This window comes from Salvelinus namaycush, chromosome 1 (assembly GCF_016432855.1).
Source record: "Salvelinus namaycush isolate Seneca chromosome 1, SaNama_1.0, whole genome shotgun sequence".
In the NCBI taxonomy this organism is placed as follows: domain Eukaryota; kingdom Metazoa; phylum Chordata; class Actinopteri; order Salmoniformes; family Salmonidae; genus Salvelinus; species Salvelinus namaycush.
This window is the reverse complement of record NC_052307.1, coordinates 23,060,955-23,113,037: the sequence shown is the minus strand read 5'-3', so window position 1 is coordinate 23,113,037 and position 52,083 is coordinate 23,060,955. Positions and strand designations below refer to the sequence as shown.

The 52,083-nt window shown below is 41.5% G+C and overlaps 1 protein-coding gene across 1 annotated transcript; it reads left to right on the top strand.

Annotated features, from left to right (window-relative positions):
• The first annotated feature begins 23,958 nt into the window (after nt 1-23,958).
• On the top strand, nt 23,959-46,128 carry LOC120065510 (zinc finger and BTB domain-containing protein 34-like). The gene is made up of 4 exons (XM_039016604.1): nt 23,959-24,150; nt 37,281-38,815; nt 41,398-41,403; nt 42,547-46,128. Exons 2-4 carry the CDS (start codon nt 37,314-37,316, stop codon nt 42,668-42,670), a joined length of 1,632 nt encoding a protein of 543 aa, XP_038872532.1. The 5' UTR covers nt 23,959-24,150; nt 37,281-37,313; the 3' UTR covers nt 42,671-46,128.
• Nucleotides 46,129-52,083: the final 5,955 nt, after the last annotated feature.

Genomic DNA, 52,083 nt, shown 5'->3' with positions numbered 1-52,083 from the left:
CTCCTACTCTAATATCTTCTCAGTCCATCTCATCTGTCCATCTCGTCGGCTGAGTTTGTATGTGACGAGTGTCATAGCCTCAGCTGTGATCTGGCTTCTTTTCAGCTGCTTTTCAGCTTTCACAATATGGTAGCCAGGACAAGGATTAGCTGGGCATTTTGTTGTTTGTTTGACTGTGCAACTTGTTTGTTGTCTCATGGCCTTTTGATCTTTTTCACTTTAGGCTTATCTAATATCCATACAATTTAATTTCATAGGACACAAAATGATTGCTTGTTTTTGTTAATGCATTAATGCAGTGGTGTGAATTGTGTTGATTGCCATTGTGTTCAATGAAATGATATAAGGTTTGCTACAAAACAAGAGAAAGTTACTGAATCTGTCATAAAACGATCTTGTACATTTTACTTTTCCTCCGACAATCATTATGTTCCCTCCTGTACTCCCTGTTCACCCATGCCTGCGTGGCGATGCATGACTCCAACACCATCACTAAGTTTGCTGACGACACGACACTGGTAGGCCTGATCACCGGTGAGGATGAGACAGCCTACAGGGAGGTGGTGCCGGAAGAACAACCCCTCCCTCAATGTCAGTAAGACCAAGGAGCTGATTGTGGACTACAGGAAAAGAGCGGGGGGGGGGTTATGACAACAGACTGACCCTGTATACAGTGTGTTACTTTCTTGTGAGTTTTTATTTCTCATGTGTTTTTGTTCTACCTTGTTGTTTTTAGTATTACATTGTTATTGACAACTGCATTGTTGGGTTTAGAACTTGCAAGAAGGGCATTTCACTGTACTTGTGCATGTGACATTAAAACTTGAAACATGATGTGAATGTTTTATTAAAATCTTAGAAATGCAAAATCATATTTTGATAATATAATGAGCAGCGGGTGGGGTGGAACAGAGGAACGTTCTTAGCTGTGCCAAGGCAGTAAAAAATAAGGGTTGCTTTTATATTTGATTGTATAAGCTGTGCGATGTATTTCATAAACAATGTGTTGAAATCATATGATCAAACTACACTGCTGCTCTCCCTCTCCAGTTAATTGAGAGAAAAGCAATTGAAATATATTTTAAAATATGCTATGCTCAACATTGTGACACACACCCCTCATTCTTTCTTAAATCCAACTGTGTCTATCTTCTTAAAAGTAAAATAGCTTCACCTGAAATGAGAAATACCAAAGAAAATATTTATTAGAACTACTTTCATGATACTTCTTTGAGATCTAGTCTTAATTAAAGATGAAAGTGAAGAATATAAAAAAATAAAATTAAAATACATTATTGGCACTGTGACACATTCTTGTCACATTGTATCTTCCAAGATTAGTTGACTTAATTTACCTGCCACTGGGAAGGTGAAAATAATGACCAATCAAATGTCAATGCTACACTCCAAAGCTGGTAATATAGTAAGGCCTGAGAACATAATTCTCTAGTAGGATTCTGTATGGGTGTTACTTTTACAGTTTTCATGAAACAGTCAATTTGTGGGGAAATATTTGTGGTGATATTGTCTAAGCTGTAGATAAGAGTTCGATTTTTTACTGTCTTGTCTGCATTTTGCTACACCCGTGATAACATCTGCAAAATATGTGTAAGTGACCAATACAATTTGATTTGATTTGTTCTGTGGTCAACCTGCGGTGGGGCCAAACTTATCTCTGCCAGGTTAATACTGCCCCCTGGAACCCATTCACTGTATTGCAATCATGTTCAAAATGGAATTGTGAATTAATTCGAAGCAGTTAGATAATAAAATGTAAGTGTCAATATTTTGTAATCCTTTTGTACTTAATCAATATCAAGTTAAAACCATATCTCTGAAATCATTCTAGAAGTAAGCGCACATGTTAAAATGAAGTGTGGTAACTTCTTACTGTCATAATTAACGCTAAGCATCAGACTCATAACTTTGTCTATGTGTTGGTGATGGTTTTCATGTGTTGATAACTTCATTATCCAAAATGATTACTGCAGTTTTTAATAAGCCTATGTTTCATCACCATAACATACCATACCAACCTGCATGGTTCAGTATGATGATGGATTGCCTATAATGATTTTAAACTGAGAATGGTGATAAAACACTGAATGCTAAAAAATCCCTTCGCCTATTGAGGGTATTTATTCCAAGTAATATTTTCAAAATGTAATTATGTAAATAATTACTATTTTAGATATTGTTGTTGTTGGTAATTTCCAGACCATAAATAGAAAGTTGCAACATGTGTTTATGTAATAAATAAATAATTAGCATACCTATATTTACCTTCACATTGCAAGAGGCATTTGTCCAATTTTTATTTCATACAAATTTAAACTACTGTCTCTTATGGAACTTAATCAGTACAGACCCATCCTTGGCTGCTTCAACTTTACAAACTGGTGTAACATTTACAATTGTTTTTAACATCAATAGATTTTAATTCCATCAAGGGTCACCCTGAGAGGTGAAATATTAGTTCTGTTTTGTGCCCCTCCATTTTCCTGTAATGTTTCAGTTTGGTGCACCTTTGTTGTGGTGACATTCTAGTTTTCCTCTGAAAGACAGACAGTGATGTTTTAGGATTATGACCCCAGAACCCCAACAAACAGGTCATCCAAACATGTGATTCAGAGGAAGATAAAGGCAGACGGAGCACACCAGGATCCCTGTCCCAGACAATAAGAAGCTGAAACAGAGGAGGAGAGAAATTCCCATCCCAGCTGTAGGCCTTGTCGGATCCCCATCCTAAATTCCTGAGCTGTCTGGAGGAGCCCTCAGGACTGGCAGGCTGGCAGGGTGCGTTGTGGGAGTCTGGCCTGCTTCTGTAAGCCCAGGCGGGGGGTATGGAGGAGCTTTTGGGGATAATTTGATAACTTGTGCATTTTTGACCCCCTCATGGTCCCACTGTCTCTGCTACAGGGGAGTCAGTCTGGGTTAGATGGAGCCACCAGCAGCCCTTCAGTATATCTTACACATTCATGCCAGTGATAATTCACAAACCTGTCATGGATTGGTCTCTAATATACACAGAACCAATAATGTGTGTCAACCTCCAAGGTACAGTGAAGACGGAGTTCATGAGAAGGTCAAAGTTGGTGTACTTTACTACTGCTCTGGCCTTGATCATCCAAACTTGTTTTGTGAGGGGCATGATGTAGAGATCATCAGCCTAGGGCAAAGACAAGGCTGGTAGGGAGACTTTCTGAGACTGTCTGAATGCTGAAAGCACTTTCAGGGATACAACCTTTCTGAACAGATTTGCAGATCCATGCAAGTACCAAAACAAAGTAATTATCACCAGCCTGAAGGAGAGAGTGTCTGTTTTAGACTTATCTAAAGTTCCATCAAGATACTAAAACGTAGTAGAATTGAAAACACAGACTAGAGTCAGATGTGGGGGGAGAATTCTGTTCTGACCTGATGGAAACCAAATCCTGTGCATTGCTGTTTAAGCAGAAATATCAAACAACTGCAGATAATATTTCTATGTGCGGAACTCACACTCAGATGTTCCCTTTCTTTGATGCTCCAAGAGTTTCTGCACTACGATAAATAAACAGTAATGCGGGGGAGAGATTACAGACCAAAATGGCTGCAACAGGGAGGAAGCTATGAATCTAGTGAATGGTAATGAATCACATTCACTTGCATGAAGATACAAGGACTCAGCACTGTGTGTATTGTCCATAGTCCTGTCTGTCATACTACATGAGAGTTGACCTGTTGTCATATGTGATGATTCAGGGGGATAGCTACTGCAGCCATAGCTCTACATGGCTCTCTGTGTGTGACCGGTTCTCAAAGGGGGCGGCTGTGGCGGCTATCCATTATCAGTAACAGGTCAGGGTTGCACAATGGGGGCACTGTCAGATCTGTCGGGGATGCACTGTGGTAGGTACAGGGGTCACTTTGATCTCCATGCATATGTTCACTGGAGTGTGCCATGTCAGAAAACTGATCCACTCTGGACATTTCCCTCCAGTAACCATCTCAGAATCCATCTCCTGCAGACGAAAAAACAACAACAAGAAATACAAAAATGTGTGTCTTAATTAAATCAAAGGAAAGTGAGTTAGATAAAAGGATGCCTGTCTGGGGGTGTGTGTGTGTGTGTGTGTGTGTGTGTGTGTGTGTGTGTGTGTGTGTGTGTGTGTGTGTGTGTGTGTGTGTGTGTGTGTGTGTGTGTGTGTGTGTGTGTGTGTGTGTGTGTGTGTGTGTGTGTGTATGTGTGTGTGTGTGTGTGCGTGTGTGTCTCACATGGGAGCCAAGACTGCCCTGTCTGTGTTTGTGGGCCTGAGTGCCCCTGGTGGGTGTGTTCACTTTAAAGGGCTCAGTGAACTGTGAGGACATGAGACAGAGCCGCCCAGCTGGCCCAGGGCACCGGGACACGGGTTCACCCAGAGAACGTGAGCTGTGCCGGGGAACAGGGCTGAGACTGGCTCCCACAACCCTCCACTCCACAAGTCAACAGGCCCGTTTGAACCTCCCTATGTTTTTACTTGCTTGTCGCTGGAAAACTGGGTTCTGGTATGGCTACTATAAGTATACATTACACTCAAAGATCTTTCCTGAAATTGTCAGTTTTTGTGTTATTTACAAAAAGTATTTTAGAGAAGATATTAGAAACAGCCAGACTCAGTAATGATCAATGATTATATTGACTGATTGATTGGTTGGTTATAGTCCAGCCCATTCATATTGCATTTACAGTACATAATAATTGAATGGCGAAGTAAGACAAACATTTCACTAACCATTTCTCAAGAGTAAATGTTATCATGATAAGCTTTGAAAGTTTAACATATATTTTCAGCCAAGATGTCTAAAGTTTGAAGAAACACTCTTCCTGCTGGATCATGTAATTCCGAAGAGAAGCACTGTACAGACAGTGTTATGTCCCAGTCACTGTCTGACTCAAGCTGAGTATCTGTATTAGGTTATAATGTTTGCTGTTTTAAAGTGAGGATCTGTCTTCTTTTCTTTCTTTTCTTTTTTGAGGACATTGAGGTAGACAGAGCCCGAGGGCCATCATCCGGCTGGGATCTTAGGAAGTTTCCAGACAACCATCCACCCTGTGGACCCTGCCGTTACTCTGGGTGAGGTCTGACGGATGTCAATTGAACCGGTATTTAAATATTTAAGCAACAAACATTACAAGTTCCCCCTTGGGTGCAGTTATCAGGTAATGCTGCCGCAGTGCTCCCCAGAGCATCATGGTTAGGATTACAGTGTAAATTAAAGCTGACACTAAGAAGTGCTCCTCACAGTGACCTGCAGAAACCAGCAGACAAAAGGCTCTATTATAGCGGAGGACAAAAGGGAGGTTACTGGAGATGCATGAGCCCACTCTCACCTAGTCAGTGTGTCTGCTGGAGGAGGAATGCCTGGTGTTGCTGTACCACAACACGCGCACACACACACACAGCCGCAGGATACACAAACACATCATCCACTTTTCCAGAAAGCTTTCATTATTGTATATCATAAGATGTGATTTCTCAGGTTATCACACAGAAAGGTCAACAGTGATTTGTACCAGGTATATAGTATGTACTGGTGTCATACTGAACTGACCTGGCCAGAGTCCTGTGTTTTTTTTGTGTGAAGAAAGTAATATCTGCCTATTCTGGTGTCAAGAGGTTAGAACAACACAAAATCTCTCTCTATCTTCTCTCTCTCTCTCTCTCTCTCTCTCTGTCTCTTTCTCTGTCTCCTCATGCCGACACCATTTGTGAATTCCAGGAGATTTTATCCTATCTCTCTCCATCTGCTGTCTCCATGGTCCTCAGCAGGCTTTCACCTCCACACTAATTCCCCACTTCATCTCAGAGTCAGGATGACAGGCCTGCATGGTCATTCTCCTCCCCATCTATCTGTCCACCCTGCTGTCCCCACCCTCTCTCTCCCCTGCACCCAGGCACTTTCAGTCCACGGACAAATTGGTCACCTGAGTTGCCCACATGACATGAAATGACTGACAGAAAATATTGTATAATTTGTTTGAATCAGAGATATCCAACTGTCTTTTTTGAGTTCTTGAAATAAAATTAAATAAGACTTAAAGGATTTCAAAAAATGTGATAGGCTGTCACGAGGCTGTCACAAACACAGAGATCCTACACATCACAGAGTTCTACAGTTTGTGGAATTATATGGTCACAAATACACCATCATTTCAACATTCCACTGCTTGTACTTGATGCTGGCTGTGTCATCATACCGAAACCACATTATGAGGACAGCTTGGTGATTTTCAATAGAGCCCTATGGAGGGAGAGGACTACAGGGTTGTAGAGGTCACTGGAGAGATCAACACACACAATGTTTAATAATGCATAGGGCCTTGCAGTGTTCACAAAGTGTCAGCTGCCAATACCAATCTTGTCACTTCACCACCTTAGATTAGAGCTACATACAGCCATTACTGATAGATATCCCTTTTGATTTTGGAATATTGTTCCCATTGATTTTTCCCCTTTGTCCCAGGTTGAATTGCTTTTAATAAATTATATGGTAGTACTATTGGCATCCATGTTCACACATTTTTTTATTGTTGTTATTGTCACATGACCTGCATATGTATTGCCATACTAGAATATATATATAGGTCTATATAAGCTGGTAATAAAGTCCAACAAGTCCAAGTCAAATTGTATACGCTTGGTATATACATTCTTGTGTCATTGTCTGTAATGTAGCTCAGAGATATTTTATTGCAAAGTACTGCAGATGCCCCCAGCATAGGTTCAATCTGATGGCAATGGTTCAGACTGAAAGGAAGGGGCTGTTTGCACTTAGTTATTGAAAAGATAAGGCGGTATGAAATCACATACAGGAAGATGCATGGTGCAGAGACAGGTCTCAGACAGGTCTCAGACGGTAAAGGAAGGTACGGAAATCCAGTTTAAGATATACTTGTGCATCCAATGAAGACCCAGCTCTTATTAAAGTTGCCTTTGGAATGTTTCAAAGGCTTCAATGGGAAGTTGTTAAGTTGGGAATAGAAATAACAAGCCAGGGGAGAGGGCAGACTGCCATCTGTCAAAACAGAAAGGGTTTAGTGTGAGGATGGCTTGGGGCAAAGTGCTAACTAACTTGTGATTTTTTTTGTTTCGCTAAAGATGCATTTTATATGGTAGCCTTGAAATAAATACAACAGGCCCAAGAAGTTGTTCATTAATTTTATATCAATTAACACCACACTGTAAAAAAAATGGCATCCAGTTACTTGTATGTTATTATAAAGAAAGGCACAGTATGTTACCGTAAATACAAAACTTTACAGTAATGTACTGTTTAAACAAAGTTTCTTTATGGAATTTACGGTAACATATTGTATCTTATTTTACTGGTTTCCAGTAAGTTACAGTGCAGGTGCATCAAGTCTCATAAGCCCACAAAACAAACAGTTTAGAGAACAAGGTGCAGTGCATTCAAAAAGTATTCAGACCCCTTCAATTTTCCATAATTTGTTAAGTTACAGCCTTATTCTAAATGCATTAAATTGCTTCCCCCCTCCTCATTAATCTACACACAATATCCCATAATGACAAAGCCAAAACAGGTCTTTAGAAATTGTTGCAAACATATATTTTAAAAACTCTAATATTACATTTACATAAGTATTCAGACCCTTTACTCAGTACCTTGTTGAAGCACCTTTGGCAGCAATTACAGCCTCGAGTCTTCTTGGATATGACGCTACAAGCTTGGCAAACTTGTATTTGGGGAGTTTCTCCCATTCTTCTCTGCAGATCCTCTCAATGTCAGGTTGGATGGGGAGCGTCGCTGCACAGCTATTTTCAGGTCTCTCCAGAGATGTTCGATCGGGTTCAGGTCTGGGCTCTAGTTGGCCACTCAAGGACATTCAGAGACTTGTCCTGAAGCCACTTCTGCATTGTCTTGGCTGTGTGCTTAGGGTTGTTGTCCTGTTGGAATGTGAACCTTCGCCCCAGGTCTAAGGTCCTGAGCACGCTGGAGCAGGTTTTCATCAAAGGTCTCTCTGTACTTTGCTCCGTTCATCTTTCCCTCGATCCTGACTAGTCTCCCAGTCCCTGCCACTGAAAATCATCCCCACAGCATGATGCTGCCACCACCATGGTTCACTGTATTGTAGGGATGGTGCCAGGTTTCCTCTAGACGTGACGCTTGGCATTCAGGTCAAATAATTCAATCTTGGTATCATCAGACCAGAGAATCTTGTTTCTCATGCTCTGAGAGTCCTTTAGGTGCCTTTTGGCAAACTCCTAGTAGGCTGTCATGTGCCTTTTACTGAGGAGGGGCTTCCGTCTAGTCACTCTACCATAAAGGCCTGATTGGTGGAGTGCTGCAGAGAAGGTTGTCCTTCTGGAAGTTTCTCCCATCTCCACAGAGGAACTCTGGAGCTCTGTTAGAGTGACCATTGGCTTCTTGGTCACCTCCCTGACCAAGGCCCTTCTCCCCAAATTGCTCAGTTTGCCCAGGCGGCCAGCTCTAGGAAGAGTCTTGGGGTTCCAAACTTCTTCCATTTAAGAATGATGGAGGCCACTGTGTTCTTGGGGACCTTCAATGCTGCAGAATTCTTTGGTACCCTTCCCCAGATCTGTGCCTCGACACAATATTGTTTAGGATCTCTACGGACAATTCTTCGACCTCGTGGCTTTTGCTCTGACATGCACTGTAAACTGTGGGACCTTATATAGAGAGATGTGTGCCTTTCCAAATCATGTCCAATCAATTGAATTTACCACAGGTGGACTCCAATCAAGTTGTAGAAATATCTCAAGGATGATCAATTGAAACAGGATGCACCTGAGCCCAGTTTCGAGTTTCATAGCAAAGGGTCTGAATACCGTTTTTTATTTGTAATACATTTCCAAAACAAATTCTAACCTGTTTTCGCTTTGTCATTATGGGTTATTGTGTTTAGATTGATGAGGAAAATAATTAACTTTATCAATTTTAGAATAAGGCTGTAATGTAACAAAATGTGGGAAAAGTGAAGGGGTTTGAATACTTTCCGACTGCACTGTATGCACAGTATATTCAGTCCTGTAGATTGTATTGCTTTGTTATGTTTTTTTTTACAGTCTCAAGGTATGACGCAGTGTCTCTCTCTGGGTTGGATTAATAGCAGATGAACATGGTGTACATGTGCTTTCCAACAAGGGAAGAGCTACACTGAACAGTTGTGGTTACAATCTATTGATTTATGCATGTCCCTCGGTGCACTGTCATGCCTCTTTACCCTATGCAATGAATTATATTTTGCATATAACTTGTTTTCATGTTCTCCTGCAGGGCAAAGCAGCTGTGGTTTGTTTCAGGTGAAACTGCTCTGCTTGAAAATGTTTGCAAAAACTGAACTCAATATTTTGTTCCCTCCTCCTGTAGCCTATAATCCTCATTGGGGTTTGTATGTGTACATCGGTAGCATATTTTCTTGATATTTCTAGCAGTGATAGTCAATGTATGTAATTGACATTGTTTGTCCAATCTGACTAACCCAAAAAGGAAACCAGTGGAGCTCAGGCATCTCCGGTCTCCCATGATGAAGATGGAGGTTAACTTTGACCCACAGACAGAGTGGGCGGGGATACTTGTCTAATTGAATTACTGTCTTAATCACACTCCCAGCTTGTAAATATTTTTCTGAACTTCTCCCCCTCAGTGTCTTCAGTTCAGAGACTATTACACACAGTACACATGATTTTACCTCAACTTTGAATTAGCAAAATAAGAACAGTAAATGGTAAAATAGTTTTTATTTAATGATATAAGCCCTATAATGGAATTTCAGCTGATTAAGTTTAAAACAATCTTAGCTAACCCAGAACTAAAGTCTTGCGTAATTGGTCAGCTGCTCAATTAAGTTCTGGGACCATACATGTTAAGAGAAGGGATTAAGAGATGCTAGAGTGAGGAACAGAACCGGAACTAGGAGCTCCACCCTCTTTCTTCGCAAGTTACCGGCAAGTCTATGGGCCCAATGTCCACTCCCCTTCAGAAATTTGAAAGATGCTAACCCCTGCGAAATACAAATAACCAGTGACGAGAAACCCAAACAGACAGATTTTTCTGTTAACACGCAAAATCTGTCCAAGAGAGATTAGGTTTAAATAACTTCTTAGTTTACTATAATTAACGATTGCATTGGTTGCTTGTTTATTGGACTAATGGACGAATGATTAGATATTTTGTTTCAGCTTTCTCACATCACCCCCTGATGGTATATAAAAATATAACACAGACTGGACTGTGTTATACTGTACAGTACTGTGACTGTAAGTCACAGTACTGTACGTCTGAACATGTGGCACAGCACAGGCTTGCCCGGGTCTACAGTACAAAACAGTTGCTATGTTTGGGCCCCTGATATATTCTATGTTGGAAGGCCTAAGAATATGTATCCAATTATGATGACCACATGAGGTCATACAGTACATTTTACAGTGTAATCTAGAGGCATGATTTAGGTGAGGAAGGACAGAGGCTTGGTGGAAAAAACACTTGTCTGTGAGTGTTAGTTAAGGCCACAGTCATGTCACTTATTACATCGTTCTGGAATGAGCTGCGAAAAAAATTCTGCCAACCCCACTCCCTCTCCAGCCCTTCCACCGAGGGTGAGAGTTATGTGGAGTTTGAGCATGTTACACATTGTACTCTGCAGGTCAAAAGCAGTTTATGGCTATTCAAGATTGGTATTTTTTCAAAATCTGTTTTGTAGTCACACTGGCTTTACATTTCTGGTCCCCAAATCTCTTGACAAGATTATTTAATTTCACTTATTTTTGATTTAAAACACTATTCCAAATGAATTTCCATGAAAGACCCATTTCTCCAAAATGGATATATCAAATTATTTATTTTTCCTTGATTAGCCTTTGCCAAGTAATTTGAGCACTTAAATTACGTTTCCAGTCTTTCAGGTTCATTCACAAGACATCTTTGGGGAACGAATTAAAAGTAACTGTTGGTTTCGCACTTACTGCACAGAGCCACCTATATTAAAACTGACACTTCAAAATGTCCTGGACAGACATTCGGATACTTGGATTATTACATTCAAAATATCTCAATCACCTTTCATGGTTGACGTTATCCTTGTAGAGGGTAGTATGACAATAATATGATCAAGCTAATTGTGTTAGTATTCCTGCAGTGCGTCCATGGCTGATTCCAATCTGCAGAGTTTAAAATGTATGGCCACCATTGACCCTCATTGCTTTGCTGGCTTCCACAAGAGAACCTGCTGTGGGCTGTGTGCCAATCGCTTTCAAATTTAAAGAGGTGATGAGGAAACTACCCAGAGGAGACAAGAAACACATCAGTTCTAGCACAATAAGACTTCTCTCTTTCTTCCATCCAACCTCTACATTTTAGCAAACCTCCTGAGCACTCATTTCCAGCCACTTTAACCTGTTCTTGTGTTGGGGGACTTATGTAGTCATGAGTCAGTGGACACTTAACTAACAGTGGGGATTATCTTTAAGGAAAGCCTGGGTAAATTGATTGCACTGAGAACTGGGCATTCTGACTTAAATTTCACCAAAGCCTCCACTTACGAACGGAAATCAAGAATTTGTCAAAGCAAGCTGCGTATAATGAGGTGAAACAGAACAAATCCTTAGAGGTGGCAGTCCACGGATAGTCCTGTGCTTCTATGAGGTGTGAACGACCAGCGGCCTGTTCTTGGCTGAAGATTTCAACCACAGTATATAAGAATGACACCTTGTTGGAAACTGTATCATGGACTAGGGGGCCCCCGACCAAAAACTAAAACAAGTCAGTCGTGGTTTCAACTTACTGTTTAGGTTTAGAATAATAGAATACACAATTTTGCAATTTCAAAATTTGGTAGAGCATCAGCGGTTTTCCTCTTGTTATGTCAGTCACTGAAAGTCACTTAATTAACCCATGTCAGCTAACATTTTATAGATTGCTAGGTAAGTTAGTCAAGACAGCTATCTCAACCTTATAGTAATCATGGCGTAATTACTGACAGGGCACGCAAGGCATGTGCCCAGGGTCCCTGATTATGTTAGTCACTTTACACTCAGATGGCAAAATGTGTAGAATTTCAGTAAATTTGATATAAAACTGCAACGTTTTCTCTCCACCCCATAAAATAGTTTTTTTAATTGCAGAAAATTCACAAAGAAGGGAGCCACAAAAATGTTTTGCCGCGAGGTAGGGACAGCCCCCAACCAAACTTTGGGACCCAAAAACGCTACAGCCAGCCCTGATCATGGATATCAGTATGTTCAGAAGGTTTGCTGTGTGAGCATTAAGCATAGCTCTGCTAGTGGCTGCTCAGAGAGAGAAAGGGGTGGGGGAGGGTAGCATAATTTTCTTGCAGGACACCTGCATGCTTGGTGGGCTCTTTTGATGGTTCTGAACTTGGGGTGAGTGTAAGTACAACACTGTATTTCCTTCGTCAAATCTGTCAGAATGTCACATAACTCTATCGCACCTGACATGCACTTTCAGGGATGGAGGGGAGGGAGAACAGACATGCCTCTGTGGGATCAATCACTAGATCATTACAACCCATTACAAGCCTTTAAAAAGAACTGACAAGTGACAGAGGAAACAAAACAATGGACAGCATTATAGTGTTGGGTAGCCTATATTCTTTATTTCTTTATTTTACCCCCTTTTCAATCTTGTCTCATCATTGCAACTCCCCAACGGGCTCGGGAGAGTCGAAGGTCGAGTCATGCGTCCTCCGAAACATGACCCGCCAAACCACTCTTCTTAACACCCGCCCGCTTAACCCGGAAGCCAGCTGCACCAATGTGTCAGAGGAAACACCGCTCAACTGACAACTGAAGTCAGCCTGCAGGTGCCCGGCCCGCCACAAGGAGTCGCTAGAGAGCGATGAGTCATGTAAAGCCCCAACGGCCAAACCCTCCCTTAACCCGGACTATGCTGGGCCAATTGTGCGCCGCCCTATGGGACTCCCGGTCATGGCTGGTTGTGACACAGCCTGGGATCAAACCCGGGTCTGTAGTGACTCCTCAAGCACTGTGATGCAGTGCCTTAGACCGCTGTGCCACTCGGGAGGCTATATTCTAAAAGCTCCACAAGTGCTGTGTATGTGGATAATCAATGAGGATAAGAGAATAGCGGCAATGTTATAGCTGCTTCATGGCCCGGGCCTCTAGGTATGATATCAAAAAAATAACTGTAAAAAAATGTGCTGATAAACATTAGGCCTTTTTCTGCCATTCTGTTGGAACTGTCCCTTTCATTTTCTGTCTGACATTGTTAAGCTGTTCGCTGTCTCAGAACCTGTTAAGCTGGCGAGTGAGAGATCACCCTCCCGCAAAAACAGCTGGGTCTGATCTACTTAGTTAATTGACTTTCATTGAACAACAAAGAAAAAACAGGAAAACAAACTTTGAGTGGGGTGTCTCGCTTCCTCTTCCGTCTATGATAACATGACAACACCTCCACACTGAAGTCAGGGATCAATGCAATAAAGTGATGTGGTCAGCCTGGTTCACACACTACAGACAGTGGATGGAATGCTGCCCTGTAGAGCCTCCCTCCCTGTTAGCATTGACCACCACAACACGACTCTCAACATGACTTTAACACGGGCCACTGACTGGTGGTTATGAAAGGGACCATCTACAGGAGGCCATTCTCCCCTGTAAGGGGGAGCACTGTCTAGTCCTCCCTGGGCTGACCTTCCACAGCTCCAATATTACTGCCCCCGTGCCACTGCATGGCCCCTGGTCTGTAAATCCCCCCTCTGAGTCTGCACACGGGGGCGGATTGGGTTCCAGGGCCACCTCTCTCCCTGTACTGACCCGGCCCATAAACAGGGGGCTTTCATAAGAGATCACAGGTGCTTATTTACAAAATGGCAATTTTCTTCATAATTCCATGTTACTGCATTACCAGATCTTATCACAGGGCCAGTATCATATTCCTGAAGTTTTAGACTTTAATGAAAGATGCTTTGCATCTGGCTGCAGGTGGCTAAACCAACTAGACCAGGACTCCTGCTGGTCTTTGTCAGGGAATACCAGAGAAAGACATAAGACAGGTATGTGGTCAGGGACAAGGATAGGGATTTGAGATGGAAATGCTGTGTTGCAAAATTTGTAAAGTGATGTGTTCATAGGCAACCAATCCAGTAGCTATATTTTCATTTCAGCTCTGTAATATTTCATTTCCAGGTTGGTTCACTTGTAAGATTGACAACATTGTTTGCCGGTTTCACTATAATATCTAATGTCTATATTTGTAGGCAAAATATTACTTTGTATTACTGTTTAGTTTTAATTGTAATCAAACTAGGTTATATGTTGTAAACATTTTTAAGAGGCACATTTCCTTAAGATTTTGGTAAATAAAGCTAAAGCCTGTCTTTTTACATGTTTTGGAGAAGATGTAATTTCAGCCAGCTAAGGATCATTAAAAAGAGATCACATTAAATATCACTTCTTGAGAGGGAGAGGGAAAGCGAGAGAGAAATAAAGAGGAGATTTGTCAGTCAATTCTGAGTGACCCAATCCCCTTAGCCCAACGAAAAAGAGGAGAGAGAGGTTTGAGGTCAGCTTTCTGTAAATCTGCCGATGAAATGTTGACAAAACAGCCAATTTTCTCTAATTTCATCGCAGCCTTCTTTCAACAGCCCAGTCACTCAGAACCCCTTCATTTAAAATAGCAACCTTTGACACGTACCTCATCCCTGACTTCTTTGGCCTGGCAGAAAGACGTTACAGTTGTGTCTTTCAGGTCAGGTGGATGCCGTTTAAGTCCTTGGCTTCATAAAGGCGGCCTTTGTCTCTTTAGCCTGCTCTCCTGGGCTTGAGTAAAGGGATAAGAAATGTAGTTAATAGCTCAGGATTGGCCTAATCATCAGCTGCCATTACTGCTCCAATATCAGCAGGGATGACAGACTTATCAATAACAAAGGCCCAGCTGAACCCTCCACCAGTCCGTCATCTTGATCTCTGCTCCACTAAGCAGGGCTTTCATTTGGGCTAAGCACCGGACAGCACACCTCTCCTTCTCTTCATGGTGTGCCAGATATCACTCATCCCCACAGGCCTCTCTGTGTTCGCTGAAATCCCAGGCCATAATTTCCACAATTTGCCTTAATTTCTTAGGCAAATGCAATATGATACATTTGAAGACGAAGCATTTAGAGCTTCATTATCATTTTTATCCATGCACCTCTAATTATGATTTTCTGAGACTAGTGTGCCGTACCTTTGTTCATCTTTGGTAGTTCAGATTTTCAGATCAAATTAAGATATCTAAGCTATTCATTTTCATCGAGGCGCCTAAATATTTAAAGGGACAGATAAAGCGCTAAACAAAAGATGCAAATGCATGATTTTTGGTTTTAGAATCATTAGAATAAGTTGCTCTAGTCTTGCACAATGACAGGGGAAATATGCGGTGTGCTTTCTCTCTCTTTATAAACAATGGCAACATTTTCCTTGCTGATATCAGCTACATCCTCCCCCAAACCCTCAACGTCTTCAAGGAGTAACCTGAGAGGGCCGAGAGGTGCTCCCACACCTGGTCGAGCTGGCCCTTTCATTGACAGTCATGGTGAGGACCAGGCACTGACAGACTCAAACACCTGCTATTGGGAAATATGTTCTCCATCAGTGAACTATAGCTTCTCTCTGGACTAGAAGACTGGGAGGCCATTGTTCCTCCTGAGTACTGACAGCCAAGTTATTTCTGGACTCTTGCTGCACATGGAGAACAATGTGTTATTCATGTTATATTTACAAGGAGACAAATGGAATGTCCTCCATTGCTATTAAATGTTATTAAAGTGAAAACCATTTTCTTGCATGTCAAGATGTTGTAGTTCAATTATGTTTGATATTGAAAATTAAAGTGACAGTTGTATGACAATGATAGGATTTCATTGTTCAGGTTATTCTGTTTTTATCCTGAAACAAAGAACTTTGGCATATGTTCATTTTTTGGGGGAGAGAATGTTCTATAGTCAAAACAAAACAGTAGAGCTCCCTATTCCTTCACACTGATACCTGAGATCATGACTTTGAACAGCTCCTAGCAGCCTTTGCTCCCCAAAGATTTAAGGAGGGGGGTCATTGCAGAATTTGCAAAGTCATCTGGAATAATAAAAAAAGAAGTGAGGCATCTCAGAGCCTCAAGCCACCCCACCTGGAGCCCCTTCCTGATCCTTGCCACAACACCACTCAAACCCAGTCCCATTAGTTTACCGCCAAAAAGTTATTGGTCAAGTAGCCTTAATGGCACTGAAACAAACAAAGCCCCTTTTCAAGAAAGATTACAACTTCAACAGGAAACCCTTTGATTAGGAGGCTGCTTGAAATGTTATCAATACCATGATCACCCCTGCAGGTCAGCAAAACAATTTCTAATCACCATACCTTGGCTGCACCTTCAGTTCTGTGTCGATCTCTTGAAAAAAGCAAATTACTGTTGAGAATAGAGGAGCAACTTGTTTAACAAGGAGCATGTGCAATGACAAAGCGATTCTGTTCCTTATGTCGATCATCCACCTGCACCCAGATTAGGTAAGATATTCACTAGAGCTGCCAAGCTGTCACTCACACAGAATGAGAAAAAATACACACAGGATCACATTCAGCCCTCTCGTCCATAAATACTGTAGGCTAGGAAGGACAGAGACTACCATAGTCTAAAAGAGTCAAAAAGAAAAGAGCTTTTCCATTCTTGCTTTATAGGAAGGATATAAAGCTGTTTTGTTTTTTTATTTTTATTTTTTACAATCATTACAAATTCAGGTTTGTGAGCTTTAGTTTGTTCATCATCAAAAAGAAAAAGTTGCAGCCGAGGAACTTACTTGCCAATGACAACAAGGTTGTCCATTTGATACACTCCAAAGTCCACTGTGTAGTGTATAGCACACAAAGAGTATTTCTGTTTTGATAGATGTTCATTATGTTGTGTTATCACATTTCCAAATTGACTCCAAATTGATGTATTGATGTCTGTCTTTTACAGAAATATTTACTTTTGACAAACATGTTATATACAGTACATAGCTCCATACATATGCAAGATTTCAAACTCGCCTCTTTGCATATATTGGTCAATATCCAAGTAGAGAGAAACTAAATGTAGCTTCTGTTTTTTGGATGAATGTTTATTTTGTATTATGGTTAATATGTAAAAATAGATTTGGTTAAGGTGATACAGTTAATTTGACACAACTCTGTTATCTGCAATTGCTACATTAGATCATATGTACAACACTATGTACTGCATTAACTGTAATTATAATTGTAATTATAAAAGTGGCTCCCGAGTGGCGCAGCGGTCTAAGACACTGCATCTCAGTGCTAGAGGCGTCACTACAGACCCTGGTTTGATTCCAGGCTATATCACAACCGGCCATGATTGGGAGTTCATAGGGCGGCGCACAATTGGCCCAGCATCGTTAGGGTTTGGCCGGTGTAGGCCGTCATTGTAAATAAAAATTTGTTCTTAAATGACTTGCCTAGTTAAATAAAGATGAAGTAAAAAATTATTGAGAAGCTAGACTGATTTATTGGAAATTAAAACTGCAAATCACTTTTGCATTTCAACCCTCTAAATCAGGAGGGAGGGACTCCTTATCAGTAATGTTTCATACTATTGCATAGCTCTGAGATGCAGTGTCCTACTGTAAATCAGATTGTGGTGAAGTTACAGTATCGCAGACATACTGTAGCATTAGGCTACACATAAAATATCAATGACTGCAATTCCATCGAATTTCAGATAAGCATGTATTTTTAAAGAGAAACATATCAAAGTAATGCCACAATATAATTATTGTGACCTTTCCTTTCTTCTGTTTTGCTTTCAAATAACTATATCTCTATTTATCCTTACTATTTTCTTTGCTCCCTATTGCTCCATATAGATGATGTTATTTCACAGCCCTCTCTTTAGTCAGTGGCACCCCATGCTGGAGAGACTACAAAACTACATGCAGTACCTTTATGACTGGTTCATAAAGGGTGGATCATTGACTTATTTATTTAACCTTTATTTAACTAGGCAAGTCAGTAAAGAACAAATTCTTATTCACAATGACGGCCTACCAAAAGGCAAGAGATACAGCACAATACTACATAGAGACCTAAGACAACAATATAGCAAGAAAGCAACACATGACAACACAGCATGAAAGCAACACAACATAACAACAACATGGTAGCAACACAACATGGTAGCAGCACAAAACATGGTACAAACATTATTGGGCACAGACAACAGCACAAAGGGCAAGAAGGTAGAGACAACAATACATCACACAAAGCAGCCACAACTGTCAATAAGAGTGTCCATGATTGAGTCTTTGAATGAAGAGATTGAGATAAAACTGTCCAGGCTGAGTGTTTGTTGCAGCTCGTTCCAGTTGCTAGCTGCAGCGAATTGAAAAGAGGAGCGACCCAGGGATGTGTGTGCTTTGGGGACCTTTAACAGAATGTGACTGGCAGAAGGGGTGTTGTATGTGGAGGATGAGGGCTGCAGTAGATATCTCAGATAAGGGGGAGTGAGGCCTAAGAGGGTTTTATAAATAAGCATCAACCAGTGGGTCTTGCGATGGGTATACATAGATGACCAGTTTACAGAGGAGTATAGAGTGGAGTGATGTGTCCTGTAAAGAGCAATGGTGGCAAATCTGATGGCTGAATAGTAAAGAACATCTAGCCGCTCGAGAGCACTCTTACCTGCCAATCTATAAATTATGTCTCCGTAATCTAGCATGAGTAGAATGGTCATCTGAATCAGGGTTAGTTTGGCAGCTGGGGTGAAAGAGGAGCAATTACGATAGAGGAAACCAAGTCTAGATTTAACTTTAGCCTGGAGCTTTGATATGTGCTGAGAGAAGGGCAGTGTACTGTCTAGCCACACTCCCCATGTACTTGTATGAGGTGACTACCTCAAGCTCTAAACCCTCAGAGGTAGTTATTACACCTGTGGGAAAAGGGACATTCTTCTTACCAAACCACATGACCTTTGTTTTGGAGGTGTTCAGAACAAGGTTAAAGGTAGAGAAAACTTGTTGAACACTAAGAAAGCTTTGTTGTAGCGCATTTAACACAAAATCCGGGAAGGGGCCAGCTGAGTATAAGACTGTATCATCTGCATATAAATGAGTGAGAGAGCTTCCTACTGCCTGAGCTATGTTGTTGATGTAAATCGAGAAGAGCGTGGGGCCTAGGATTGAGCCTTGGGGTACTCCATTGGTGACAGGCAGTGGCTGAGACAGCAGATTTTCTGACTTTATACACTGCACTCTTTGAGAGAGGTAGTTAGCAAACCAGGCCAAAGACTCCTCAGAGACACCAATACTCCTTAGCCGGCCCACAAGAATGGAGTGGTCTACCGTATCAAAAGTTTTGGCCAAGTCAATAAAAATAGCAGCACAATATGACAAGTCAATAAAGACAATGGCACAATGGTGACATCATTGAGGACATTTAAGGTTGCAGTGACAGATCCATAACCTGAGCAGAAACCAGATTGCATACACGAGAGAATACTATAGACATCAAGAAAGCCAGTCAGTTGATTATTGACAAGTTTTTCCAATAATTTTGATAAACAGGGCAAAATAGAAATAGGCCTAGAACAGTTAGGATCAGCTTGATCTCCCCCTTTAAATAAAGGATGAGCCGTGGCTGCCTTCCAAGCAATGGGAACTTCCCCAGAAAGGAGAGACAGGATAAAAAGGTTGGAGATATGCTTGGCGATGATAGGGTAAGCACCCTTAAAGAAGAAAGGGTCTAAACCATCTGACCCAGATGTTTTTTTGGGGTCAAGTTAGCACCTCGGACTCAGTGACTGCCTGCAGGGAGAAACTTTGTAGCTGGGCAGGGAAAAAAGAGGGAGAAGCATCTGGGATAGTCGCATTAGAAGGAGTGGGAGATGAGGGAATGTTGGATGGGCAAGGAGGCATGGCTGAGTCAAATTGGAATCCTAACTTAAAGAAGAGGTGAGTAAAGAGCTCAGCCATGTGCTTCTTGTCAGTAACAACCACATCATCAACATTAAGGGACATGGGCAGCTGTGAGGAGGAGGGTTTATTCTCCAGGTCTTTAACCGTTTTCCAGAACTTCTTGGGGTTAGACCCACAGAGAGATAACTGCTCCTTAAAGTAACTAACTTTGGCCTTCCGGACAGCCTGAGTGCACTCATTTCTCATTTGCCTGAACGATAGCCAGTCAGCCTGAGTACGCGTGTGCCGAGCCTTTCGCCAAATGCAATTCTTGAGGTGGAGTAACTCTGAAAGATCACGGTCGAACCTGTGGCTGAACCTGTTTTAAATTTTCCATTACGTAAAAAAAATCTCCAGACAGTAGAATATAGCCTATCACATATCATTGCAGTTAGGACATATGAGAGACATTGTGTTTTGAAATTAGGGTTAACTCTTCTGGGCAGAAATAGATCACCACATATGTGGTATGATAAAGGAGAGCTGAATTTAGAAAGGCAGCCCAATTCTGATAACTTTTTTCCAGTAATTGGTATTTTGACCAATCACATCAGATCTTTTCAGAGCTGATATGACTGGTCAAAAGACCAATTAGTGAAAAAATATCAGAATTGGGCTGCTTGTCTAAACGCAACCCATGTGTCCCCAATATAGGGGCATTGGCCTTGACCTCTTGTCCAAATGCAGCCTCTGACCCCTACTTTCAAACAGTTTGGCACCCCTGGCCCAATGTGCATTTCTCTGAAAATATTCAACTGTGAGAGGATTCTCTTTACAAAACCCAAATGTTATTTTTCTCTGAGTTTTATGCTGTGATATGCTGTAGGCAAGCCTTATTAATATAATTTAAAGAGTGTATTATTCATAAATTTTGTAGGGCAGGCCCCATAGGCCATGTGCTTGTGCATAGAGAGGGAATCTAAACAGCAGTATAGAAATGCATTTTGTGATCCCACAACACACACATGTACTTCTTAATTACTGTGATTAACAACTTTGAACCTAACTCAAACAGATAATTATTTGTTGTACCTTAATGTGATCGGGGCGGCAGGTAGCCTAGTGGTTAGAGCGTTGGGCCAGTGACTGAAAGGTTGCTATATCGAATCCCCGAGCTGACAAAGTTAGTTACTTTAAGGAGCAGTTATCTCTCTGTGGGTCTAACCCCAAGAAGTTCTGGAAAACCGTTGAACAAAACCCTGAACAAGGCAGTTAACACACTGTTCCTAGGCCGTCATTGTAAATAAGAACTTGTTCTTACTGACTTGACAGGTTAAATAAAGGTAACATAAAAAAGTATCGCTTGTTAAAAAATGGTATAGATATAAGAATAGGATATGCTACAAATTTGTCACCATAAAAAAAACGTACCTAGCGGGTATTTGATGCAGTAGGCTGTGTAGGTACGGGATAATAATAATGACGACAGAACCCCGTGAGTTTTATAGGCATCTTTGTTTTATTTTGGTTATTAATCTAGCTATCGATACTAGCAGATTCAGACCAGAGGAAAAGGCGAAGCAACAGGGACAACTGGGCCAGCAGATGGCGGTGTTTTGTTTCTTTCGCTCACCAAGCGATGATTTTTTTGTATGGAGGTCAATAGCTAGGTTTCCATCCAATTGGCGAAAGATTTTCATGCGAATGTTTTAAAATCTGCATAAAACAATATGCGCATTTTTCCACCAGAGATGTGTTTCCATCAAACTGACTTATTGTGGACACAAGTATGTGCATGATGACGTAGTGCACATAAAAATAACATTTGCTGTTAAATTCCAATGTACAAATGAAACATGCAAGTTAAATGGGTTTGCATTGCATTTTCAACGCTACTGGTGGTCTCACAAAAACTTTTGCGTTATATAGCCAACGTGCGCTCTAGCTAAATGGTCGCTGATACAGTACGGGTAGGCTACCTACACTATGAGATTATGGATAAGAGCGAGCGATATTATTTTATTTGTCTAACGGCAGCCAAGCATCAATCATCATGTCACCAGAATATGACCCTCTATATTTAACGGAGCATCATGCTCATCAACTGCAATTTCAACACCCTGTGAAGGTCGTCAGAATTTATTTCAACTGTAAACTAGTGTAATAAACTGCATGGTTTTCCGAGTCGTAGTGGAAGGACCACACAACATATCATCGTTGACTCCAAGTTTTCTTCAATATGATGGTTATTATGTCAACATTTGCACATAAAACCGTTTCCACCGACATTTATCGCATAATTTCTTGAACAGACACAAAAATATCCCACCTTGTCTAGTGTACGTTGTTTTGTCGACATTTGGAAAGTTTACCGAAAAATGTAATTATATTTTTTATCTGACATGTACTTTACTCGCATAAAAAGTTTCAACGTAAACCTGGTTAATGAGTGTTTAATTTGGTCAACATAAAAATGAATGGCTCATTTGCTACGTGAGGTCTTTTTGATCGAATAGAAGTGTTACGAATGTACTGATCTAAGTAGGACACGTGACATCCCGGCAATGTTGAGGAAAAAAACACTATACCGGAGTTGTCTCGCGATGGCTATGCATATTCATGGTATGAGGCTAGCGTAATGAAGAGTGTAGTCATATATATATATTTTTTTACCTTTATTTAACTAGGCAAGTCACTTAAGACCAATTTTCTTGTTTACAATTACGCTTTCCCCGGCCCAACCCTCCCCTAACACGGACGGACGACGCTGGGCCAATTGTGCGCTGCCCTTTGGGACCCCAGTTCACGGCGGATTGTGATACAGCCCGGGATCGAACCAGGGTCTGTAGTGACGCCTCTAGCACTGCGCCACTCGGGAGAAGAAACAAAAATACAGTGACTCATGTTAGAAATGGGGTCAAACATTTTACATTTGAGGTTGGACGGATAAACAGTATCATAATTTTAGAAATATAATATTGGAGAGGTATTGGAATGTTCGAAATGAACTGCCGATATCACAGCATTGCTGGATATTTGTTCTTGAATACTTTGTGCAACATATCAATTGAATTGTCACTATCAGGACGGTTCTATGTGACAACCATGAGACGGAAAAATAGGGTCCATTCGACACATTCTATTTATATCATCAAATTGCTAGGCTCTGGGCAGGGCGTCGTTGGGCTGATAGGCACTGGGCACGATGTAGTTGGTAGCCATGGCGAGGATTGGAGCTCCGGTGGGGACACCAGGGAAACGGCCGCTAGAACCAGCGATGTCGATGTAAGGCAGAGGAGTGCCAGAGTCCACACCGTACTTGTTCAGCCCAGAGGCCATGATGAGGAAGGCAGCGGGGGTCTGATGTCCGCGGGGTGTAGCAGAGGATGTCAGGTTGTTGCTTTGCAGAATATCCTCATACTCAGACTTCCCCTTATAGAAGTCATAGTCCTCACGCAAGATGTGTTTTTTTTAAACCTTTATTCAACTAGGAAAATCAGTTAAGAACAAATTCTTATTTACACTTACGGCCAAACCCGGATGACGCTGGGCCAATTGTGCGACGCCCTATGGGACTGCCAATCACGGCCGGATGTGATGCTGCCTGGATTCGAACAGAGAACCTCCCCGCTTTCTGCCACTGATGGGCATTGCCAGAGCGATGGGCAGCACCGTTGTCCATGATGATAGAGTAGTTGGGTCCCATGGCATGTCCTGTCAGAGTGGCGATGGTAAACAGCTCAGGAGACACCTCACGTACCGCCTTCTCTCTCATCTCACAAAACAGGTCGACCATCACCATGCGTCCATCAGCATCTGTGTTCCCTACATGAACCCTGCGACTCGCACCGGACACCACCAACTAGGTAGCAGCCCATAGCATCTCTCGCCATTGAATATAAGCGGTTGACGTCAATAACCCTCATCGAATATTCAAAAATAATTACAATAATGCAAAGAAAGAATAGGCGGGAGCTTGACAGCCCGCGGTGCCGCTTTGTGGACAACGACTCCGATTGCTAGGGCGGAGGGACATGCATCTTGCCATTATATCCATACTATTTGGTATCTCGTCATTATATCCAAATCTCTGCCCAGACAGAATCATTGGCAGGTCGGGCTCGAAACATAATACACTTCCGGTTGCATAAAAGAATTGCAGCTACTGACACAGCTGGAGTGGGGGAGGCCTTCCACTAGTGAAAGCGAGCTACTGGGGGGAATGGGCGACGTTTGATCGGGAAAAGGTGAGTTTGACAGAGTAAAAACATTGATTTGGACACTAATCGAATATAACCTCATCGTCAAAACGTTGCTGCTTGTGTCATTTTGGTGAAAAAGGTTCCACTCTAGCAGCGCGCGCTAACTGTTCAACGTGGGTAACGTTAGGTAGCGCATACGCCTAGCACATTTTTGGGGAATTTGCCTGTTCTCTTCGATATCTGTTAAGAGCCATGGTCTCAGCCCGTACAGGTTTGTTCTGTATTACATAGCTTGCTTAATATTCAAACACTAACGTTAGCCAAATTACGTCAATTAGACCTAGTTAGCTGGCTAACCAACATTAACTTATTTTGGCTAGTCCCAAGTGTGTCAGTCTTGTGTTTTTATGCCGTAGGATGTAGCCACTTAGAAGCTAGGTAGCCTGTCAGAATTTGTTGCAGGCTGACGTTAACGTCCGTTCGGGCGGCAGCAAACTTTGCTCGACTCTAGACAGACAGACACGGAATAATGCCGTTGCAACTTTTCGAAGCTAATGTCTGTCTCGTTAGCTACTTTTCTAATTCTAGTGGGAGCTAACGTTTGCTCAAATCAAACTTTTTCTCAACAGGATTATCTTGTCAGTGTATCAAGATAACGCCCAGTTCATGTAGCTAACGTTAGTTCATTCCATTTCATGTGCATGGATCCAAAGCAATGGCGCTATTGCATTATTAACGTTCGTGTTTTTGTGGAAATGGGAAGGTCGATTGCCTTTAGGTAGGTAGGTGACATTTGTGGGGAAATACTGTGGAACAAGTAACTAATAAACTAGCTATCTAGCTAGTATCTAACTAAATTACTGTGTTGCAAGTAAAGTTACCTAGTCTCCTGCATTGTCAGTTGATAGTTAGCTAGGCATTTAGCTAAATAGCATGCAAATTAGCTGCACTGATTGTAAACAAACATTGTAACAGTAATACAGAAATATAAAATGTAGGCTATTGGCTTAAACACACGATGGGTCTGTTTTTTCGGTAGTCAACTTTACATGGAGCATCTGACCTTGAGAAAAGGCCAGGTAAAACCACTGGCGGTCTGGTTGTATGTTGTAAACACTAGTTATAGACATGATGTAAGGACACAGCAGTACAAAGTGCATTGTCATCTGGGGTCATCCAGTTCACCTGCATTCTCCTTTAATTCAAGGGTAGTTATATTAATTTGTCACAGTACAATTGTGTGTGTCCCTTTCACTAGCTAATGCACATACAATACTTTGTCTATAACTTGGACTTGGTCGAGCCATACCACAAACTCAAAGGGCAGTGCATTGTAATAGTTTATTTTTTTCATATGAAAGGGAAGACAGAAAAACAACACCCTAGAAGCCCATACAACCTTCTAGGGTTTTCTATTGTGCTGCAGTATTATAGGAGTTACTCAACCACTGAATATTTTCACTGCATGGCTTGTCAGAATATACAGACAAACCAATTAAGCCTTGTGCGTGAGTATTATTGACTTTGCACACATTAAACCCTGCATTTATAGTCATGGTTCTCATCAGGATAAGCTTTAAAAGGTTTTAGTCTGCCTCTGCCATCAGTGTTGATTGAGCAGTACAAGGGCAAGCTGCTAGGAATAGCCAGACGAAGGAGGTCTGGCTCTGAATAAAGCAGTAATAGCCTTGATGTGAGGTTCTCATTTTAATTCCTTTATCAAAACATATTTATTAACATGGTCTGTTTTGACATCTCAATGGTGAGTAGTTATTTAGGCTAAATATATGCTTGAAGTTGTATTGGGTCATCTGTTTTTGAGAACAGGTTAAGGAAGTTATAGTTATTACCAGTAGGCTAGTTAGCATAGTGTTGGATTTGCTCAGCTCAGTGCTCCGTTTGGGTGAGTATAAAAGAGAAGGATTTGACTTCTCTGCGCAACGACTTACAGGGAAGTAGTTTTTTGTTGTACTGATTAGACTATGACCAGCAAATAGGCCTATGCAAAGCCTGATTTCCCTTGCTAATTTTGTAATAGCCATTTTTTAATTAGGCCTTTGCTACTTGTAATTGTGCTGCAGTTATTCCACGGCAGCTTGGTTATCAGTTTCTGGTCATTGAAATGTTCTTTCCCCAAAGGCACTGGCCTGAACAGAGATGACTGAACGGAGATGGTACTCCTGTGTAGCTCAGTTGGTAGAGCATGGCGCTTGCAACGCCAGGGCTGTGGGTTCGATTTCCAAGGGGGACCAGTATTAAAATAGATGCACTCAGTACTGTAAGTCGCTCTGGATAAGAGCATCTGCTAAATTACGTAAATGTGAAAACATTTAAATGTAATGGCTGAATGGCGTGAATAGTAGTCCATGTCAGTAATTGAAATAAGCAGAGGTTAGAGTGATGACCTGCCAATAGAATGAGGCAGGTAGTGACATCCCAAGTGGGGTGTTATTTTCATGGTGTTGGTCGCATTTTGATTAGGCTAGTAGCTAAAGGATTGCGTTGTCTTCCAGTGCTTTTTCTCCAATGCATTGGGAATTCTAATAGGCCTGCTACACAGATGATAGGAGATTATAGGCTAATGGATAATGGAACTCTTTCTCATGTCTTACTCAACCCAGAAACCCAATTTCATGTGGGTCAGTGCTACATTTATTAATTCATTCCTTGTTATTTCCAATGCTCAAATTTAAAATACATCAATGTGCTTGCATGTTATGCTGCTCACACCAGGGCAGATAAGATAATCCCCACACATTATCCCCCTCCAAATTCACAAAATACATTTTTCTCAGAAGTCTCCCACTCGGGCAACAAATAGTCTGCAATCTCATATTGCTCTATCATGTCTTGCTTGGTTTTGGCTGCATGCTGTTTTGCAAAATACTGCTTATCTTGAAGTAAGCATTCTTTGCTTGTTTGCCAGTGCTGATGGGCAGGTTTTGGAGGTTGTCTTTGAAGTGTAGTCTTTTGTTCAGCCATAAGTCACAGGCCCACAATAGATTGGACCTTTCATTTTGGGCTTAATCAGACCTGCTAAACTAAAGTGAGTGTTTGTGTTTCCCATCCAGTCCATTTCAGCATTGCTTATGTGACCGGCACCCCTTTGGGTTCAGCTCAGCCACAGAGCATACATTCTTTGGCTGCCCTTCAACTTGGCTCTCAGTTCAGTTTGCAATGCATGGTGTTGGCAGAGGCCACTGATAGGTTTAATATGCATGCAATATTTGCAAGCCTCATGATGGCAGAGTGAAAATAATGTAAGACTGCACCTCCATTTTCCCTTTCTCTCCGTCTTGCTTCTTTCCCCCTCAGTCTCCTGTGCCAGGATGAGAACATATGGGTAGTGTGACAGGTGTCTTGGCAAGCCTTGGCAATTGGAGAAAGTGTTTTCGTTCTCAAACTGCTGACAGAAGATCATGCTGAATTGCCAGAGAGAGGCGGGCCGGGAGGGGGAGAGATGGGAGAGGGGCCGATGGATTGGGGGGGGGAAATAAAATTGTATTTGTCACATGCTTCGTAAACAACAGGTGTAGACTAACAGTGAAATGCTTACTTACGGCCCTTCCCAACAATCCAGAGAGAAAGAAAATAGAAAAGTAATAACACGTAATTATAAATACACAATGAATAATGATAACTTGGCTATATATATATGGGGTACTAGTACCGAGTCAATATGCAAAAGAGGGCAGAGCTGGAGAACGGTCTCAGACAAACCAGTTTTTGTCAAATTGCTCAGGCCAAGTGGCTAAAACAGGATACATTTGAGCAATTCCATATTAAGGTCAACCTGAGCATGAAAAAGTGAAATAGCTTACTTCCTAATTAAACTACTTTCATATTTACCTTGAATGTGTATATTTTGAAGTAAAGACTACATTTGACCTTTTATATTTGCCAAATTGAATGTTATTGTTACTACAAAGTAGGATACAAATTCTCAAAAGAAGTATTTTCAGTACTCGTTCTAAGCATAACGGATGTGACCGTTATGGACGCTTCATAACTTGATCAATGACTCACTAGTCAGCAACACTGCATAACACGATCATGATAGAATGTTTATGCCCTTCCTACTGCTTCCAAAGTGTGTTTATGTTTGCAAACAAGCTAACGGACAATTTTTATCTGTGTGTGTGATCTGTTTTGCATGTACTCACGTTCTCATATGAACTGCAATCATGCGTTGTGCTAACTGGAGCATTGCATGTGATCACATGGCATAATAAAGGTCTTAAATTGATAAACATAATTAAGATCTTAAAAATCCATAACAAAGTTTCACTGGTCATGCTGAGTTTGTTAACTTCCTTGAGTAACTACGGGTACCCCCCAGTGACAATATTGATCTGTATCTGTGTAGTCTGCAATGCGCATGCTTGTGAACTGCAGCTGTCAAGTCTCAGAATCTCTACGAAAGTGCAAACCCTGTGCCACTGGTAGATTATAATTCAATTATTTTAATTATTTTACTATTTCAGTAAGGAAAATCAAGAAGTTAACCCTTCATAGGAAAGACGATATAGTAGGGATGAGTGAGGAATGAGTCCAGCTAGCTCAAATAAACAAGGGAATGAAATGGGTGTATCAATCCTTGAGTCTAGGGTTAGAGGTATACACTGAGTCTACAAAACATTAAGAACACCTGTTCTTTCCATGTCTTACACTGGTCAGGTGTAGGCCATGATCCCTTATTGATGTCACTTGTTAAATTCACTTCAAATCAGTGTAGATGAAGGGGAGGAGACGGGTTAAAGATGGGGGTGCACCAATATTACATTTTGGCCGATTCTGATATTTTCCTTGCCAAAGAAAATGATACCAATATTTAACATTTTAGCAGCCTTTTAAGCATTCTAGTATAGTTGAACAAAGTGTCATGTTCATTTGATCAGTTAGGAACAGATTGCTTAATAACTTGTAAATTAGAAAAATGACACATCCATGAATGTATTTTATCGCACAACAGGTATTCGTGACACATATTTTAGCTGCCCCGCATTACAAAGATGGTTAAGTTGTTGGTGGCTCTTCTTACTATCCAATTTTGACTGTATGGAGAAACTTAAACATGCTTTGAAAGAAATATTGGTTTAAACTAAAATGCAGTTAATCAATTTAGCGTTGACTGCTTGAAAAAAAATTGTTGTCTCTAGGCTGTCATAAACTGCTATAAATGGCACAACTTAAACTTTTCAAATGTGCTCAACTGACTTGACTAGTAAAATGAGAGCTAATTTACAACACCAGCTCATCTTTCATTTAGGAATTTAAAAAAATATATACATACACAACTGCTTTGTTTTTAAATTAATTAAAAAATCTTGACCTACAGTGAGGGGAAAAGTATTTGATCCCCTGCTGATTTTGTACGTTTGCCCACTGACAAAGAAATGATCAGTCTATAATTTTAATGGTAGGTTTATTTGAACAGTGAGAGACAGAATAACAACAAAAAAATCCAGAAAAACACGTCAAAAATGTTATAAATTGATTTGCATTTTAATAAGGAAAATAAGTATTTGACCCCTCTGCAAAACATGACTTAGTACTTGGTGCCAACAAGGGTTTTGCCAATCACAGAGGTCAGACGTTTCTTGTAGTTGGCCACCAGGTTTGCACACATCTCAGGAGGGATTTTGTCCCACTCCTCTTTGCAGATCTTCTCCAAGTCATTAAGGTTTCGAGGCTGACGTTTGGCAACTCGAACCTTCAGCTCCCTCCACAGATTTTCTATGGGATTAAGGTCTGGAGACTGGCTAGGCCACTCCAGGACCTTAATGTGCTTCTTCTTGAGCCACTCCTTTGTTGCCTTGGCCGTGTGTTTTGGGTCATTGTCATGCTGGAATACCCACCCACGACCCATTTTCAATGCCCTGGCTGAGGGAAGGAGGTTCTCACCCAAGATTTGACGGTACATGGCCCCGTCCATCGTCCCTTTGATGCGGTGAAGTTGTCCTGTCCCCTTAGCAGAAAAACACCCCCAAAGCATAATGTTTCCACCTCCATGTTTGACGGTGGGGATGGTGTTCTTGGGGTCATAGGCAGCATTCCTCCTCCTCCAAACACGGCGAGTTGAGTTAATGCCAAAGAGCTCCATTTTGGTCTCATCTGACCACAACACTTTCACCGAGTTGTCCTCTGAATCATTCAGATGTTCATTGGCAAACCTCAGACGGGCATGTATATGTGCTTTCTTGAGCAGGGGGACCTTGCGGGCGCTGCAGGATTTCAGTCCTTCACGGCGTAGTGTGTTACCAATTGTTTTCTTGGTGACTAGGGTCCCAGCTGCCTTGAGATCATTGACAAGATCCTCCCGTGTAGTTCTGGGCTGATTCCTCACCGCTCTCATGGTCATTGCAACTCCACGAGGTGAGATCTTTCATGGAGCCCCAGGCCGAGGGAGATTGACAGTTCTTTTGTGTTTCTTCCATTTGCGAATAATCGCACCAACTGTTGTCACCTTCTCACCAAGCTGCTTGGCGATGGTCTTGTAGCCCATTCCAGCCTTGTGTAGGTCTACAATCTTGTCCCTGACATCCTTGGAGAGCTCCTTGGACTTGGCCATGGTGGAGAGTTTGGAATCTGATTGATTGCTCCTGTGGACAGGTGTCTTTTTATACATGTAACAAGCTGAGATTAGGAGCACCCCCTTTAAGAGTGTGCTCCTAATCTCATCTCGTTACCTGTATAAAAGACACCTGGGAGCCAGAAATCTTTTGGATTGAGAGCGGGTCAAATACTTATTTCCCTCATTAAAATGCAAATCAATTTATAACATTTTTTTACATGTGTTTTTCTGGATTTTTTTGTTATTCTGTCTCACTGTTCAAATTAACCTACCATTAAAATTATAGACTGATAATTTCTTTGTCAGTGGGCAAACGTACAAAATCAGCAGGGGATCAAATACTTTTTCCCCTCACTGTATACCTGCCATGAATGAACAATAGAAAAGCCATTGGTCTTAGTAAAATTGTTTCCAGTGACTCTAGATGGCTGGGCTACAATTAGAGGTCGACCAATTAATTAGGGCCGATTTCAAGTTTTCATAACAATCGGTAATCTGCATTTTTGGACACCGATCATGGCCGATTACATTGCACTCCACGAGGAGACTGCGTGGCAGGCTGACTACCTGTTATGCGAGTGCAGCAAGGAGCCAAGATAAGGTGCTAGCTAGCATTAAACGTATCTTATAAAAAACAATCAATCTTAACATAATCACTAGTTAACTACACATGGTTGATGATATTACTAGTTAATCTAGCTTGTCCTGCGTTGCCTATAATCGATGCGGTGCCTGTTAATTTATCATTGAATCGTAGCCTACTTGGCCAAAAGGGTGATTTAACAAGCGCATTCGCGAAAAAAGCACTGTCGTTGCACCAATGTGTACCTAACCATAAACATCAATGCCTTTCTTAAAATCAATACACAGAAGTATATTTTATTAAACCTGCATATTTAGTTAAAAATATGCAGGCAATATTAAACTAGGGAAATTGTGTCACTTCTCTTGCGTTCATTGCATGCAGAGTCAGGGTCGTTGCGAACTAATTTGCCAGAATTTTACGTAATTATGACATAACATTTAAGGTTGTGCAATGTAACAGGAATATTTAGACTTATGGATGCCACCCGTTAGATAAAATACGGAACGGTTCCGTATTTCACTGAAAGAATAAACGTTTTCGAAATGATAGTTTCCGGATTTGACCATATTATGACCTAAGGCTCGTATTTCTGTGTGTTATTATGTCATAATTAAGTATATAATTTGATATTTGACTGAGCGGTGGTAGCCAGCAGCAGGCTCGTCAGCATTTATTCAAACAGCACTTTCGTGTGTTTGCCAGCAGCTCTTCGCTGTGCTTCAAGCATTGAGCTGTTTATGACTTCAAGCCTATCAACTCCCGAGCTAGTTAGCAGGGTGCGTGCTAATAGCCTTTCAATCGGTGACGTCACTCGCTCTGAGACCTCGAAGAAGTTGTTCCCCTTGCTCTGCAAGGGCCGCGGCTTTTGTGGAGCGATGGGTAACGATGCTTCGAGGGTAGCTGTTGTCGATGTGTTCCTGGTTCGAGCCCAGGTAGGGGCGAGGAGAGGGACGGAAGCTATACTGTTACACTGGCAATACTAAAGTGCCTATAAGAACATCCAATAGTCAAAGGTATATGAAATACAAATGGTATAGAGAGAAATGGTCCTATAATAACTACAACCTAAAACTTCTTACCTGGGAATATTGAAGACTCATGTTAAAAGGAATCACCAGCTTTCATATGTTCTCATGTTCTGAGCAAGGAACTTAAACGTTAGCTTTTTTACATGGCACATATTGCATTTTTACTTCTCCAACACTTTGTTTTTGCATTATTTAAACCAAATTGAACATGTTTGATTATTTATTTGAGGCTAAATTGATTCTATTGATGTATTATATTAAGTTAAACTAAAAGTGTTCATTCAGTATTGTTGTAATTGTCATTATTACAAATAATTAAATACATGTTAAAAAATCTGCTTTTTTTGGTCCTCCAATAATCGGTATCGGCGTTGAAAAATCATAATCGCTCGACCTCTAGTTACAATATGACTGCCCATTTACAATTTTAACATTTGGGGTTAGTTTTTCTTCACAAAGAAGACCTGCTCGGCTTTGTTACGAGAGTCTGTTTCTGAAAAGGCTGCACTGAAAAGTCTGCTGCACTGAAAAGGCGCTCACTGTCCACCCTAGTACACCCTAGTACATAGAGCACCAAGATACTTGCGTTTCCATCTTGTCCAGCTGTGTCTGTAACATTTCACGTAAACCCTGTTTCTTGTCTGCATCAAAGTAGCGGTCCTTGTATCGAGCATGGTGGCGACACAGTAAAGAGGCTCAGAGAGAATACCACCGAATCACATGTTCACAGCGAGTACTTTTGTAAGTTTTAACTCCACGGTCTGTTGGAAGTTTTGTTGAGCAGGCGTTTTAATGCCATGACAGAGGGTATCACGTCTGCTGCAGACGCAGTTGAAGAGCTTATTTCTCGAGTCAGTTGTTTGAATGGATCTAGGATTGTGTTCATGTTTTCAATGAGTCCACTGGTTTGTACTGATGTGTTGCATGTAACTCATAGTCAGCTGCGTACACGCCAAGCACTCATTTTTGTTCCAGCAGGTTCTCCATGTAAAAAGTACTGTTCCTTCTGGTGGAAACGTCTTGTTTAAGCCTTTTCGTTTTCACTCTAAGCTGCTCCTGTATTGCTTGCAGGTGGCTGTATGCTAGCTGTGAGTGTTTAAAATTACCCACTATCTTCCTAACTTGCCACTGTGTCAGATATGCTGTGTTGGGCCAAAACACCTTCGTTCACAGCATGTGTGCCATGCATGGAAAACTGGCGACTCCGCATTCTTCAAAAGCCTTTGTCATGTTACATGCATTATCACGTAGCACATCGTGTACTTTGTTCTTGGGGATTTCAAACATGTTCTCAAATGCCATTGAAATGGCAGCAGCAGTAAGAGAACCAGCACATTCTTGAGCATGCAATATGGCTTTCCTCAGTACGAAATCCTCGTCGACCCACTGTGCTGTCAGACTCAGCATGCTCATGGGGCTGACATCGCTGGTCCAAATGTCAGTTGTGAAGCTAGTAGCAGTGACGCCCATAGCCAGTAGCTCGCTGATGTGCGATTCAACAATACTGTGTAACTCCGGTAGGGAAACATCTGAAAAATAGTGCCTACTTGGTAGTGTGTACTGGTGCTCGACCAGTCGACGAAAGCCAACATCATCCACAACAGAGAACGGTTGATTGTCAATGGCAATGAATTCCATTATCTTGGTGTTAATGGATTTCACCTTTGAGTTGTCTCGCTGAAATGTTTTTACTCTTTCAAATGACTGCTCGACTTGAACTTGTTTAGTTGTTGGAAGTGTGCGCCTAGTTTTTTTTCTGCTTTTGTCCTAGGTAGTCGCTGAACGTCTGGGGGATGATGCACTTTCAAATGAGTAATTAGGTTTGTGGTATTGAAAGATTTCACTTTCTCCCCTCTGGAAATAATAGCTGCACAAACGTTGCATATGGCCTTTTTGTTATCTTCCTTTGAAACTTCGAAATAGATCCACACCGCAGACATTGTGGGTTAGGTTTGGAATGCTGTGTTGCACGTGTAGCGCTGTATTTTTTTGTGGCTTCATTACGTCACCTACCTACGTTATCCAGGTATGCACGTCAGCTTTGACATCGGTTTTGCACATCGGCGTTAAACTAGACAATACGGTTGAGGCCCGATGTTGGCATTTTTGGCTAATATCGGCCGATTGTGATATTCTCACTGATATATTGTGCATCCCTAGTTAAAGAAGGATTTTAAGCCTTGAGACATGGATTGTGTATGTGTGCTATTCAGAGGGTGAATGGACAAGACAAAAAATATAAGTGCCTTTGAATGGGATATTGTAGTAGGTGCCAGGCGCACCGGTTTGTGTCAAGAACGGCACACAATTGGCCCAGCATCGTTAGGGGAGAGTTTGGCTGGGATAGACTGTCATTGTAAAATAAGAATTTGTTCTTAACTGACTTGCCTAGTTAAATAAATGTTAAATCTTTTTTTTTTTATGCACCGCTGCTGGGTTTCACACTCAAGTTTCCCGTGTGTATCAAGAATGATCCACCACACAAAGGACATCCAGCCAACTTGACACAACTGGGGGAAGCATTGGAGTCAACATGGGCCAGCATCCCTGTGGAACGCTTTCGACACCTTGTAGAGTCCATGCCCGGACGAATTGAGGCTGTTCTTTGGGCGAAGGGGGGTGCAATTTAATTAGGAAGGTGTTCCTAATGTTTGGTATACTCAGTGTATATACAGGCAGTTTGTGGGATTGGTAACAGATAAAGACTGACTGATGCTGTTGAAATGCAGTTCTTGAGGAGAAACGACCACACAGGATTTGTGTACATCTTGCCAGCCAAGAATGACAAGGCTTGGGTGGCTGCAGGTCAAGTTGTCCAGTCCCTGTGTCCTTTTGTGGACAACGGGGAGGGGGTTTCATAGAGCCTATGCTGGCAGATTAAAGGGTGTGAGATTAACACAAAGCATGAGTTTATTTAAAAAACTTTTGAGTTTGAGTTTTTGTATGTTTATTCTGTTACTCAATAGGTGATTTGACAACATTTTAATATTTTTAATAAAACATTAATGATCTAGAATAAAATTACTAAAACTTTGTACATTTGAAATGGTTTGCAGTTTCATTTGCGGTCTGTCTTTTGGGACCCTGTCACATCCATAACATTTTCCTCTAGTGTTATTGTGAAAGTGCAAATATTTCTATAATTGTTGAGGTATTGTTGAGGTATGCAGCACTCTAATTCAGAATGAAAGTAGAGTTTTTCCAAATGAAGAATTCTGAATTAATTTTCTAGCACATTTGTGCATTTATGGTTGCTTAATTAAGATGGGACACATGAGTGCACTTTGATAGCCTATGCAATAACTATTCAAGATACTGGTTATTTCTTTAATATATAAACAGTTATTTCGCACAGCGTCACCTCCATAACAGAGAATCTCCCATGCATAACGGTACATTTTCCTTTCTAATGTATATGTAACAATTTTTATATTTTCATCATTGTTGTTTTTGTGTGTAGCCAAGCCATTCTTTCAAAGTGGCTATTAATATTTTACCCTAAGACTTTGAGATTGACTTTAGCTGGTGTCTCCATTCTCCCAAAAATGGCTGTCCATTTCCCTCACATAAGTTTTGTTGTTCCGTTACTTTCAAAGTGGAATTACTTAGAATTTTGTAGTTTTGTATCTACGCTTCCCCTATAGGGTTCTACAAATGTCTCACAGAATTGATAAGTCAATTCTGTGAGACATTTTGTTTCTCATTCTGTGTGGAAATGTCACATACATAACACTGGAATTTCCCATTTGGCTCATTGCATTGGTAATTACGGTGCACTGGCCTGCATTTTCAACCCTCAGAGGGTGGTTAAGGTATTTCCATCTATGTTGTAGGCTACAGCATTTTTCTTTTGATCTCCTTAACAAAGCAGTGTTCAGTGCTACTCTGGGTGTGACGAAGTGACTTTCTGACATTTACAGCTAGGCTGGGCTGGCTACCACTTTCTTGCCAAATAACCAGATTTTCGTCTTTCTTTGCCAAAACATATAAAACAACATGCTAGTGTAATTAAAATGCAGAAATGCTTTTAGAATACATTCTATTCCACATGGAGGACTACAGTTCTTGTCATATTCCTTCTAATTACTAATTTCAAATTGTGTCAGACTACCATGCTGCAGCACTGTCTATCTGTTCTGACCTCCAAGGTTTAAGGGCCTGCTTTGTTCGTGCTGTGAGGATTTTCACTCCAGATGAAACATCTGCTTGTATTTTTTGTTGTCGTTAGTTGTTTTTCCTGTGGTGCATATTACTTGTTTTCTGAGTGCTTTTGTGTGTTGAACTTGTGCACTCCCAACACTAAAGACATCCTGAAATGGGTGGAATGAATATGCTCTTGCATGCCATCTCCAAACTTGGATGAGGCTGCAGTTATCCCTACAGTCATTCCTTTGGCAAATTACTGTGAAATTGCCCAGCTGCTGAATGGATCTTATTTCAAATCCAGATTTCCAAATTGTTCTCTTACGAGAGTCAGTCGGGTCAATGCTGAACTAGGCTTTGACTCTCAATGCCTATTACTGTAGTATGTCAAATGCACAACATTTTTGCCCAGGCGATTCTTATCTGAATAAACGCTATATATATTTTAGAAAATATACCTTTTTCTGGCAAAGAATGAGAGGTTAGTCTAACTTGTACTGGCCATTTTGAAAGCATACAGTATCTTCTCAGGCCAGTGTGAATGTGAAATTCTATTGGCTGTAGCCAGGTTTCTTAGTGTTGGCATATTTCTGGCACAGACAGCCAAAGTTTGCTCATGAAGCATGCTTGTTGCTATTTGGCTGTTGTGGCACACCATGACTCTATTTGTAAAATATCTAAAATGAACCTCAATGTTAACTGTCAATGTTCTTTCGTATATTTTGTATGTGAAAATGAAACTTGAAATGCACTAGTCACTAAACTGACTGCATGCAGGTGTTCTCAGATATATCCTGATTCTTGGTCCTAATGATTGTTTTGTTTTATTTTCTGTTTCTGCCAGGTTGTCTACAAACTGGTAAGCCATATCCAAGAGATGGATAACGGCAGCGCCTACATAGAGTTTGACGTGCCAGAGTTCAGCAACACCGTCCTCAACCAGCTCAACGACTTGCGTCTGCAGGGGAAGCTATGTGACATTATCGTTCACATCCAGGGCCAGCCGTTCCGGGCCCACAAGGCCGTGCTGGCGGCCAGCTCGCCGTACTTCCGCGACCACTCAGCCCTGGGAACCATGAGCGGCCTGTCCATCTCCGTCATCAAGAACCCTGAGGTGTTTGAGCAGCTGCTGGCCTTCTGCTACACTGGCCGCATGTCCCTGCAGCTCAAAGATGTCATCAGCTTCCTCACAGCAGCCAGCTTCCTGCAGATGCAGGCCGTCATCGACAAGTGCACCCAGATCCTGGAGGGAATCCACTCCAAGATCAGCAGCGCCACCAGCCCAGTCGAGGGCTCCCAGGCCAGCCGCAACGGTGTTAAAGACAGCAGCCTCTTCATCAACCCCACACAGATCTCTCCCCCGTACTACTCCAGACTCAGCATAGAGGCCCGCTCTGAGCTAGCAGCAGGGAAAGGCCATGGCAGGGCGCGGCACCAGGAGGAGGGCCAGTCAGACCGCCGCAGCAGTGACGGTGTGTCAGAGCAGGAGGCAGCCACGGAGGGAGAGACTGAGCAGGTGGAGCTGATTGGGAAGGACGGCCAGGTGACAGACGTGCATGTGAAGCTGGAAAAGACGGACCGGCCCAGCTACTCCGACAGCTCCTCGGCAGGCGACGATGGCTACCACACAGAGCTGGTGGATGGAGAGCAGGTGCTGGCTGTCAGTGTGGGCTCCTATGGTCCTGTCATCCAGGCAGCTGGCTACACTTACTCAGGCCTGTCATCTCCCTGCTTCGTGAGCCTCAGCAGCTCCAGCCCCTCCCGCTCCATGCTCAGTGGCTTCAGGGGCGGCCGGGCCAGAGCCAAGCGCCCCCCTGTAGCCGTCCCAGCAGAGGTCCTGAGTCAGATCAAACCAGGAAACGCAGAGGACAGCAGCGAAGCAGTGTTGGGTCAAGCAGGCTTTGAGAATGACGTCCAGGAACGGAGCCTGCGCAGCCAGTGGTATCCCTACAATGAGAGGCTCCTCTGCATCTACTGCGGCAAGTCCTTCAATCAGAAGGGCAGCCTGGACCGCCACATGCGCCTGCACATGGGAATCACACCCTTCGTCTGCAAGTTCTGCGGCAAGAAGTACACTCGCAAGGACCAGCTGGAGTACCACATCCGCGGCCACACGGACAACAAGCCCTTCCACTGTCAGATCTGTGGCAAGTGCTTCCCTTTCCAGGGAACCCTCAACCAGCACTTGAGGAAGAAGCACTTGGGGGCCACAGAGGGCACCAATCACATGGACTCTCCAGAGAGGACGGAGGGGAGCTCTGGTCAGAAAGACCCAGAGGATGCCTCTGAGGGGATGGCCTTTGAGACGCAGTATGCTGAGGAGGCTCCGGCCACCGACATGGAGGAGAGCTCAAAGTGTAGCCCCGAGGAAGCCCAGGTGTGATTTTTAGGCCCCTGTTCTGGTTGAGGAAGCTTTAACATGTTTTCATATTTTTTTTATTTTTTTTTATGTTTAGGATTTCTTTTGGAAGCGGCTCCTTCAAATGTTGAACCTACCTTGTACTTCCAGGTTTTCTGCCTGTCCATTTTAGTGAAAGTAGAAACATAGAAGAAGAAAAGAAAAGGGTGCTTTTTAAAAATCAGATTATTTCAAAAGGAAGGAGAATCAACTTGCTATTGATAAGGTGGCCTCAATAATCAAGGCCTCCTTGTTGTTTTTGTTTTCTCTTTAATCTTTCCATGTTTTTTAAACATATTTACAGAGTAATATAGGCATGTTGCAATAATTGATATTATGAAAGCTCTGCTGCTTGTCACAAGTTTTTACCTGACCTGTTTTTGCACATGTGGCCAAAGGTGGTCACTTTACTCACAAGGAATTATTTTTCTGCAAGTGCAAAGCTTCATGTGACATATCTGTTCAATACCTCATGATACAACTACATACTCATAACAGACAGTATTTTATGAAACTCCACCAGGTTCTACCTCATAGCTAAGAACCTAACAGGAACAGAAGTGTTTTCTGTTTAAAAAAACAAACAGTTTTGTTTTAGGATCTATGTGTTATATTTGCCAAACTCTAAGCAGAACAATCCTCAGTCTCAACACAAAGCCTTGATACTGTAGACTAATGTTCCTTGCTGGTTGTATGAACTCTGGACCTTGTCCATCAGTTCATGGTCAACAAGGATGTAATGTGGTCGAAGAAAGGATTTGCTATATTTAAGCAATAAGACCTGAGGAGGTGTGGTATAAGGTTAGTATACCACGGTTAAGTGCTCTTCTTACGCACGACGCAACGTGGAGTATATTGGCCATATACCACAAACCCTTGAGGTGCCTTGTTGCTATGATAAACTGCTTACCAATGTAATTAGAACATGTAAAAATATTTTAGGGGTCATACCCATGGTATATGGTCTGATATACCATAGCTTTCAGCAAATCAGCATTCAGGGCTCAAACCACCCACTTTATAATGGTGTAAAAGAAATATAAAGTATGTTGTGTGTTTGCATTGAGCAAGCTCAAGGACAGTGGATAGAGTACAATAATAGAACACAATACATTACATGATTTCCACTGTCTGTATAGCCAAGATCTAGTTTGCTTTTCAGAACACACAGGAGCAGATTCCACTTATCTGGATCTTTTTTTACCCAGTGAAGGTCACATGCAGTTGGCCACGGTGTGTTTTACAGATGTGATTCTATCTATTAATCGACATGGGATCAATGATTGAGCCTGACACTGAAGTCATTGGAGTGTCTTCCATTCTGATGGTGTTTTAGTTAATTATTCTCAACCTGTTTATGTGAAACTGTTTTTTTAATCTGTGTGGAGATGATGCTCAGTGCAGAGTTCCCCTCATTAGCTTGGCACAGCAGGCGCAGCGCTGCCCTGGATCTGTGCATGGAATCAATATGCTCACAGTATGCAAACAGGGAGAAGAAGGGAATATCCGCCATCTTGTCATGGCATTTTTCTGTTCACTCCATTTCATGAGAACTCTTGTTCTGCTCTCTTGTTTTCATTTACTGTTTCTGCCCTTTCCTGATCAGACGTAACCTTTGAGATGAGGGGATAAAATGGGAAAGCGCATAGTCTCATTGATGCTTCATTAGAAATTAAGAGATTGATGGCCAGATGGTAGAGGGTTGTGAGAGAAGGTTGTGAACCAAAGTAATGGTGCACTTTTTGTGAGTAGAATAGTGGCAGTTAGGCCTATGTTAATTTTTTACATGTTTTTAAGAGCAGTGGTGACTGGTGACCATCAGTTTATTCTGTGAAAAAAATAGGCTTTTTAATAGTCAATGATCAAATTATTACTGCATCAGTCAGTGTAAGTCCATTTGACAACAGATTGGTAGCTAGCTTTTTCAGTGTGAATTGGTAAATAATAATCAAAGGGCACTGCTGGCATTGGTGATGGTGCTCTGCTTGTTTAGAGATTAGCTGGGCTCTCAGGGCTCAGCAGTTGGATGAATGTCATTTGACCACATTTCACTACTTTTGTTAAAGATTTCATTTTTCATATCGTCATAAGTCACTAATGCACACAATATGGTTGGGATGGGAGGTAGGCTATGTTTGTCAGATATATATTGCATTACATGGCTAAGCATTGCAATGCACAATGCCATGGCATAGTTTAGGTGGCGAACGGGATTTCAATATTCTTATTGTGTGAAAATGCTTCTAAGTGCAGTAGTTTTTAATAATATGGGCCTAAATTTTGATAATTATTGCTCTAAAGTCCTAGCCCAGATCAAGCTCTTTATTTGGTAGATGCGGTTAAGATCAGGTGGAAAGCTGATCCTTAAAAATCACTTTTTGGCGACAGTAATTTTGCTCCATTACCCCTCTGCTTGCTGACTTGCTATTTCAGCAGTGAGTTGCCTTCCTTGTATCCTTCTATCTTTTAGTTTTTACACATGAACACACAAAACCATAATTACAGTATTGCAAGGAGCTAGCAGGCTCACTGTTTAGAGAGAAATGTCCCGAAAAGCCCAGAGGTCCAGGTGGGTGCGGACAAAATCATTTCCTCTTCATTTAATGTAGCACCACCATTTACTATGCCTGTTTGTTATTTTTCGGTTGTTTGCTGCATCTTTTATCACATTACCAACCCCTTGCCTTTGGCAGAACTTGGTTTCATTATTTTGCTGTGATTTTGTTTTCATATTGGTGTCGTGCAGTTTTGCATGTATTTCCATATTGTGTAATGTTAGGTCACCAATGCAGTCTTTTCTCCACTGAATGCTCACTACACAAGTGGTTGGCTCATTGTTTCACCAGATGCTGTTGGAAACTGTTCCGTTTACAACCAAAAGGACCTTTCTGTGATTCAGTGCGCTATCTGATTCACTGTCTCCATGTCTTGTTGCTGGTCAGTGACAGGCCCTTCCCTTTTTGTTTTATTTTTGTATTTCTCCATCAACAGAACATATGCTTGACAGTGTTGTCCAAAGTCAGCCACAATCTATTGTTCTCTGTCTAAATGCCTGCTAGGCTAAGTCTTGGATATTTATGTTATGCTCTGTGTGGTAATGCACTCTGCACATTTGCAGAACCATCTCTGTAAAGTCTTAACCCTGCTCTTATTGAATCTGTCCCTCTGTCCCCCTACTGATTTAGAGTTGGGAATCGACACTGAACAAAGTTATAAATGCAACCATTTTTGATTTTACTGAGTTACTGTTCATATAAGGAAATCAGTCCATTTAAATGTATTCATTAGGCCCTAATCTATGGATTTCACATGACTGGTAATACAGATATGCATCTGTTGGTCACAGATACCTTAAAAAAAAAGGGTAGGGACTTGGATCAGAACCAATCCGTGTCTGGTGTGACCACCGTTTTGCCTCGTGTAGTGTGACAAATCTCCTTCGCATAGAGTTGATCAGGCTGTTGATTGTGGCATGTGGAATTTTTTCACACTCTTCTTCACTGGCTGTGCGAAGTTGCTGGTAATTGCCGGGAACTGGAACACGCTGTCGTACACGTCGATCCAGAGTATCCCAAACATGCTCAATGGGTGACATGTCTGGTGAGGTAATGGAATTATGTACAGCACCACAATGGGCCTCAGTATTTAAGCATGCTATCTCTGTGCATTAAAATTGCCATTGATAAAATGCAATTGTGTTTGTTGTCCTTAGCTTGTCTGCCAATACCACAACCCCAGCCCCACCACGGTACACTCTGTTCACAACGTTGATATCAGCAAACCGCTGGCCCACACGACACCATGCACGCGTTCTGCAATCTGCGCGGTACAGTTGAAACCGGGATTCATCCGCGAAGAGCACACTACTCCAGTGTGCCAATGGTCATCGAAGGTAAGCATTTGCCCACTGAAGTCGGTTACGATGCTGAACTGCAGTCAGGTCAAGACCCTGGTGAGGACCACGAGCACGCACATGAGCTTCCCTGAGGCAGTTTCTGCAGAAATGTTTCGCAAACCCACAGTTTCATCAGCTATCCTGGTGGCTGGTCTCAGACGATCCCGCAGGTGACGATGCCGGCTGTAGATGTCCTGGGATGGCGTGGTTACACGTGGTCTGCGGTTGTGAGGCCGGTTGAATATACTGCCAAATTCTCTTAAAGGACGGAGGCGGCTTATGATAGAGAATTAACATTGAATTCTCTGACAACAGCTCTAGTGGACATTCCTGCAGTCAGTATGCCAGTTGCACGGTCCATCAACTTGAGACGTGGCATTGTGTTGTGACGCAGCTGTACATTTTAGTGGCTTTTTTATTGTTCACAGCACAAGGTGCACCTGTGTAATGATCATGCTTTTTGATATGCCACACCTGTCAGGTGGATGGATTATCTTGGCAAAAGGAGAAATGCTCACCAACAGGGATGTAAACACATTTGTGCACATTTTGTTTTTTGAAAAAAGCTTGTTGTGCTTATGGGAAATTTCTGGGGTCTTTTATTTCAGCTCATGGAACATGGGACCAACACTTTACATGTTGCATTCATATTTTTGTTCATTGTACTTTACCATGTAAAAATATGGTCCTTAATAGGTTATTGTGCCAGGAGTCAAATCAAAGGTTTCCCTGTGGATAATTCTCCAAAGACGTGGAGATGGGCCAACAATACATTGGGCCAACAAGAGGCATGATGAGTTTTCTAGATAATACTTTTTTTCCCCAGTTCCTTGCTATTTCCAACTGATGGTCTTGTTACAACACACTGCAGTTGAATCCCACATAGGATGTTGCCAGATATGATAGTCATATCATGAAAGAAATGTATGAAGCCATAAGTACTAAAATTGAGATTGTTTCATTGTCATTTTAAGATGCCAACCATACAAATCCTAGAAATATTTTAAAGAAAAATAAGCTTTTGAATCTTGATCTGTGCCTTGCCATACAAACTATCACTAGCTGTATATCCCTGTGGATATAAAGCATCTGACACTTACAGTAGACATTTGTTTTGTGCCTGCCTTCAATGGAAAGAATAAAAGGATCGAGGACAAAGTATATCTATTGATAAAGTACTGTTGATTTTCTTCACTTTTAATTTGGATTTTTTTTAAAATTGTAATCGTTTATGCAAAAATGAAATGTCTACAAGGGAATAGGCACGGATAATCATGTCTGAGATACATGCCCATGTTGCTCTCTTAAGTTAGCAGGGTAATGGGCACCTCGTTTTTAGTCAGCCATACCATTTCCTTGTCATCAGACCCTTTTTGATACTTGTATCCATTTGATAATGTGATGGATTGTGTTTTGTTATATCGTGACTTGCATGGCATCTAATCACAGTCATGAGCTGTTCTGTTCCTCTCTCCAGAGGCTGTTTTGTATGTATACTGTATCCTTTCTGTTAGCACTGAGGACTATCTAAGATCTCCTTCAGTCTCAGAGAGAGGAGAGTACAGCTAGACTCTTCCCTCTCAAGATTAATTTTGTTACATCTGGCCAGGGGGACAGCAGGTAAAAACAAAGTGCAAATGTGCTCAGTTATAGCTGTTTTGCACATCACTCACATCACCCACACAATTGTTTAGAAATGCTGATTGCAGTTTTTGGAACTTAACGTTAGTTCTTGTTTTTGTCTCATCTGGCATATACTTAGAAATAGCATAACCTGTCTTTTGATACATTCATATTCCAGAGGGATATATCATTCTAGTCTCCCCTTTTTAAGGGATTACTTTATCTTTAGGGACTATTTTTCCCCTTAAATGGTGCTTTTAGTCTGGTCAGGTTATTTATTGATTTTTATATACAAAAGACTATATACATGCATATATATATATATACATTATAGGGGGATGGAGGGGTAATTTTGTTTAAATGCTTTCATAAACTTAAGTTACTAATACCACAACACTCACCAACCAACTGAACCTGACACTTGTTTGCATTCACTCTGTTTGTTCAAAACTATTCATATTAAAGGCGGGGGAGCGATATTTGTGGGCCAGAAGTAATCAAAACGAAGTGTTTACAGGGAAGGCTGTTGGACTACTTTTTGAATTTGCAGCTCGTTCGATTACTTTTTTTAAACTGATTAACTTCAGGTAGTTTATGAACACTGATATAGATTTCCATAGCTTCTCAGCCTTTCTCCACTGTGTAATATACAAAAGCAATAACCTTTTTTTAAGGGGATATATTGGTATCAATGAGACTAATCTAGTTCTTGGCCTGTCACTTCTCAAACAAAAGCTGAATGTCAGGGAGCTGTAGAACTAAAGTAGGTCGAGGACAATTTGATATAGATTTATTTTTATATATTTTGTGAATCTTTGGACCGGGTAGGTGAAAATGCTCATTAGGTGAGACTGGTATTGCTGGTCTTTTTAAGTAGGCATCCAAAGCCGAAAACTATCAGTGAACTGAAATGCAAAGCTAAACATGTGATTCCGTCAAACCCCAATGCCACTGGTTTTAAAGTTGCACCTCCATCTGTGTCAAATACTGAAAGGGATTTTGGGCTCCACAGCCACATAGTGGGAGTGGCAATCTGTTTCATTCTAAAAAAAATTCAAGGTCTTCCCTTTCCCCTCGAGTACTGAGACTATAGTTTTAGCGGGTCAGAGTGGAAGTGGTCAGTGCTGCTTTAACTAAATGTTTAGACTGACCTGTTTCATTCTCTTTGATGTGAAACTCCTTGGTCTCTCACATTCTGTGGTATCTGGTTAAGTATGTGGTCATATGGCAAAAAACTAAGTAGAACTCAGGGTTTATACTAGTGTTATAAAGTGGTCACGCTGGGCATACAGCTCGTGTGTAGAATTCAACGTGCACTTATATTCAGGTGGGGAAACAAATCCTCAGTCAGTGGTTCCCAAACATTCTGCCTCAAGGGTCTCACTGAACCCATGTTTTCCATTCCCACTCTGCATGCATGTGACGAGCTTCAATGCTGAGGAACAGGGGAGACCTTTTAGTTTGGCCCATTGTCCGTCCACCTGCCTCTAGTCCGTTCTACATACAACCACACAACCCAACTGTGAACCTCAACTCTACTGTTTTGTACAATGATGAAGTAAATGAAGCTAGCTAGAGCTGATGCTTTAACTGTTAACTTGCCATTTCTGAATTTATTTTATAGCATGAAAAATATATTTATTCAAATTATATTTTACTCATCATTCTGTGCTGCTTTATTTTGGTTCATAAGCTTGTAAATTGCTTTTTTATGATACTATGAAATGTCAAAAGAAAATGTGTTTTTATTTGTAAAATAAAGATGCTCATTTGGCACTCTCTTGTCCAGTAATTTTATTGTACTAAAGGTGGAGGCGAGCACGTTGTAGGTGAGACATTGTTGGGTGAAGAAACTGCAGATACGACCTGGCCAGCAGAGGGACATCACACACTCCTCATTTGCTGCTGCTACTGTTTGTTTTTCTCTTATCTATCCTGATGTATAGTCACTTTACCCTGCCTTCGAGTACATATCTACCTCAACTACCTCGTACCTCTGCAGATTGATATGGTACTGGTACTCCCTGAATATAACTCCATTCTTGTGTATTTTATTTTGCTTACAATTTATTTTCTACACCAGTTGTATTCGGCGCATGTGACATAACATTTTATTTTAAAAATGTAGATGTTGCACACGAACACTAGCTACATTACCGAAGATTTTCTTTTTTAAATGACTACTAGACCGTTTTTTTTACTGAATTCAAGCAGTCACTCACTAGCCAGGTTTCCATCCAAACAATTCATGAGGATGAATTACCTGATGCATGAAAAGTCATTACCTGGCTGATGGTAGTGACACAATTTGTTCGTTCGACATGGTGGGATCTTTTTGTGTCGGTAAAATGAATTATGCGAGAAATGACAGTGGAAACAACTTTATGCTCATATTTATAGAATAACCATATCGAAATTAACTTGGAGTCACGCAATGTTGTGGTCCACATGAAATGTTATTAACGTTGTAGTGTCTTAGCTCTTATTACTAATTTATGTAACAAAGACTCCGAATATAAGAAAGTGAACTGTAGCTTCAAAATTACTAAAACTAGTTAGTACAAGAATAACAGAGCAAAAGACTGCGCATGACCAAGGGCGCTCCGTTTTTAAAGGGGACATCAGTAATTAACAGAACATAACAAACTCACAGGGTTGTGAAAGTGCACTTGATATGCTTGATGCTCCTTTAAATGTAGGTAACCTACCCGTACTGTAGCTGTGAGGTGTTGGCTAGAGCGCACGTGCCAAGGCCAGAGTGGGCACGTTTGCTATATAACGCAACAGTTTGTGACAAAACCCATCAGTGTTGTTGAAAATGTGATGGGAACACATTTAACTTTTATTTTTCATTACTACATAGGAAATGTAACCTCAAAAGGTATTTTTATGTGCTCTACGTCATCACGCACAGACGTTTGTCCACAATAAGTCAGTTTGATGGAAACATCTCTATTGGGAAAATATTTAATTTTATGTAGATTTTAGAATATTCGCATGAAAATCTGTAGCAAATTGGATGTAAACCTAGCTACTGACTTTTATCCGCAGGCATTGCGATAATGATTTCTCTCGCGCAACACAAAAGCAAGTGCATCATGCAACACGTTGATCATCATGTGCATGCTGTTATCATTCGTATGTGGGCCTACTAACAACATCCACATGATGGCTTGCATACGATGAAAATAACGTTCCTAAACTGTAAAATAGATTAGACACCAACCTAGATAAACATTTAATAATTTGGGTCAGTTGTCCTCTTGCCATGAACTTTTGTTTGAAACGCTTAGATAACCATACACAGTAGCTTGTAACGTGGTCAGTTGGGAGATAAGGGCCTTAGGTCAAGCTCTGCAGCCACTTTTTCCATCTTCTCCAGTTCATAGCCAATATGTAAAATGTCTGCCCTCATGGACAGCAGTGCAGTTTCATTGTTTGCAGATCCTCCCACGCTGTGGTTCTTCTGCACCACCAGTGTGCAGTCATCACCAGGCAGCTTGTACTCCAGCCTCCTGGCACTTGTCCAGCTGCCATAACTCTGGATCCCAGCCAGCTCCAGGAAGGCCTTCATGGCCTCAGTGCTGCTGCAGCTCTCCTGCTCTCTCACTGGGACCCCTAAGCAGTGAGCCAGGTGCTGGATGATGGGAGTGTGGCCAGTCAGCTCCCTGCACTGGGGTGCAGGAGGACAGGGCTGGCTCTGGATCTGTCCTATCTCTGGAATAGAAAGTGGGTTGTCCTCACAGCCCTTTGGCCCTTCTGTTTCATCTCTATCCACACATAGCTTCTCTCCCCAGACTGTAGAGGGACATCCAGAGCCAGCAGCCTGACTCTCTGGCTCTGGTGGCATATTGTTGGAAGAGTATGGATTGTTACCTATGATCATTCTCCACTGACTGCCCTGTTTGCTTAGCCAGGTCTGCTGAGAAGCCAGGTGGAAGCTCTCTGTGTCGTAGTAATGCTCTCTAATGGTGACCTCTTCGATAGACCATGCCCCCCTCTCCTGCAGCCGTGCCTCGGTCTTCTCTCCCAGCTTGTACTGTAGCTCCACGTTCACCCTGATGGACCCCTGGGGTCCCTCCTCTTCACCTGTTCCTGCTAGTGGTCTGTGCGGCAACATCTAGCAAAGCAAGAGCCACACCAAGAGGTTCTGATGATAAGAGAAATCAGTGGTGCACCATCTCATAGTATAGCACAGATTACATGCCAGTTTTAAGCAGATTCAGTGTATGTTACAAATAGACAAATATATGTCTTGTGATGATGGAATTGTCATTTTAAGGTATACTAAATTATATTCTGGGTTGATATGGTTACAGGAGTTTTCTTACCTCTACAGCAGAGATCCTCAGCTTGAAGCACGAAGGAGAACCTTTCTACCGTCTTCAGCTCACACACAGAATAAAGGTTTGTTGTTTTAAACCGTTTGAGCCTCTGCTGCTGGGTGACTAGAACCTATGACGAATGAGCTAATGGCAGTCATGGCGTTATTAGAGTTTATAGTGAGTCCAAGCCACTGCCTTCTGGTGTTTAGTGTTTATGGATACTGCTTTGGTTGTCATGGAGAGGTCAGCTTATCTTCCCTGCATTATCCGTCATCATGATATCATCTTTATTAACATAGCTATATATGCATGTCTCCTCCCCTGTGTGTCTCTAGTGCTCCTCCTCTTCTATCAGTGAGGCAGGTAGCCTAGTGGTTAGAGCATTGGACTAGTAACCAGAAGGTTGCAAGATTGAATCCCTGAGCTAACAAGATAAAAATCTGTTGTTCTTCCCCTGAACAAGGCAGTTAACCCACTGTTCCTAGGCCGTCATTGAAAATAAGATTTTGTTCTTAACTGACTTGCCTAGTTAAGTAAAGGTTAAATAAAAATAGAACAGTGATCAGTAACCATGGTAGTGTTTGTCTGAAGTATGCCCCTCCTTTTTAGCTGATGTGTTGACAATGCCACCAGAGGGGGCTAGAGGATTAACATGAATGGCAGTGCCCTGTTGATGTAGAATTGCAGCATACCTGTATGTCACTAGTGTATGCAACTTTACTTACTATGCATTGATTGAGGAGAGCAACAGGAGGGATTTCATGCTATTCTCCGATTGTTGTTTGTGAAGGTGCACAGGACCATGATCATAAGAGGATCGGTCAGGAAAAACTCCTGGCCCTATAGGCTAGTCTTCCTCTTGTGGTTTTATTAAGCCTAGTTAAATATAATACACTTCAAAGGCAGTATGACAAGGTGAAATACATAGCCTGAATGTTGAGGCTCTTCATTTCTATATTGATGTCATTGAGTAGCCTATTTAGAGGAGGATATGAGGTTACACTAGAAATTATCTTTGATTTTAAAGTGGTTGCATGTGGATAGACTTACTGCTCTCTTTTCTGTTTCATTCCAGAGGAAGAGGAGATGGCACTGATTTAAGTATTCAAGATCAGAGACTAGGAAGATTACATAATTTACTATTCACTCGGTACAATACTTATTAAACCGATAGTCCTATTAGTTTTGTACTTCGATTTCCTTTGTTTAGCTTTTAAAATATATGGATGCTGATGGTGAAATGCAGTATCAATAAGTTTCCTAAATAGCAGGATAACATAACCAGAAGCAGCTAAAAACCTGAGTTTGTGGAATCTCATTCACTGAGCTTTTGGTTAAGTAGCCATGCTGGCATTGAGCTGTCCCACATTACTCTGACTCTGAGTAACACAAAGTACATTTACTACCAGCAGCCCCTTTTCCTTCTCAGTCTCCAATTGAATGTTCTGTTTAATGTTCTGCAGTGTTATTGCTGCTGGCCCCATAGTGTTAAAATATGCATCTACAGGGGGAGATATACAGCTGTTCTACAGCTAGAGGCCAATGCAGTGTTAGTGTTTTGTGAGTTTGGGTCCAAATTGTTCATCTGGGAATGAATTGGACTAAAATGGAGTAAATGGCAGAGAGGCCTCCCCACATCTATCATCTGGGTTTAAATGGTTCTCTATCACTTTTACAGCAGTGGGTTTCACAGTTGTCAGCAGTGGATGCCCCACAGTTTGTATTCAATAGTTTTCCAGTGTTTAATTGCTAAAAAATGTGTTTCTACTAAGCCTAGTAGTCTTGGGAGTTCATCGATTTGAAGTGGATAAAGATTTGCATCTTAATTTACACCTACTGTTCTAGCTTATTTTATTAGTGATGCTCTACTTATGCCATACCACAAGGCCATATATTATGTAAATGTATTCAATCTTAATTATATGGTTTGAAAATCGAGGCCTATTCTTATCTGAGAGTGCTGACTCCATTCTAACTTTCTTTACCATAGAAGGGTTTGGCAACCCTGAAAATGTGTACAATAAAAGTATATATATTTTATTTATTTATACTTTTGTTGGCATTATATTATGTAATATCATCACTGTTTAGTTACATGTCAGCAACAGTCCATTTGACAAAGTATATTGAACGAAAATATAATCGCAACATGTAAAGTGTTGGTCCCATGTTTCATGAGCTGAAATAAAAAATCCCAGAAATATTCCATATGCACAAAAAGCTTATTTCTCTCAAATTATGTGCAGAAATTTGTTTACATCCCTGTTAGTGAGCATTTCTCATTTGCCAAGATAATCCATCCACCTGACAGGTATGGTATATCAAGAAGCTGAGTGAACAGCATGATTATTACACAGGTGCACCTTGTGCTGGGGACATGGAAAGGCCACTAAAATGTACAATTTTGTCACACAACACAATGCCACAGATGTTTTCAAGTTTTGAGGGAGCATGCAATTGGCATGCTGACTGCAGGAATGTCCACCAGAGCTGTTGCCAGATAATTTTATGCTAATTTCTCTACCATAAGCCGCCTCCAACGTTGTTTTAGAAAATTTGGCAGTATGTCCAACCGGTCTCACAACCACAGACCACATGTAACCACGCCAGCCCATTACCTACACATCCGGCTTGTTCACCTGCGGGATCGTCTGAGACCAGCCACCCAGACAACTGATGGAACTGAGGAGTATTTATGTCTGTAATAAAGCCCTTTTGTGGGGAAAAACAAATTCTGATTGGCTGGGCCTGGCTCCCCAGTAGGTGGGCCTGGCTCCCAAGTGGATGGGCCGATGTCCTCCCAGGCCCACCCATGGCTGCGCCCCTGCTCAGTTGTGAAATCCATAGATTAGTGCCTAATGAATTTATTTCAATTGTCTGATTTCCTTATATGAACTGTAACTAAAATCCATGACATTGTTGCATGTTGCGTTTGTATTTTTGTTCAGTATAGATGTAAATGTGTTTTTAGTCATAGTTGAGGTTGCATACTAAATCAGTTAATAGATAATAAAATAGATTGTATCGTAGCAGTAAAAGTTTATCCTGAAATAACACTTTAAATCGCTCTGTGCAGTGAAATATAAGATTAAAACGCATCACACAATGAAAGTCCAGGAAACCCTGTAGTGGTGTGTTATTTAGCTAACAGCTGTGATATAAATAACCTAAGCACACACTCTGAGTGTGATGTACTGGCCATGGCTGGTCTAAACATTACATACAGTAAACATTATGTTTGGATCTAACAGACCTGCTCAAGCTAGCTAGCCAGGCCAGGGTTACAGTCAATGGCAGTTGTGGTTGGGTCTCCCTATTAGTCACTTACGATTCCACCGTTTTTTTCGTTAGATTTCTTTTGTCCAATTTTATTTATGAGATCAATATACTTGATGATACACAAGTA

Bases quoted from the DNA above. Each gene is read 5' to 3' on its own strand.
- LOC120065510 (XM_039016604.1), top strand. From the start codon at position 37,314: ATGGATAACGGCAGCGCCTACATAGAGTTTGACGTGCCAGAGTTCAGC.